The following is a 71,679-nucleotide window of genomic DNA, read 5'->3' on the forward strand; positions in this document are numbered from 1 at the left end:
CATTCCCTAAGGTGGCACAGAAGATGGAGCCCCCATATCCAAAGATAGCTAAGGAGAAAGAAAGACCCGTGTTGGCAGAGCCAGTAGGCAAAGGCAACAGAAAAGGAGACAAAAATCCTAATGGGATGAGATCCTTTCAGATTTAGGCTTATACAAACTCCTGAGAATTGGCAGGTTGACAGCGATAAATGGGGTACCAACATTTCTACTCATTGGGTTACAAGTTCTTCAGCATCCTAAATGATTAACAAAATGACAATTTCTAGGGCTTTTGTGGGAGAGTATGGAAGGTCTTTTTGAACTTTTTAATGCTGTCAACGGAAGAATGATGACATTCATAAATTTGGAAAGGAGACATTTCTTTATTTTTATGTTTTTTTTTTTTGAGATGGAGTTTCACTCTTATTGCCCAGGCTGGAGTGCAATGGTGTGATCTTGGCTCACTGCAACCTCCACCTTCTGGGTTCAAGCGATTCTCCTGCCTCAGCCTCCCAATTAGCTGGGATTACAGATGCCCATCACCAAGCCTGGCTAATTTTTATATTTTTAGTAGAGACAGGGTTTCATCATGTTGGCTAGGCTGGTCTCAAACTCCTGACCTCAGTTGATCCACCCGCCTTGGCCTCCCAAAGTGCTGGGATCACAGGCATGAGCCACCACACCCAGTGAGAGATTTATTCCCTATAAAGGGTTGCAGCCTGCAGGATTGTCCTTCTCACAGACTGGGAAGCATAGCCTCCAGCCAGAAGCCTGAAACAGATGCTTCAAGGGCGATGTAAAGGAAATAGTAATTTATGCTGAGTGGAATTGGCAAATACATATATTTAATAAACTCTAGGAGGAGTCGTGAATATTTATGAGAGGAGAAATGCATGCTTGTGCAATTGAGTTTCTTGTTTCTTCATGGGTCCCATGTACAAAAAATGGCAGTGTTAGCACGATCCCAGGGTAGAGTTTTCAGCCCTCTGACATTAAAAGGTGAAGCAGAGGACATGAAAACTCACTCTGTGCATCCTCTGTACGCAGGCCAGAACCTCTCCGTCATGGGTGGCCTCTTATTAGGCAAGAAAGGAGAGGTTGATATCAGTGGTGGAGCCTTTGAAAGGGCTGGTTTCTGTTTAATCCTTAGGGAAGGAAGCGTCATCATGGTTAGCAAATGAGGGGGTATAACGAGGTGTATCTGACCCACATCATCCCATCCTGGCCAAGCTGAGAACTCAATTTTGAAAGTTACTCTGGGGTTCCCTCAGCCAAGAATTGGTCTGTTCAGTCAGTTGGGAGCTTAGGATTTCATTTTCATTTATCAATGCTAATGGGAAAGAGTACGCTGTCTTCATGGCAGCTGAATTTGCAGGAAACTCCTTGGATGGAGTAAATGGCAGCCGTATTTTTTGTGGGCACTCTGCTTTAATTGGATAAAGTAAGTTCTGGTAAGATTTCTTCCTTTATCTTCAGTATCTCAAATGTTTTCATTTAAATAATCTTTAGGCCGGGCGCGGTGGCTCAAGCCTGTAATCCCAGCACTTTGGGAGGCCGAGACGGGCAGATCACGAGGTCGGGAGATCGAGACCATCCTGGCTAACATGGTGAAACCCCGTCTCTACTAAAAAATACAAAAAAAAAACTAGCCGGGCGAGGTGGCGGGCGCCTGTAGTCCCAGCTACTGGGGAGGCTGAGGCAGGAGAATGGCGTAAACCCGGGAGGCGGAGCTTGCAGTGAGCTGAGATCCGGCCACTGCACTCCAGCCTGGGCGGCAGAGCGAGACTCCGTCTCAAAAAAAAAAAAAAAAAAATCTTTATAAGAACTCTTGATGTCTGAGTGGATTCCCACACAGTCATCTACTATAAGACTTTCTGATTCTTTTTTCCCTTTGGTCATTATGAATAGCGCTTCTGTAAATAATTGCATGGTAGCTTTTATTTAGAAATAACATCAAAGTAGTTGTCAAAATATTTAGGAATGTGATTTTTGGATTGTAGGGTGAGACTTGTTTAGCTTTGGAAAAAACTGCCCAACTTGTAATAGGGGAGGAAAAAGAATTTTCTATGTTTTCGGAATTCTTAGATGGGACCCTCTGTAACAAATGACAGATTAAAATGAGGAAAACAGGAAAGTTTAAAAACATGTATACCTTATGGATACATGGAAGGTACTCAGGGAAAAATGAGTAAATCTCCAACAGGTGGCTTTCGATTCAAGCATAAATACTATCTTCAATGTAAAGAAAGAAGATTTGAGGTGCAGTAGTGGGGAGTTAACCACCAAAAGCATAGTAGACAAGGGTAAGGTTTGTTATACAGACTTAAGTCCATGCATTCTCCATTGATAAGACTCTTTAGTGATTTAGTTATCCTTCTCGTCTTGGTGCTGAGAGAGAGAGAGGTAGTTTTTAAATGGGGATTTCCTTTATAGATGTAAATTTTCCTTACACAAGGGTAACTTCTACTCTGTTTTCAGAACTTCCTTGGTCAGCATTTTTTTTTTTTTCAAAATAATCAGCTTGGAATAATTCTTAAGCCAAAGGGACACATTTTTGGGTGGCATATTCTGGTTTCCTACCATTATATTTTGGAGTGGCATATTTTGGTCTTATACACTGTTCCACCAGCAGTGAAAAGAGTTCTTGTTTTTCCTCCAGCCATTTGTCATTTTTGAAAGAGTTTAGCAGTTCTAACAGATATAGACCAGCTGTGGTATCTCATTGCGGTTTTCAGTTATCTACTATGTTGAGCATGTTTTTGTATGTTTACTTGCCATCTGTAGATCATCTTTGGTGAGGTGTCTGTTCAGATCTGTGTGCATTTTTCATTGGGCTGTTTAACTTATTGTTCAGTTTTAATAATTTTGTATATATTTTGAATACAAATTCTTTCTCAGATCTGTATTTTGCAAATATTTTCTTTCAATATGTGGCTTGTCTTTTTGTTCCCTTCACAAGGTATTTTCCAGAGTATAAACTTTAAACATTAATAAATCCACATTGTCATGTCTTCTGTGTATATCAACCTTTTGTGTCATTTATTGAAATTCATGACCAAACCCAAAGGCACATAGTTTTTCTTCTCTAGTTTCTTCTAGAAATTGTACAGTTTTGCATTTTTAGTGTAAGGATGATTTTGAGTGATTATTTGTGTAAGTTGTAAAGTTTTCATCTACATGCATATCATTTGCTATGATTTCCAATTCATTGTTCCCTCACTATTTTTGGGAAAGACACAGGATAGTGGGCTCTGTTAGAGTAGATAGACAGCTAGACATGAACAGGAGGGGGAGCTCCTGGAAAAGGGAAAGTCTGGGAAGGCTCACCTGGAGGGACCACCAAAAATTCACATATTAGTAGCATCTCTAATGCTGGAGTGGATGGGCACTTATCAATTGTGGGTAGGAGGGAGAAGAGGTACTTACGCAGAAAGAAAGACCCTAGAACTCCTCTTAAGATGCCCCAGTCATCATTCACTCTGCAGTAAAAATGTCACAATATTGCTAGCTACGTGCTGATAAGGACAAAGGGGACATTCTTAAAAGAAACCTGGCACCATAAATACAGATTAGGGCAGAGAAGGACATTCAAAAGAGATAGGTGCAGTAGGTACATATGTGACCGCTGTCAGCCTGCTTGGGATGGCGGGAAGAAGCCCGGTGCCAAACTGGATTCAGATCAATCACCACACATGTGTCTCAACCAACAGTGAGGAGGTCCCATAAGCCTAAGTGGGGACCTAAGGCAGTAGCAGGAAAACCAAAGAAAACAGGGGCAGACCTGAGACAGAGGCAGGACTGTGAAGTCCAAAATAAAATTCCCTGCACAGGACTCTTAGGCTGCTTTCCTGCACAATCAGCCTCCCTATTTTTCGACAATAAGCTCTTCACACTGTATTTTTGTCAATGAAGTTATCTGTCATCTTTGTACTGTCTCTTGGTGAAACTCTTTCTTCCAAGTTAGAAAAGAACTGGGACATCAGCTCTCCCCAGTAATAGCTCCGTTTCAGTTTGAATTTCCAGAACTGATTGCACTTAATAACTGGCGCTTTGACTTGAAGTGGTGCAGGAGGTGGCCAGTAGGGGGCGCCAGCCGTGACACCTGGAGCAAGAGGGCCCTGCATAGCCCCCATCTGCCTGCAGGTGTTGTGCTGCCACGACACCGCCAACAAGAGGGCCCGGCAGTGTCCTCCAGCTGCCAGCAGGGGGCGTACGATGAGTATACTGTGAGCAAGAGGATCCTGTAGTGTCCTTAGCTGCCACCAGGTGGCGCAAGGGCGCCACACCATGAGCAAGAGAAGCCTGCAGCGTCCTGGTTGGCAGCAGGGGGCGTGCTGCCACCACACTGTGAGCAAGAGGATCCCGTAGTGCCCCAGCGGCCAGAAGGGGGCGTGCCCCCACTACAAGGCAAGCAAGAGGGCCCGGCAGTGTCCCCAGCTGCCAGCCGGGGAGCCAGCCGCCACTTCACTTGGAGCAAGAGGGCCGGGCAGTGTCCCCAGCTGCCAGCATCGGGGGTGCTGCTACTACACTGTGACCCAGAGAGCCCTGCAATGTCCCCAACTGCTAGCAGGCAGCGTGCCGTCACTATACTGCAAGAGGGCCCTGCAGTGTCCCGGCGCCAGCAGGGGGCGCTGGCCACCACTGTAAGAAAGAGGGTCCTGCAGTTGCTCTAGTCGCCAGCAGGGGGCGCACTGGCACAGCACGGTGAGCAAGAGGGCCCTGTAGTGCGCGACTGCAAGCAGAGGGCACCCGAGGCTGGCTTTTCAGATTACTGATGTTCCACCGGTCTCTGCGCGGCTCCCCCGGCGCCGAGCGTCTTTGCGTCTGCACCGCGCCCCATCAAGCCCACGCGGCGTGCGTCTCTGCGCCTGCGCCAGGACTCCCCCCCCCCGACCACGCGCGGGCCTGCGACTCTGCGCCTGCGCCCCCCTTGGCCTGCGACTCTGCGCCTTCGCCATCCAGCGACTCTGCGCCTGCGCCGAGCCGGCCTGCGAAACGGTGCCTGCGCCTCCCGGGCCTGTGACTCTGCGCCTGCGCCGGCCTGCGCCGCGCCAGCCTGCGACTGTGCGCCTGCGCCGCTAAGGCCTGCGACTCTGCGCCTGCACCGGCCTGCGCCGCACCGGCCTGCGCCGCCCCGGCGCACGACTCTGCACCGGCGCCGCCCCGGCCTGCGACTCTGCGCCTGCGCCGGCCTGCGCGGCGCCGGCGCGCGACTGTGCGCCTGCGCCCCCCTGGCCTGCAACTCTGCGCCTGCGCCGGCCTGCGCCGCGGCGGCGCGCGAGTCTGGGCCTGCGACTTTGCGCCTGCGCCGCCCTGGCCTGCGACTCTGCGCCTGCGCTGGCCTGCGCCGCCGTGGCCTGCGACTCTGCGCCTGCGCCGCCCTGCGTCCCGCCGGCGCGCCACTCTGCGCCTGCGCCGCGGCAGCCTGCGACTCTGCGCCTGCGCCGCTACGGCCTGCGGCTCTGCGCCTGCGCCGAGCCGGCCTGCGACTGTGCGTTTGCACCGGCCTGCGCTGCCCTGGTCTGCGACTCTGCGCCTGTGCCGCCCTGGCCTGCGACACTGCGCCAGCGCCGGCGCTGTCTCTCTGTGAGGGCGGAGCTGCGTTCTCCTCAGCCCAGAGCCGGAGAGCATCGCAAGGGCGGAGCTGTGTTCTCGTCTGCACAGACCTCGGGGGTACCGTGAGGGCGGAGCAGCGTTCTACTCAGCCCAGACCCAGGCGTAGGGGGCACCGCCAGGGCGGAGTTGCGTTCTGCTTAGCACAGACCCGGGAGACGCCGCCAAGGCGGAGCAGCCTTCTCCTCAGCACGGAGGTTGGCGGCACCGCCTCGCTTTGGGAGAACTCGGGGCCGCATCCACTGTGAATAAAATCTCTTGTTGGTAGCCCTGAATAATGAGGTCAGAGACTAATTAGAATGGTTCAGTGTGGAAAGCGGGAAACCAAAATCACCTCTGAATCCTGCGCACCGAGGTTCTCTCCAACCAAGGGTTAGGGTTTTAGGGTTAGGGTTAGGGTGTTAGGGTTAGGGTCAGCGTAGGGTCAGGGTCAGGGTTAGGATTACGGGTTAGGGTTAGGGGTTAGGGTTTTAGGGTTGGGGGTTTGGTTAGGGGTTAGAGTTAGGGTTTTAGGGTTGGGGTTGGGTTAGGGGTTAGGGTTAGGGGTTAGGGTAGGGTTAGGGTAGGGTTAGGGTTTAGGGTCGGGGTAGGGTTAAGGGTTAGGGTTGGGGTTTAGGGTGGGGGTGGGGGCGGGGGCTAGGGGTAGGGGTAGGGGTGGGGTTAGGGTTAGGGGTTAGGGTTGGGTTAGGGGTTAGGGTTAGGTTTAGGGTTTAGGGTTAGGGTTAAGGGGTAGTGGTAGGGGTAGGGGTAGTGTTAGGGTTAGGGGTTAGAGTTAAGGGTTAGGGTAGGGTTAGGGTCAGGGTCGGGTTAGGGTTACGGGTTAGGGTGAGGGGCGAGGGCGAGGGCGAGGGCTCGGGCTAGGGTTAGGTTAAGGGTAGGGGTAGGGTTAAGGCTAGGGTTAGGGTTGGGTGAGGGTTAGGGCTGGGGCTGGGTTAGGGTTAGGGCTAGGGCTAGGGTTAGGGTTAGGGCTAGGGTTAGGGGTTAGGGTGAGGGCGTGGGCGAGTGCTAGGGCTAGGGTTAGGTTAAGGGTAGGGTTAGGGTTTAGGGTTAGCGCTTGGGCTAGGGCTAGGGTTAGGGTTTAGTGTTAGGGTTAGGGTTTTAGGGTTAGGGTTAGGTTTCGGGTTAGCGTGGGGGTTAGGGTTAGGGTTTAGGGTTAGGGTTAGGGCTAGGGCTAGGGTTTCAGTTAGGGTTAGGGCTAGGGCTAGGGCTAGGGTTAGTGTTTAGGGTTGGGGTTGCGGTTAGGGTTTGGGTTAGGGGTTCAGGTCACTGTCAGGGTTAGGGTAGAGTTAGTGTTAGGGTTGGGTTAGGGTTAGGGTTAGGTTAGGGTTGGGGTTCGGGTTTGGGTTAGGGGTTTAGGATTAGGGTTTTAGGGTTAGAGTTTTAGGGTTAGGGTTTTAGGGTTAGGGTTAGGGGTTAGGGTTAGGGTTTTGTTAGGGTTGGGGTTAGGTTAGGGTTGGGGTTGAGGTTAGGGTTTAGGGTTAGGGTTAATTTTAGGGTTTAGGGTTAGGGTTTAGGGTTAGGGTTAGGATTGTTAGGGTTAGGGTTAGGGTTAGGGTTGGATTAGGGTTAGGGTTAGGGATGGGTTAGGGTAGGGTTAGGGTTAGGGGTTAGGTTTGGGGTTGGGTTTGGGGTTAGGGTTAGGGTTTAGGGTTAGGCTTAGGTTAGGGTTAGGTTTAGGGTTAGGGTTAGGGTTTAGGGTTAGGGTTTACGGTTAGGGTTTTTGGGTTAGGGTTAGGTTAAGGTTAGGGTTAGCGATGTGGTTAGGGTTAGGGTTGGGTTAGGGTTAGTGTTAGGGCTAGGGCTAGGATTAGGGTTAGGGGTTAGGGTTGGGTTAGGGTTAGGGTTTGGTTCTATGTTAGGGTTGAGATTCAAGTTAGGGTTCGTGTTCTGTTTTGGGTTATGTTTAGGGTTCTGATTTGGGTTCGGGTTAGCGTTCGTGTTTGGTTTCAGGTTAGGGTTGCAGCCGTTCTGCTGCCTCAGCCTCCCAAGTAGCTGTCATTATAGGCACACACCGCCATGCGCATCTAATTTTTTTATTTTTAGTATTGACAGTGTTTCACCATGTTTCCCAGGTTTCTCTAGAACTTCTGACATCAAGTAATCCACCTGCCTCTGCCTCCCAATGTCATAGGATTACAGTCGTGAGCCACTGTGCTCAGCCTTCACTTTCTTCTCTGAGTCAGAGATCTCTAGCAAGATACCTTTTCACAACTTTTATTGCAACGGAAGTATTTCAGAACTTTGTCAGGTTAAACTGTTAAGGGTATGTCTGTTTTTCTATGATACACTCAATTTAGGAATGTATGACTCAGTAATGAAAGTTGATCTGGCATCACCCTTGGCATTTGAGTTCCTAGGTGGAGAAGGGTCTGTTTTCAGGCATGATAATGGCTTACAGGAATGCAGCACCCCAAGAGGACCCTAGCAATTGGGAGAATTATGTTTACATGACACTAATCCCCAAATAACCTTAAATTCTAAATAAAAGTTCCAAGGGTAATTTGTATAAGGGTCTTGTTTTTTGTTTTTTGTTTTGAGATGGAGTCTTACTCTGTCACCCAGGCTGAACGGTGGCATGATCTTGGCTCACTGCAACCTCCACCTCCCGAGTTCAAGTGATTCTCCTGCCTTACCCTCCAAAGTAGCTGAAATTACAGGTGCCTGCCACTATGCCAAGCTAATTTTTTGTATTTTTAGTAGAAATGGGGTTTCACCATGTTGGCCAGGCTGGTCTCGAACTCCTGACCTCGTGATTTGCCCGCCCCAGCCTCCCAAAGTGCTGGGATTACGGGCGTGAGCCACCGCACCCAGCCAGGGCCTCGTTTTTAAAGAAAATAAATTATATGACAGATTTGTTTCATATACATATATATATATATAAATATAAACTATACTCATGAACATTTTACTCAACGTTTAAAAATCTTTAAGACCTTTCAGTACATAAAGCTTACATAACAAAATCTAGCAAAAGTGTATAAAATCTAAACACATTTCTAAAAGAAAGGGTGAGGCTTTCAGGGTGGCTATGCTGTGTTGAACGTGGGCAGTGTTCTCTCTCTCGTGGTTTTGCTTATATGGCAGTTCCAGCTCACAAGAGCCCTCGGAGCCTGTCTGTTGGCCTGCATCCTGTGGCATTTGGCAAGTGAGATCTGTTTAATATAAGGTGTCCATAAAGCCAAGGTTATGATATCTAAAAATAATCAACAGTAATTCCCCAGAAATTTTGTCTTTTTTGACCAAGCCACTGGTGCAATGTGGAGTCACTGCATTATATGCAAAAAGAATAATGCCCTCACTCCAGAGTCTGAACCAGAACTGACCCTCAGTGGTGACTCCCCCTTTATTCTAGGAGGTGTTAACATTAGCTGTGGCAATGTAAAAACGGTGTTTCTGGAGGCAGTGGGGGCCGAGAATGGAAAATCCTCTGCAGCCGTCAACATAGAGAGTGAGACAATGCAGGTGTTGACTCACGGAACTGGACAAGAATCTACTACTCCTTCTCCAGTGAGAGTCTCTGTCATTTCATAGAAGGCTTAAACGCAGGGAGGGCGTGGGGATTCCGTGTAAACTTCAGTAAGGTGCATAAACAGAGGCCGTGATGTGTTTTTTCTCCCACCTTTTCCAGGGAGATCTGACCCCAGGGTTGCAGCGTGATGCTCACTAACAGAAGCTGACTCAATTGTGTTATGTCTCTGATCTTTTCCAAGGACATCTGGACCCAGGGTCGCAGTGTGATGCTCACTAACAGAAACTGATTCAATTGTGTTTCCAGGTTTTGGGGAATATCTTTAATTACTGCATGAATGTTTGTAAACTGTTGGGGCTAAATACGAAAGTTGCTCTTCAGGTGCCGTCTCCACCGAGCCACTGTGTACATTTTCTTTCTCTCTCTTGCAGCTCTTGTCTTCCTACAAACTGAACGAAAATGAAAAGGAAGTCATTTCTGCATGTGTCACAGAGGCATCCTTTGGTTCCAAAGGGAGCTGAGTTGGATTCCACAAGCGTATGGTCCTTGTAGCATGTGAATAGGATTCAGTCACGGACGAGAAGAAAGGGTTCGGGGGAGACTGTCATCGCCCTGTCCAGGCTAACACTCCAGCTGCCCAGGTGACAGGCTGGCCTGTGTTTGTGTTGTGTAAGTGTGTACAGCTGCTAATGTAGGGTCCAGAAACATCTTACAGAGTAAGCCTATCGCTACATGTAGTTTTATGTGGGTATAAATGCATTTCAGTTCTTAACATGAACATTTGTACAGTGCTTCCAAGTGAGGGTTTGACTGCCTCACATCTGGAATCCTTCAAGTTTATCCTTCTTGGAGTCAGTGTCGTGAACGTTTTCCCCTAGGTCAAGAGTCTGCTGTCAACATGATGTTCTCTAATTACACGGCTTCATACAACTCCGAGCTTTGTGGACATATATTTTTGTATTTAAGGTGTTCCTTCTTTTACTTCTGTTTATAGTTCATCCTTGACACTGCTCTTTTCCCACTGTCTTTATCTCAGGTCCTTTCCAAGCTTTCATCCTGGCTGACTTCTTTTAAGTAATGGAAGGAGAGGACGTGGGGTCAGTCAGCCTGACTTCCGATCCCTTCTCCACCCACTGTGGGGAAAAGAAAGAGATCAGCCTGTTACTGTGTCTATATAGAAAGAAGTAGACATAAGAGGCTCCATTTTGTTCTGTATTTGAGATGCTGTTAATCTGTGACCCTACCCCCAACCTTGTCCTTGCAAGAGACATGTGCTGTGGTGACTCAAGATTTAATGGATTTTGGGCGTGCAGGATGTGTCTTTGTTAAACAAGCGCCTGAAGGCAGCTTGCTGGTTAAAAGTCATCACCATTCTCTTAATTTCAACTACCCAGGGACACCTACACGGCCAAAGATTGCAGGGACCTCTGCCTAGAAAAGCTAGATATTGTCCAAGGTTTATCCCCATGTGATAGGATGAAACAATGCTGCTAAAAGGTTTATGGAGATGTTTGCATGTGTATCTCAAGGCACAGCATTTTCCTTTAAACTTATTCATGTCACAGAGATCCTTGTTCTTATGTCTTACTGCTGATTTCCTCCCTAAAAACGATCCTATTGTCCTGCCACTCCCTTATCTTTAAGATGGTAAAGATAATTATCTATAAATACTAAGGGAACTCAGAGACCGGTGCCGGCGTGGGTCCTCTGTAAGCTGAGCGCCGGTCCCCTGGGCCCCGCTTTTCTTTCTCTATATTTTGTCTCTGTGTCTTATTTCTTTTCTCAAGTCTCTTGTTCCACCTAACAAGAAACACCCACAGGTGTGGAGGGGCAGGCCACCCCTTCAACCCATTACTTGACAAATTAAAGCTGTGTTTAGGCTTCATTTATGTCATCCTGGATTTCTCAAGAGTTACAATTTTTTGATACATTAATTACAATTATAGGATCGTTTAAAGATCAAACAAGACAATGTATATTGATGTGTTTTGTAATATTTGTTGTTGTTTGTTTGTTTGAAACTGAGTCTCACTCTGTCACCCAGGCTGGGGTTCAGTGGCGTGAGTGAACCTTGGCTCACTGCAACCTCCGCCTCCTGGGTTCAAGCGATTTTCCCGTCTCAACCTCCCGAGTAGCTGGGACTACAGGTGCCTGCCACCACACTTGGCTAATTTTTGTATTTTTAGTAGAGATGGGGTTTCACCATATTGACCAGGCTGGTCTTGAACTCCTGACCTTGTGATTCACCCAACTCGGCCTCCCAAAGTGCTGGAATTATAGATGTGAGCCACCGCGCCTGGACTGTAATCTTTAAAGCTCAATAGAAATGTAAGATCTTGCTATTATTATGCGATGATAAAATCTTTCATTCTTTGCTTTTTCCTTGGTTGCTGGCCTAGAAATTGAATCAATTCTGTTCTCTCTTTTTTTAAAAAAATAATCTTGAACGTGTGAAATTGCTGATATTTTAATATGTTGCTGATGTTTGATCTATTTGAATGGTAGCTTCCTATGGTTTCTTCTAGTAGTTAAAACTATCAGGCCAGGCATGGTGGCTCATGCCTATAGTGCCAGCACTTTGGGAGGCCAAGGTGGGCAGATCACCTGAGGTCAGGAATTTGAGACCAGCCTGACCAACATGGTGAAATCCTGTGTCTACTTAAAATACAAAAATTGGCAGGAGAACCACTTGAACCCGGGAGAGAAAGGTTGCAGTGAGCTGAGATTGCATCACTGTACTCCAGTCTGGGCAACAGAGTGAGACTCTGACAAAAAACGAAAACAAAAACAGAAAGAAAAAACTATATCAAAGTGATATATTTGTATAGTGAAACCTCAGACAGTGCCACTAAGTGAATGATGATATAATACTCTTATTTCTTATTTTGCTATGACGTTAGTTTCTCAACAATCACTCCACCTGCCGGTTTGGTCTTTTTTCCCATTGGGATTGGTTTCCCTTAAATGTCTGGTGATTCTTCATTGTTCACATTTAATAGTGACACAGGAAGAAGAAGAAAGGAGTCTGTTATCATTAGTAAAAGGCTCGTCTAGAGGGTTTTTTTTCCGGGAGTTGATAGGGTTTCCACATGTTAGTAAGTGATGTCTTTGGTCTAGATGGTTTCCTTTCTCTGGAGAAAAACTTCTCCTCTCCTCTCTGGAAGGCAGGTACTTGCTGTTGGTTGTTGGTGTTCTACTCACTGGTTACCTGAGGGGTGGGGTGCAGGCATCGGTGAGGGAGGATAACAAGGGTTGACTGTTAATGTACAGATGTTAATCAACCTTCCTGTTTTCTGACGCCTGCCTCACTTCTCCGCCCCTCACCCCCAGGAAGGTCCACAGATGATGCTCCTTCTCAAGGCTGCGAGGCCATCAAATCACTTTTTTGTCTCTGCTGCTCTCTCTACGTGATGGATAACCATCATGGTTTCTTGGGAGGGCAAGGAAACAACTGGGTCAGTATTTGGTCTACCATCTTTAAGTTGGAAGCTTCTTCTTCCAACTGAAGCTAGAATAACAAAGCTTGAGAAAGCGTTTTTAAAATATCTAGTATCTCAACTTTTGGGGACAATTTGAATATCTTAAGGCACTAAGTAACTGAGTTTTCTGAAAAGGGTGATGGGGGAACCATTAATTAATTAATTAATTAATCTCTGCTTTAAATATATTGCACCAGGTTTGTGTATTATAATTCACACTCAAAAAGTACAGATTTAATTTTGATATATTTTCTTTGAAGAAATAGCTTAACTACTCTTCAGTGCTGCATTTACGATGTGGCCAAATCTTTGAGATAAAATTATTTCTCTCTATGTAAATGAAGATGTTGTACTTTGAAAAATCATTCCTTTCGGCATTTTTAGATCTTTCTCAGTTTTCTTGAACCTTTTGTGCAAGAGCAATGACCTTATATTTCCACAATATTCCTATTAAACACTTAGCTGTGGGCCTGAAAGAAATGTGCAGTTCTGTTAGAAAAAAGGTGGGGAAGGTAGTATCACTATTCCTCTTTCATGGATGGGCAAACAGGTTCAGGAATTTTCCAGAACTGAGGTTTTCTATCTTATAATTGGGTGTTCTTTGTCTCACAACGTGCACTTCGTCCTTCTGTATGGATTTCTTTGCTGAGGCTGACTGTGAATTTTGGCTCTCACATGCTAAGTACACATTAATTTCTTATCCTTTATTCCCACATAGTGTACGAGTGATTTTGAGAGGGTCCTGGATGGCATGGTCCTCAGGTGCTTGGCAAAATGGGTCTGCTCTCTCCTAGGTAAGCCTGGCTCTAGGCCCTTTTCCATTTCCTGGCCTTCCCCAGCAGTCCCTGGTGCCCTCTGCTAACCAAAACTCCACAGTGAAGCACCACCCGAATGGTGACCTGTTAAAGGTTCCCAGTTTGGGACATGTTATTCCTCTTCTGTAAAAACTGCATCACTTTCAGATAGACTCTCAGGCAAAGGCACAGAAAATTATAATTAGATTAATGATCTTTCAGAGGTTTCCTGTCGCTGAGGTCATCTGAGCCAGTAGTTTTCAAAATGAGTTGCGGGCTTCATATCCTCAAATGTTGCATTTAAATTCTAGTTAAAAATAGTTTCACCACTGTATTTTTCCATTCTAAGACAGATTTTTTTCCATGCTTTACTTACTCTGGAGTTAGCCTGCATCTTACAATTGATCCACTGCGTTTCATGTGATGAGATCTCTTCTGTTCTTCTAAAAAATTATCAATAGTTTTGTGATGGATATTGATTTAATAGCATCTCAGAATGTAAAACATCCAGGTTACAATCGTTAACTCTTCTACAATATTTACATGCAAGAAGGCAATATTTCTTTCTTTTTATAAGCCAAATTATATCTAGCAGAAACTCCCATGTGTCGAGATGTGGAAGATTCCAATTCACGGAAGTTTCTCATCATATTCTGTGCCAGACACTGGAGGCTGGGATGGTGGCACTTCATGCTCCTCACCTTCCTGTCTCACTACTTTTCCTGTGACTGCTGACTGCTGGCCCTTTACTCTGAAGGGGGTGAGAGGACCACTGCCCTGGCCCTGGGGAGGGGATGTTCCTCACAGCACAAGAAGTGCTTGGAAGGCAGCCGTCACATGCCGGAACCTTGGCCACACCAACCACATCTGGGGAACTGCACATAACTAGGGCCTAGCCCATTAGGAATGCTACTGTTCTGGGAACATCTCCCCGGCATCCTCATTTTGTTTTCCCATTGGCTAGTCCAGCTTAACTTAACCCTTAGATGATTCTAGATTTCCCTAGAAAATACCTAGGTGAGAGTTATCCAGGCAAATTCTCTTTTCCTCCTTTAAACCCCTAAAGGCTATATTTTGTGTGTGTGTGTGTTTGTGTGTGTGTGTGTGTGTGTGTGTGTATGTGTATGTGTTACAGAAAGACCTAATCTGCAAAAGCACAGCTTGGCCTTCAGAAAATAGATGGGAAAAGGGCTGCTTTATTATTTCCTGGTGCCTCCAAAGCACACACAAAGAGGATATAAGTTAGTACTTTCTCTAATAATTCCATCTGTAACATTGAGCATTTAAATACCTTGCCCATACAAGTGCATCATAAAAGGTAGCATTAATGAAACAATTAAATGTCTCAACCTGTCTTCTTGTAAGCCATGAAATAAATTTCTCCCATTATCTCTATGTATATGTTTACCATTTGTGCAAATATACCACTGAATAGAGATTGTAGACAATTTTTATTTTGATGACAGTCCACTCATGTAAAATTACACACAAAAATAGTACTGTAACCCAGGTGCATTGCCAGATCCAAGTAAATGTGAGCCAAGGCCCATTTGTTCATGCATGTGTTTTTATGATTTTGTCTGTTCCTTTTCTGACTTACATATTTATAATACAGAATGTGAGAAGAGGTAGCTCTTTGTAGTTATTTAGCTTTAAGACATAGAAAACTCTTCTAGAATCTTTAAAAAGTAATTGCAAGAATTTTTTGAAAGCTTCTTGAAATTACAAGTCAAGATTTTTAAAAAATTATTATTCTTTGAAACTACTTTTCTGTATACATCAAGATTTATCAATAGCATATAAAATAAATCAATAGCAACAAAATAAAATGGGAAAGGATGGTAATGGCCATCTCATATTGCTTATTTCTTTTTTTTTTTTTTTTTTTTTTTTTGAGACAGAGCCTCGCTCTGTTGCCCAGGCTGGAGTGCAGTGGCCCCATCTCTGCTCATGGCAAGCTCCACCTCCCGGGTTCACACCATTCTCCTACCTCAGCCTCCCAAGTAGCTGGGACTACAGGCGCCTGCCACCTCGTTCGGCTAGTTTTTTTGTATTTTTTTAGTAGAGACGGGGTTTCACCGTGTTAGCCAGGATGGTCTCGAACTCCTGACCTCATGATCCGCCCGTCTCGGCCTCCCAAAGTGCTGGGATTACAGGCTTGAGCCACCATGCCTGGCCTTGCTTATTTCTTTTATAATAACTAAGTCATATAAATTGAGCTCACAAAAATATTTATATTAATAAAATTATAATTTACCATTGGTAATGTTTGAGTTTTTCTTGTACATTTTTATGTAGCAAGAAAAACAGTTTTTACTGTTAAAAATGGTTTTTAAAAAATCAGAGCAAGCCTAAGCCCCTTCATTTTATAAATACAATAACCTGAGGCTCATCAGTGCTGGTGACTCACACAGGCACACACTCAGCATTGCTGGATGTCAGCTCAGGATCCAGAATGCATTTGAACAATTCGTGCTAAATTAATAAATGTACTTTAAAATAGGCCCATATTAATCCAAAAATAACTAAACCTGTGGAATTTGTAAAATAAGATGTTTATGAATGAGGACATGGCATTTCGCCTTAGTTCTGATTCCCCCCTTTCTGAAAGCAGAATCTACAGTCTATTTTCCCATTGCTAGATTTCAGAGGAGAGCCTGGTGTCACTTACAGCACACATTGCAGATGCCTCAGCATTTCGGATGAAGACGGTAAAGACCTTCTTTGTTTCAAAAAAACCTTTGTTTTCCAGGGGAGAAAACACAGGTTGGATCTAAACTCAATCCTCCTATTGAAATATTTTAATGACACTGAAAGAGGTTGTTGCATTTGGCAGGTGCAGGTGGAGCTGTGCGGTCCTGCACTGAAGCCCTGCAGTCCTGGCTTCTCAGTGGAGCTAGAGGAGAATTATATTAATGTGTTTGCACTACTTGCTCAATTGTAAAGCATAACAAATATATTTAAGGCATGTTTTTTAAATGAGAATAAAATAGTTTAACAATGTTTACATACCTATTTTAGTTATTACATTCTCTAATCTATTTTTATCCTCACACCATGAAAGCGCTCCACCATCTCCATTTCAGAAAGTAGACAGTAACTGAACAACACTATCTTCTTTTAAAAAACATTTATTTCATTATGAAAGTTTATGGTTTATGTAATTAATACCTTTTTGTGGTCTGCATTCAATGGGTGTGGGCATCTGCACACTGTCGTGGGTCCACTATTGTGAAATCGGACACAGTGGTCTCACTGTCCTAAACAACCAAGGCTCTCTGCCCATCCATCCTTTCCTCTCCCCAACCCCTGTCAACCACTGATTATTTTGCTATCTATGTAATCTTCCCTTTTCCAAAATGTCACATAATGCCCACAGCAATGAATGCGAGTTTCTGTTGCTCCATATCCTCACCAGCATTTGGTGTTTTTGGTCTTGTGGATTTTGGCCATTCTAATAGGTATGTAGTGGTATCTTACTGTTGTCTTAATTGGCAATTCCTAATAACACATTATACAGAGCATCTTTTCATATGCTTAATTTCCATCTGCATATCTGTTCAGCTTTTGCCTATTTTTAATTGGGTTGTTTGTTTTCTTATTGAGTTTTAAGAGTTCTTTGCATATTTCAGATATGAATCCTTAGATATATTTTGCAAATATTTTCTCACAGTCTCTGGTTTGTCTTTTTATTCTCTTAACAGTATCTTTCAAAAAACCAACAGTTTTTTTATGTTACAGTTCAACTTCCCAATATTTTTCTTCGTGGATAATGCTTTTCGTATTGTATCTAAAAGAATCACCAAATCCGAGGTTATCTAGAGTTTTTCCTTATGTTGTCTTCTAGGAGTTTGAAAATTTTGCATTTCATATATTGATCTGATATCTACTTTGCATTAACTTTTGTAAAAGGTGTAAGGTCTGTTTATAAATTCATTTTTTTTTTTTTTTTGCACATGGATATCCATTTGTTCCAGCACCATTTGTTAAAAAGACTCTCCTCTCTCCATTGAATTGCCTTTGCTCCTTTGTCAGAGATCAGCTGGCTGTATTTCAGTCTGTTTCTGGGCTCTCTGTTTTGTTTCACCGATATATGCGTATATGTCTTCTGTTTTGCCTTTAGTTTAAAAAAATGTAATTGCTACCTCAATTTGCTTATGAATTCTCATTTGTAAACAGAAAAGCATAAATTAATGCCTGAGTATATTTTAGGGTAGATGTTGCCTTGAATACAGTGAGCAGAATGAGTTATAATTTTAAAGTGAATATAAAAATTTGACCATAGTGGTAACAGATTTGCGAACTAGTGATATCAATGACAGAGTCCATTGCAATATTGCTTCATCCTTTCGCTCAGCTCTGCTTCACACCAGGTAACTACCAATTCCTTTTGTGATTCGTTCAAGGATTTCTGTGGGGTGGAAAGTAGAAATATGATATCAGTGGAGGGAGAGAAGGCAGTTTCCCAGACTGGGAGCAGTCAGATCTCCAGTGGGTCCCAACACTGCTCTGTGGCAATATCTAGAGGGTGATGGAAACAGAGACAGGGTGCAAATGAGGTGGGTGCTGGCCCTAGGGTTCCCAGTGTTTCCTGGTTCCCATGGTCTATAAGACGTCTGAAATGAGACCTTCCGGGCTTTGGGGGGCCCCTGTGGAATTGGAAAATGAGGAAGTGAGCAGTGACAATCTAGACTGATTATTAGAGGTACGTCTCTCATTTTTCAGCAACCAAGGAGCCTTTGATTAGTAGTGACATTGTGGCACCCCAACAATGGTGGAGTGGAATGTCCTGCCACTCTGGAGGGGTGATGGCTCAGGGTCAAGACTGAACTAACTAGAAAAAAAAATGCACTCCAGGAATATCAAGTCCAAAACGAAGCTCTTCAAACCATCTGGGAAGAGAAAACAGCATGACAAGGAAAGGTATATTTGTCAGACCCCAGAAATCAATATAAACATCCATGATAACCCCACCTATTTTTTAAATATATGATTTGGATGAAAGAAGAGAAAGAGACTGTTGCTGAGTCCCTGCTGCAGTCCCAACACAGCTGGAGATGCCCTGTTCCCCTGCTCCCCTGCTCCCCCGCTCTCCTGCTCTCCTGCTCTCCTGCTCTCCTGCTCTCCTGCTCTCCTGCTCTCCTGCCCTCTTGCTCTTCCGCTCTCCTGCTCTCCTGCTCTCTTTATTTTGTTGATGCTCATGAGGACCCTGATGTCTGAGGAAGAAGGTTCCCGTCCAGCTCTGCCCCTGGTGTGTCACGTACCGGCCTTGTCAACGCACACGAGAACCTGACAGGGTGAGTGTTATAACCCCAATCATAGAAAAGGAAACGTCTCTAAAGTCTTTAGCATCTTGCCCGAATTCGGACACCTAGCAGAGGCCTGAGTTTAGATGCAGCCCCGTCTTGCTCTTTGACAGCCTCAGCACCACATGCTCTGGGTGACCCACGCAGTGAGTCACTGACAACCCTCGTGGTTGGCTCATGGCACAGCGTGGAACGAAATGGCCCACTGACCTTTCCAGACACTTGGACAATTCGTGATATAGTTTATGCGGTCACTCCCAGTGAGTTCTATTGTTCAGTTTAATAGAATACCTAATTCTGTGTTTATTATGAATAAAGGGAGATTTCTTGTGTTTTTTAAGAATATGAAGCATATCTATTTTGTATACAAGTTGGAAGTTCCAGTACTATAGGAAGCATAAGTGCAGGTTATAATGATGGGTCTTTTATAAGACTGAATTCACATCAAACTGAATCAGTAACTCCGGCTGTATGAACAGGGTGAGACACTAAACATTTAATGAAAAGAATTCCTTTCTTAGGTCACAGCAAGGACTAAATATGTCTAATTATCATGCCCGCTAAGAAGATGTATTGTAATATTTGCAGTTAATCACTCATTCAGTTCCAAGAGTATTTATTAATTGTCTGCTCTGGGCATAACAACAATTGGAAGCAGTATGTTCACATGAAAAAAAACTTACCTGAGGCTCTAAGTCACAACTTTCCATGACCAGCACACATTTCTGATTTGAAATACATATCTAAAGCTTCAAATGCATAAATAGATATCCCAATCTAGAACTAATAGTTGCTTAGAATTAATTGTTTAAATTATCCTGGGAATCAGAAAGATATGTCTACATGAAACAATAAAGGTTATATTAGAATTAATAAACTTTAGAAGACCATTTTAATCTTAATATATAAGCATACTACCTAGGCACACTGTTTAAATACATCTGCAACCTACTATTTTTAGATTTAGGTAAATCATTAATCCTTAAATTTGGAAGATTCCAGTGTTAGAGCTCTAGACTATGAAACTTGGATGTTTTTCTAAAATTTTTGAGTCTTTATCCAGAAATACATATTTTCCTGGCACTGAGAACTGCAAGAAATTTCACTTGGAGTCTCCAAATAGTCAGCCATGTGTGATGTCAACATCGGTGTAATAAATACTATCACAAACATCCTGTGACTTTTATTTTTTTTTTATACTTTAAGTTCTGTGATACATGAGCAGAACGTGCAGGTTTGTTACACAGGTATACACGTGCCATGGTGGTTTACTGCACCTGTCAACCCGTCATCTATGTTAGGTATTTCTCCAAATGCCGTCCTTCTCCTGGGCCCCGACCCTGCAACAGGCCCCTGTGTTTGATGTTCCCCTCCCTGTGTCCATGTGTTCTCATTGTTCAACTCCCACTTATGAGTGAGAACATGCGATGTTTGCTTTTCTGTTCCTGTGTTAGTTTGCCAAGAATGATGGTTTCCAGCTTCATCATGTCCCTGCAAAGGACATGAACTCATCCTTTTTTATGACTGCGTAGTATTCCATGATGTATATGTGCCGCATTTTCTTTATTCAGTCTATCATTGATGGGCATTTGGGTTGGTTCCCAGTCTTTGCTATTGTGAATAGTGCTGCAGTAAACATACGTGTGCATGTGTCTTTATAGTAGAATGATTTATAATCCTTTGGGTGTATACCCAGTAATGAGATTGCTGGATCAAATGGTATTTCTGGTTCTAGATCCTTGAGGAATTGCCACACTGTCTTCCACAATGGTTGAACTAATTTACACTCTCACCGACAGTATAAAAGCGTTCCTATTTCTCCACATCCTCTCCAGCATCTGTTGTTTCCTGACTTTTTAATGATCGCCATTCTAACTAGCATGAGTTGGTATCTCATTGTGGTTTTGATTTGCATTTCTCTAATGACCAGTAATGATGAGCTTTTGTTCATATGTTTGTTGGCCACATAAATGTCTTCTTTTGAGAAGTGTCTGTTCATATCCTTCATCCACTTCTTGATGGTTTTTTCTTCTCCTTGTAAATTTGTTTAAGTTCCTTGTAGATTCTGGATATTAGCCCTTTGTCCGATGGATAGATTGCAAACATTTTCTCCCATTCTGTAGGTTGCCTGTTCACTCTGATGAGAGTTTCTTTTGCTGTGCAGAAGCTCTTTAGTTTAACTAGATCCCATTTGTAAATTCTGGCTTTTGTTGTCGTTGCTTTTGGCATTTTTGTCATGAAATCTTTGCCCATGCCTATGTCCTGAATGATATTGCCTAGATTTTCTTCTAGGGTTTTTATGGTTTTACGTCTTATGTTTAAGTCTTTAATCCATCTTGAGTTAATTTTTGTATAAGGTGTAAGGAAGGGGTCTAGTTTCAGTTTTCTGCATATGGCTAGCCAGTTTTCCCAACACCATTTATTAAATAGGAAATCCTTTCCCCATTGCTTGTTTTTGTCTGGGTAGTCAGACATCCTAAACTTTTAAATTTAAGAATTTACATTTTTTTAAAGTAACTGACAACTGACAATGATTTAAAAATCCATAACTTAAAAAAATAATAATTCCTCCTAAGTTTTCAACCAAGAGAAGTGAAAATCTGTTGATACAAAGGCCTGAATATAAGTATTCATAACAACTTTCTTCTTAATAGCCAAATATTTTTAAAATAGCCTATCACTGAAGAATAGATAAGCAGTAATATATCCCTACAATGGTTACTGCCCAACATAAGAATGACATACACACTGGAAACCACATGGACATATCTCAAAGGCATTAGAACACATGAAAGAAACTAGGTATAAGAGAATATTCTATATGATTCCATTTATATCAAATACTTCTTTTTTGAGATAACATCTCACTCTATCACCAAGGCTGGAGTGCAGTGATGTGATCACAGATCACCGCAGCCTTGACCTCCCAGGCTCAGGTGATTCTTCAGCCTCCTGAGCATCTGGGACCAAAGGGGTTGGGACCAAAGGGGTGTGCCACCACACCTGGCTAATTTGTGTGTGTGTGTATTTTTTTTTTTTTTAGAGATGGGATTTTGCCATGTTGCCTAGGCTGGTCTCAAGTTCCTGGGCTCAAGTGATCCCCACTTCTCAATCTAGTGCTAGGATTACAGACTTGAGTCATTGCACGTGGCCTGTATCATATTCTAAGACAGACAAAACTAGAGTGAAAGAAAGCAACTGCCGGGAGCTGTGGGTGTGGGGCAGGGGTCCCTGACTACAGCAGCATGCAAGGGAATTTTAGGGGTAATGAAATGTATTTTAATGGTAGTGTTGTGTACATGACAATATGTATATTTGTCAAAATGCATTGATTTGTACACTTAAGATTACTAAATTTTATTATATGTAAATTAAACTCAATTAGATAATAAAAAATAAACTTTTGATCCTGAAAAAATACCTACATACATACAAACTACCTCTGAAACAAACTCCTTTTTCAGAATTTCTAATTTAAATATTCAGAAATATGAATGATGATGATGAATTTTAACAAAGCTTACATAATTCAATTCTGTTTTGGATCATGTCTGAGAGGCATATTAGCTGCTGGACTTATTTGGACTTCCTTACCTCCTTTGCATATGAAAAAATAAGAGGTTGAGACAGAAACAAGATATGTAATTTATGTACAATGAAACTTTCTACTGCCCAGGAAATGAGGCTTTCTATTGTCCAATGAATTGTGCCTGGCAGCACAATTCACTGCTTCACAATTGATCGTTCTTTTTACCCTCAGAGCATCCTTGAAATGATTGACTCAACCATGAAAGAAACACTGTAAATATTCTCAGATGCAAACTCACAGTACCAGCGTCACAGAACACCTGCAGGTGCAAGTAACTAAAAATCCAGCTCAATTTGACTTTAAATACAAGGGAATTTATTGACTCAGGTGCATAGTTCAGAAGCAGGCCAGGCTTCAGGGTGAATCTGAGTACAGAAGCTCATGGATGCTACCAGGACTCAGTCTCTTCCCAATTTTGTGCTCTGCCTTCAGTGAAGCCAGAATAATTCTGCGTGAGGCAAAATCTCCAGGAACAATTTCTGAGGCTGCATTCTTCACCAAAGAGGGAGCATGAACAAGCAAACGCTTGTTCCTAACAACCTACCACAACTTGTATTTGACTCTAATTGGAAAAACTCAGACCCTTGCCCATCCCCAAGTCCATTAGGGGGACCAAGGGAGTGCTGTGTGGCACCTGGCATGAGCCTCAGTTATGCACCCACTTTGGAACCAATAACTGTGACACAGGGTGAGACAGTGCTGGTTAAGTCAACCAGGACCCACCCCATGTTTCAAACCACGTGACTGAATAATTCAGGGCTCTGTTAGGAAGGAGAAAGGGGGATGCTTCTTAAATAGCACCCAACACTCAACTACAATTTAATTTGACAGGAACCCGGAGGCCCTGCCATAGAAATCTCTCACAGTTGCTTGGAATGAGAGCACTCAATACAAAAATCTTATGGCAGCAACCCTATGGCCTCAAGGGCGCCACGCATTTGGTGTGGAGGGTGGGGCAAGGAGGGTGGCGAAGGGCTCAGGGTCTTCTGAAGATGAAGCCAAAGAACAGATGGCACTGACTTAGCAGAGTGGAAAATGTTTAACCCCAAGAGATGCCTACAGAGGCAGCTAAGCCACACCACAGACTCCTAGAAGGGCTTGTGTTAGGGTTCCCAAGTATCTAGGTAAGCTGAGGAGATGGTGAGGCAGACACAGAGGGTCGGTTCAAAGCACATTGGGAAGACTGTGATCCCAAGACCCCTCAGTCCACACTGGCAGTCAAATGCTCCTCCCTGACATCGGGAAAAGAAACAATTTATTTTCTTCAGATATTGCAACAGAACTTTTCTAAGCTCCAGGATACTGGATAATGCTGCTTATGCAAAACAGTATTTAGTGAAAGCCAATTTACTGAGCAGGGAGATCTGCAGACTCTTTCTCCCTCTTGGCTCCCAGAATGCTGGGGTCAGCTTGCAGTCTTAGGAGATTGGCGACCTCTTTTTGGAGAGGATCTGCAGATACCAACATTTTCAGGGTTTCCTCAGGTCCAGGAGTGCCAGGCTCCTGTGGACTCTTCCTTTGGGGAAGCAAAAGAAGACTCCATCTGTACACACAGAATGCGTTAATTATATTTTCTTGTTTTCTGTTTTCTTGACGCTCTAGCATCTGGTGTTTACTGGGAAAAGATTGCCTTTCCCAGGGCCAGCCAATTAAACTACCAATTCAGAACCCATACTCCTAACCACCTACTTTATCTGGCTCTGATACTGTAGGAGACAATACCGCCCTTCCTTCATCACCACAGGGTGAGGTACTAGACAACTAGAAATGGCCCCTATGCCCCAGAGCCTGCTGAAGCTATTAACGCTGGACAGCCTAAGCCTGCCTGCCCTGCCTGCCCTTGCTGTCCCACAGAGACCACAGCAGAGGATCCTGCCCATGCCTTTCCCTCTCCTGCCTCTGCCTGGGGCGTCCCTGTGCCTCCTATTTCTAGGGATCTGTGAGTATGAATGGGACAGTCACTTCCATGTCTGCAGGTCTTAACATCCCTGATTAAAACAAATTCTGAGTACATTTGAAAACATAAGGCTTCCAACGGAATTTTTAAAACCCTTATATGGAGAATTTTAAACATATATGTAAATAAACATGAATATAACAAACCCCTGTATATCAATAACCCTTCAGAGCAACAAGAAATACATGGGCAATTCTGTTCTGTCTATATTCCCAAATAAAATTCATACATTGTGATTAGTTGATGTGTTTTTAAGTCTATATAATTTATACATTTCCCTTGTATCTCCTGTATATCATTTTCTTGTAATTTGTTGAAGAAGCTGCATTGATTTTCCTGATTCATCTTCAGAGTTTAAAATAGAATTTCACAAAAAGAAAAAAATAAAAGCAGACGGAAAGAATAAAAATGTCAGAAAAGAAATCAATGGGATTTAAATGGTACAGCTGCTTTGGAAAACAATCTGGCAGTTCCTCAAAAAGTAAGACATAGAATTACTCTTTGATCCATCAATTCTATTCAAATCTTCATACTGAAGAGAATTAAAAACATATGTCCACACAAAAACTTGTAGAGCAGCATTATCCATAATAGCCAAAAAGTAGAAACAACCCAAACATCCACCAACTGATGAGCGAATAAATAACATGAAGTATTTCCACAAAATGGAATATTACTCAGCCTCAAAAAGGAATGATTGCCAGAGGTTGGAGGAGGAAAAAATGGAAAATGCAGTTTCTTTCTTGGGTGCTGAAAATATGTTAGAATTAAATAGTGGTGAAGTCTGTGCTACTTCCAGAAAGTGCTAAATTGAACACTTTACATGAGTAAAATGTAGTATGTGAATTATATCTCAACTTAAAAATCAAGAACATTTTCCAGAAATAAAGTTTATGATTTTCAGATTTAAAAGATCTATTGAGGTCCCCTCGAAATGAATTTCAAAGTTCTTCTACACTAAACACATTATTGTGAAATTTGATAACGTCAGCGATAAAGATCTGAAAAGCTTCCAGAGAGGTGAAAGAAAAAGATCACCTGCAAAGAATCAAGAACGAAAATAGCACTGAAGTGTTTCACTGAAATTCTAGATATAATAAGAAAATGAATTTTGTCCTTCACATTCTGAGAGAAATATATATATTTTAAACCCAACTGAACCGTCAACCCAGTGTGAGAATAGTGCACAGGCATTTTGGGACATGCACAGCATCAAAGTTTTACCTTAGGTCAGGAAGCTACAGTAAAGTGGCAACCTAAGAAATGGGAGAAAGGAATTCCAGGAACAGGTGATCCATGCAGGAGAGAGGAGCAGCATTGCCGAGAGCCAGGGGTGAAGCAATTCAAGCTGGAGACACTGAGACAAACAGGAGCGCCTGGCATTCTCTGAGAGGCAGTGCAGTGGTTCTGCACTGTGTGCAGAACTAAATGTGGCATTTACCTCTTATTGGGTACAATGTGCCTTCCCAGGCCTGCCAGCAGAGATTCTAAATCCTAATGCAAATGATATGGCAACACTTGTGATTATAGACATGAGTGTTTGAATTACAGATCCAGGTCCAAACCCAAATCCTCTCAGCAATTAACTGTATGCTGTCATTTAATTACTTAATCTCTCCAGCATGCCACTTCCTCAGACCAATTCGTATGGGAATATAAATTCATAGGAGTGTTATAAAGGGTAGTTTGTACAATGAGCTCGTGACTATGAAATGCTTAGCTTGGCATCCAAAAAGTCCTCAATAAGTGGTGCAACAATACCTTTTTATTACAGGAAACACACCCAATTTAGAAAACAGCGTTCATGGGGGATTAAGAGAAGTAACTACAGTCGGGTGAGCAGAGGGAGCCAGCGTGGGGAGGGCCTTTCGTAGGTGAGGCATCCACCACATTTGAAAGTGGGATACAGGGCCAGAGCTGAACATCAACCGGACGGGCAGGAATGAAGTAAACAGCTCATACCTATTCCTTCATGGGTCAGTTCCTTTCATTTTCACTTTTGACTCTGATGCAAAATTAAAACTCTTCTCTGCTTAAATGTCACTATTCTTAATAAAGTAAATAAGTAGGATCCAAAAGCTTCAATTGCGTAAAATACATGCTCTTGTTATTGCAAGGCAAATGGGAAATATTTTGCAGTTGGTCATCGCCATCACAATAACAGGAATTCTAAAACTTACACTGTTTACAACTGAACCACACCCTCAAATAATAAAAAAATGGTCCCTCCCTAACCTCTCTCCCCAGCAAGAGAAGGTCTTTGGCCGCCCCAACCTGAGCAGGAGAGCAGGAGGAGAGTGGGAGCCCACAGTTGCAGTGGCAAGAAGCCTGAGGGCTGATGGCTTTGACCAAATAATAGGGAATTGGGTTGACTTGTTTGAATCATTTTCCAAAAACTGATTTATAAAACAGATCAGACTCATTGAAGGAGCTGGGGAATGGTAGCCCACCCCTCAGTCTCCAGCCTCCCCAAACTGTGTGTTTCTCCAGAGTAACCTTGAGTCTCTCCCAGCATGGATTAAAACCCTTGGCTCTTCCAGATCTAAAATCTGAGGCTCTACAATTTAAGTCATAGTTAGGCACTTCCATACCTGTGATGGTAACATGCTTACATACTCAGTCTATCATTGTTTAATATTGAATGAAAGACACACATTTTGTTTACTTCTTATGCAGCAGGTTGGCTGTGTTCACCTGTGTTGTCTCAGGGTGAGCTCTTTTTTTTTTTTTTTTTTTTTTTTGAGATGGAGTCTCGCCTGTGGCCCAGGCTGGAGTGCAGTGGCACAATCTCCGCTCACTGCAAGCTCCACCTCCCGGGTTCATACCATTCTCCCACCTCAGCCTCCCGAGTAGCTGGGACTACAGGCGTCCGCCACCACGTCTGGCTAATTTTTTGTATTTTTAGTAGAGACGGGGTTTCACCGTTCACAGGATGGTCTCAATCTCCTGACCTCGTCATCCGCCCGCCTGGGCCTCCCAAAGTGCTGGGATTACAGGCATGAGCCACCATGACTGGCCGGGTCAGCTCTTTATTTCCAAGAATCCTGTCCCATTTCCTGGAGCCTATTGACTGGGGAAAAGATGTGTCAAAAGTTAAAAATATGTTGGGCAAAGCCTTAGAAACACAGCTTTTCTGACAAAAACAAGCAATGGGGATAAGACTCCCTATTCAATTAATGGTCCTGGGATAACGGGCTAGCCATGTGCTGAAGATTGAGGCTGGACCCCTTTCTTACACCATACACAAAAATTAACTCAGGATGGATTGAAGACTTAAGTGTAAAACCCAAAAATATAAAAACCCTGGAAGACAACCTAGGCAATACCATCCTGGACATAAGAACAGGCAAAGATTTCGTTACAAAGACACCAAAAGCAATCGCAAGGAAAGCAAAAATTGACAAGTGGGATCTAATTAAACTAAAGAGCTTCTGTACAGCAAAAGAAACTACCAACAAAGTAAACAGGCAACTTACAGAATAGGAGAAAATATTTACAAACTATGCATCTGACAAAGGTCCAATACAGCATGTATAAGGAACTTAAATTTATAAGAGAAAAACTACCCCATTAAAAAGTGGGCCAAGGACATGAAGAGGAATTTCTCAAAAGAAGACAAAAATGTGGGCCAGGCGTGGTGGATCAAGAGGCTGGGCCCCCACCAGCTCTAAGGTACACAATCTCAAAGTAATCCCAGCACTTTGGGAGGCCAAGGTGGGAGGATCAAGAGGACAGGAGATCGAGACCATCCTGGCTAACACGGTGAAACCCCGTCTCTACTAAAAATATCAAAAATTAGCTGGGTGTGGTGGCAGGCACCTGTAGTCCCAGGTACTTGGGAGGCTGAGGCAGGAGAATGGCATGAACCTGGGAGATAGAGCTTGTAGGGAGGCAACATCCTGCCTCAGCTTTCCAAGTAACTGGGACTACAGGTGTCCGCCACCACGCCAGGCTAATTTTTTATATTTTTAGTAGAAACAGGGTTTCACCATGTTAGCCAGGATGGTCTCGATCTCCTGACCTCATGATCCGCCCACCTCGGCCTCCCAAAGTGCTGGGATTCCAGGCCTGAGCCACCGCGCCCAGATGGAAAATCTTTTCTTCTAAGGTGAGATGCAACCCCCACTGGAGAGGAAAACACCAGAGAGTTTTAAAAAGGAAAAACCAAGGTAAACTGAGGAACTTCTTCACAGGAGACACAGCAGAGTCCACCCAGCTGGGGTGAATCTCTGCAGTTCCCCAACAGGACAGTGAGCAGGACCCCCAAGTCACTGGTCCCTGCAGCGTGGGAGCAGCATGAGCCGTCTGTGGTCACATTGTCTCCTCTGGCAGCAGCCTCCAACCAGAAATCCATCTCGGGGTCTGTCCTCACAGGAACCTGATGCCAGAGCTGTGCGCTGAAAGGATTTGGACACAGGTATTTTGTGGAACTGGGCATTTTCCAGGTCTTGCTGGAGGTCATTCTGTGTGAACTTGATGGAGCTCTTTCTCATGGGCTTTTTTTCTAAGTGTGGGAGAGCATGGCCTGCATGACTGCTGGCTTCCAGCACGTAGTGTGCAAACCCAAGCCAGGGTGTGTAATTCACTGTAGCCCTTGACAAAATAGCAGGAGATAAAAGTCATTTCTTAATCTTCTGTTTATTACTCTCAGCCAATTAACTTCTATCTATAGTAGAAGATATTTTACCATTATTTTTCAAAATGGAGAAACACCATGCTCTTTAAAAAGTCTTTTACAGGCACAGACTTCTCAATTTCATTACTTTAAAATCACTAAAAGATAGAAAAAAGTGAAATTTACGTATCAAAGACATTTTCTTTTGGCAAAATATTCTATTTTGTGTTTTTGTGTTTGTGAACTTTCTGTTCATGTGTCCAGATGCATAAGGAGTTTATTCATTCAATTAAGTTAAAACATTAGATAACATGGTACATTCAAAAAGTAGTGAGGACACATTTTGTTTCTGTCTCTTTAACTGAGAAAACTGGCTGATGCCTCCTGTGTGAGAGCACTGTGTAGCTGATGCAGATATGGAAACCGAGATTTTCTTACTTCCTGCCGCTGGCCTGGGCACTGGAAGTTGACTCCAGGAGGGCAGGGTGTCTGTTTTTATTACCACTCAGCAGTGTCACACAAATACACACAGGTGTGTCTGTCCTATAGTGGATGCTGGCAGGCACTGTTCTTATTACCACTCAGCAAGTGCCACACAAATACACACGGGTGTGTCTGCCCTCTAGTGGGTGCTGGCAGGCGCTGTTATTACCACTCAGCAAGTGTCACACAAATACACCCTGGTGTGTCTGCCCTCTAGTGGATCCTGGCCGGCACTGTTATTACCACTCAGCATGTGCCGCACAAATACACAGGGGTGTGTCTGCCCTCTAGTGGGTGCTGGCAGGCGCTGTTATTACCACTCAGCATGTGCCGCACAAATACACAGGGGTGTGTCTGCCCTCTAGTGGGTGCTGGCAGGCACTGTTATTACCACTCAGCAAGTGCCACACAAGTACACCCGGGTGTGTCTGCCCTCTAGTGGATCCTGGAAGGCACTGTTCTTATTACTACTCAGCAAGCGTCACATAAATACACCCGGGTGTCGGGAGGCGGAGATTGCAGTGAGCTGAGATCCGGCCATTGCACTCCAGCCTGGGCCGCAGAGCGAGACTCCGTCTCAAAAAAAAAAAAAAAAAAAAAAAAAAAAAAAAAAAAAAAAACACCCGCGTGTGTCTGCCCTCTAGTGGATCCTGGCAGGAACTGGGAGCAAATGTGACCATAAAACAATGAACGATTTAAAAAACACCCATTATTTCCAGAGGGGATTTAATTCTAACAAGAGGCTTTTTTTTTTCTTTTTTCAAATGGACTGATGGGTAAAAATAATAAATTCATGAACCAAAAACAAAGTAATATACTTTAGAAAGGAAGCAGGCTAGAAAACCCACAGTTGCAAAGCGAAAAAAATTTCCAATTGCCTCTTTGAGTCTCTTCCTGGAAGTAGTCACAGCCGACTTCCTCCTCTGTTTTTTGTTTGTTTGTTGTTTGCTTTTTTGTGGGGTTTTTGTTGTTGTTGTTTGCTTTTTTTTTTTTAAAAAAATCCCTTTCTCTGCTTTTTTGTCACAGAAGCCTTTGTCACTTGAAACACTGCAAGTGTTCTTTTAAAAAAATTATCTCAACCTTTCAATTAAAATGCAACATGTCTGCAACCTGGTATCTAGAGAGGTGAGATGGACAAAGGAGCCCTTGTTACTGCACGTTTTCTTGCCCCAGCCTTCACCTTGCACACAGCAACAGACAATGCACAAAGCCACTTCCTTATGGACTGAAATTCTGATCCTTTTATGACCGGCCTTTCCATCTTTCACCTTCTCCTCTCCCATGCTGTGAATGATTGTATTGGACATTTTTGTTTTAATCTCAGTGACAGGGGAACACAGGTAGCTCTAATATAACTGTGACCCAGATGCTTCTGTTTCTAGCATGTATTTATTTTGTAGTAAACATTTACATGCATCATTTTTCACTGTCTTTTGAAAATAATTAGGCAATATCTCATCTGAGGTAGAATGTTTCTAGTGGTTGTGTTCTGAGGGAAAAAAACTAATCTGTTCTCTTTCCACTGTATTCCAGGAACAGTAAGAGGACCTTTTGCTTGAATAATTTTTATCCACACTACAGAGTGGGTAATGAGCAGATTATCTAAAAACAATTCAGCTTCACTTCAGTAACAGCCTCCTCAACTCATTTTTTCTCAACAAACTTATTTTTCCTGCAGAAGAATCCCAGGCTTCTTAGAGAACCCAGTGACTTTTTGCACCTTCAATCGGTGAAATCATCATGTTTTCTTCTGCCGTATCCACAGTTCAAACAAAGATGAGGCAAAGCTAGACTCATTCCTGAAGGAACCCAAGAAATTCCTCCTTTCTCTCTCTGGAATGAAATGAATTCTCTAGACCATCAGTTCTAACCTTCAAAAACAAAACCTGTTTGTGAGATCTCCTTCAAATACTACTGTAGACCCCAGTGTTTATTCATCAAATTTTTGAATATTTGTGTTATTTGGAATCAATTTATTTGTAAGTTTAGTATTTGTATTAATATAAGGGAGAAATGTTTAAATCTGTCTATGCCATATGTGCCTCAGGCTTATTGCCCAATTAATTGTAGCCTCAGGCTAAACTTTGGTTTCTGTCTTTAATTTTTGTCAGAACAAATATAAGTGATCTCAAAACATCTGCTTTTATTGTAGGGACTCATGCTGCCATCTCCATTCCTCTTTCTTTTCTTGTAATCTGGGTGGAAATTCTTTAATATGAACATTTCAACCACCTTCACTCTCCCATGTCCGCTATCAGCATAGTCAAACTTATCCAGCCAAGGCTGTCATCTTAGGCCAGGGATTTTTTTAGGAATCTATTTTGCTGTGATATGGCTGGCAACCCTTTGACTCACTTTATCACCTCAGGCTTCTTTTCATTTTAGGAGCCCAAGAGGGCAGAAAAAGAAGTAGGCGAGCAATTAAACCCTCTGAGTCAGCAGCGTCTCCCCTTGTGTTAAGCAGCGTTGTAGAATATCGTATTTAGTAAGCTCCTAGCAGATGAGCCACGTGACTGCTGAGCACACATGCCTGCTTGCTGCTGTGAGCTCAGACACCATCATCATTAGTCTTTTCCAGCTCTGGAGGGAATGATAAGGGCCACTTAATAACCTGTAAATCATAGAGAGTTAAAGGTGTTTCCCCAAAATGCTGATGACAGAATGAAAGGTGAGGAGTGTTAGCCACAGGTCAAAAGTGCAGGAAAGTCTCTCCATGTGGGTTGTTGAAGAAATGTAGATCTTTTTTCTTTTGGAAGTCTCACTAGAATGGGGTCAAGGACTCTGCCCATTCTAGGATGAAAAATTGGGATATTAGACACCCTCAGATATTTATCCCAAGTCTTCATTTAGGGCTTTTAATTAGTTTGTTCAACCATCACAATCTCAAATGCTAAGCAGGGCATTTGAATCTCTCCACAGTCCAAATCAGCACCGTCTTTTAAAGTTGAGTTTCTCATTATTCTGACCTGATATACCTTATTTATCCTACACCCACCCAATAACATATCATGCTGTTATCTTTGAGACAACACTTGAATTTTATTCAACCTGGAGTGCTCTTCACATGTCTTGTCCAGGTCCAGTTTGGACTCATTCTTCAGCCTTGCATCAGTCAATGGGAGCTAGGTTAAACTGTGGTGACAGACAACCTTCAAATTACAGTGGCTCAAAAATCTTCTTCCTCATTTATATACATCTCATCATGGGTCAGGTGAGAGGTAGCTCTGTGCTGTATCATCCTAACACAGGAATCCAGACGGAAGGAGGGACCATCAATAAGATCCCCATTGCTATAGAAAAGAGAAAAAAGCATGCGGAATAGAACTCTGTTTCTTGGAAATTTCTCCTGAAAAAGTCACATGTTATTTTCTTCTCACCTACATTGGCAAAGAAAAAAAAAACAGTCATGTGGCCATGTGAAAATTTAAGTAGGTGGGATGGAACACTCAGAATACATTCATAAAAAGTGAACTGAAAATATTTGGAGAACAACACCAATGACTATCATGAATGCCAACATGCATCCCAAACAACCCAGTGCTGTCACTCTCCAAACTTTTTATGTCTTGCAAAGTATTAGAAATTATCTGAAGCCATACCACTCAGAGGGACTGCAAAATACGTAATGACATCTCCTTTAGGATGTCCTTAGAGAATTCAAGGAAAAGAAGTTAAATAATTTAAAAGTGCGTTTGGGTACAGATATTTACCACTAGAGGGTAAGACTAGAGATAGATCGTAAATATAATAACAGGGATTATGCTCAGAGTCAGGGCCAAAAGCATAGTTTGAGGTGGGGTCATGGTCAGGGTCAAGATCGATGTCAGGGTCAGAGTAAGGATCAGAATTAGGGACCAGGGTAGAGATCAGGGTTTAGGTTCAGGGTCATAGTCTTGGGAGAGGGTTAGGGTTAGGACTAGAACCAGAACTTTGCTCTCTTCGGGACCCACCTGAGAGTGGGTCACCATGGCTTTGGAGCACCAAGTAGCGTGTCCACCTTGAAGACCAGAGTTTCGTTGTCCTTAAGACTGACCTGGGGAGATGTGGCTGCAGGCCATTGAGGAAGGTGAGGCAAAAGCTTCCTGTCTGCTCCCCGCCTGCTGAGGAGGGAGCTCTGCTATGGGCTTTATTTTCACATGTTACATTCTACAAGTCTTGTTTTACAAAAGCCTCCCTGCCTTGAGGCTTTGGCTGCTGCTGTTCATCATCAGAGTGTGCCATAACATATGGTAAGATTTGGGCTTGTTTCTGGGGAGAAGTCTTGGTACAGAGAAAGGAGCAATGCTTAGAGCCACCATCAGGACAGTTGGGATGAAAGCTGGGGATGGGCAGAGGCTGGAGGAAACATGTGCACCCCGCTGTAAACACTTTTATTCATGTTTTAATTACTAAGTTTTCTTACAGTGTTAAGGTAGTAAAAAATAGTATTGAAAAATTGAAAAGTATCCATATTAAAACTTGCAACATTATTTAAGTTTAAATATATTATTTGTACCTCATCAACATTTTTTATTTTGTTGAGAAAGTCCAAGGTTAATTGGCAGCATATTTTTAATAGTAGATAGAATAATGTCTGTTTTATAAACACTGACATCCTACATTACATGTGTGAACCTTGAAAATCTGAGACAGCTCTCAGATTTTTAGAAAGTGTATTTTGCCAAGCTTGAGGATGTATGCCTGTGATGCATCCTCAGGAGGTCCTGACAACACGGGCCCAAGGTCGCAGGGGCTCAGCTTGGTTGTATACATTTTAGGGAGACGAGAGACATCAATCAATATGTGTAAGATGTACATTGGTTCAATCCAGAAAATTGAGAAGGCCCAGACGGGGGCTTCCAGGTCATAGGTAAGTAAGAGAGAAATGGTTTCATCCTTTTGCGTTGCTGATTAGTCTCCTCAAATGAGGCAATCAGATATGCATTTCTCTCAGTGAGCAGATGGGTGAGTTTGCATAGAATGGGAGGCAGATTTGCCCTCAGCAGTTCCCAGCTTGACTTCTCCCTTTAGTTTAGTGATTTTGGGTCCCCAAGATTGATTTTCCTTTCACAAGGTCTAACATGTTTTCCTATGAGCATTAATTATTCATTGCGTATTTTATTACACAAATAAGGCACAGATTTTAAAAAAATCATCAACTTTGTGGTTAGCTATATAGACATAATTACACAGAAGCTCAACTAAATTTGCAAACATTCCAGAGTCTGGGTTTCCAATAATTCTTTGTGATTCTTTAAAAGGTAAAAGTATTTTTTTCCCGTAAAACATAGCAACATCTAAAATCACCTGTAGAATGTCCTGCCATTTTTTTTCCCTTAGTTTCCTCATTTTCTGCAAAGCCTCACTGAGGAAATTGACTTTGAATATCCTTTTACACTCTTCTGTTTTAGAAAGCATTGTGGTAAAACATTGAATCATCAATGTCATAAGTTCTCTCCACATTCTTTCTTTCTTTGAATATTTTTTCCCAGTGCCTAATATTTGATTCTGTTGTATTATGACTAAAAGGTAGGCATGGGCACAAAATAAAGACAAGAAGTCTTTGCAATAAGTGATCCCATCATAATGAATCAATTTTCCATTGGAACATATTTTTACAAAGTCACTCTTTTGAAAATATTTAGCCATGAATTGAAACAGAGCCTATAAGGTTATTTTTTTTTCCTGGTCTAAGGCGAACAGCATTTTAGAGAATGAACCTGGGACACAACCACAACACAAGAAAAAAATATGATAATTAAGTTTACTCGTATGTGTGACTACTCTAACGGAAAGCATGTAAAGAGCATTTGTTTTTATTTATATATCAATCTGCTCTGTTTAATTTTTTGTGTCATAAATGCTCTTATTTTAAAAAAACAGGACTAGTTAACAGTGTCAATTACTAGTAATTCATGGTATAAATAATTAAACAAGGAAGTGTTAAAAAATATAACTGTTTTAAATAAAGTTTTATTTTACATCTTTTTTTACTTACTCAGAAATTGCCCCCCCCCAAAATGCAGAGATTTCCCATGTAGCTGCAACCTAGTTTCATCTCTTATTAACATCTTCAATCAGTGTATCTCACATGGCTTATTATATCTTACATAATTTGTCATAGTTTATGAACCAATACTGATAGACTATTATTAACTAAAGTTCATATTTCATTTGGATGCCCTTGGTTCTGTCTTACTCTGACCCAGGATCCCATCCAAGATCCCGCATGACATGTAGTCATCACGTCCCTGTGGGCTTTTCCTGGCTGTGACAATGTGTCAGGCTTTCCGTGTCATGATGACCTTGACATTACTGAGGAGGATTGGTCAGGAATTTTGTAGAATGTCCCCCATTGTCACTGCATGTTCTCAAGGTGAACTGTCACCTTTGATGTTCACTTGGATCATTTGGAAGAGCTACTGTTTGTCAGGTTTCTCCACTGTGAAGTTATTTTTCCTCCTTGCCCATACTGCATGTGTTTTGGTTCTTTTGGAGCACGACACTGTGCGGAGCCCACACTTACGGAGTGAGGTGTTGGCTCCACATTCTTGATGGCTGAGTGTCTACATCAATTATTTGGAATTCTTTTGCAAAGGAGATTTCTATGCAACTCCATTTGCTTATTCACCTGTGTATACAAATACAGACAGCTAGATAATTACTTTCAGCTTTAGTTATTATTCAACACTACAGTTCATTCCTGTGTTGGCCATCAGTAGCTGTTTTTATTGGCTATTATTTTTCTTTGATATATTTTAATTTTTTTTAGTACTTACTTACTTTCTGATACTTCAAGATTATCCTGACTCCTATATTTACTGTCCCAGTTCTAGTATCAGACATTTCTTCAAAGAGCATGATTCCTTTCAGAATGGTAGGAAAACTTACATCTGGCTGCCGAATGAGCACATTGTTGAATAGCACTTGTTCTTCATTAGCAATGCTAGGAAGTATATGTGTGTGTCTAACCTACCTATACACACCTAATCATAAAGTTTTCTAGGTAGAACTGTGTGTATCTATATTAAACTAAACATAAGTTTACGTTCATGTCTCCACCTCTGATCTACTATCACATGAATCATTCCAGCCTTCTCCCCTTGCTAATTTGTAACCTCCCACTTCAACAGTGAGAAACTTGGTTCCTACCATCTGTGACTTGTGTAAGTCATTGCTTTATTCCAGATACAGATACTGTGGTTTTACAATTGTTCACAATTGCTTCTGTTGGAAAGAACTTTATAAAATGGAATCCAGTGATGAAGTATAGTTCATTTGCCTTCACCATACGGATTCTATTCATTTTCAAAGTGACTTAGGTCAACACCATTTTCCCTACACCTTCAGTGAGTTTTTTCATACATTTATGTCTTAGTCTGTTTTGTGCTTCTGTAACAGAATACCTGAGGCTGGGTAATTTATAAGTAAAAAAGGTCCTTTTGGCTCACAATATTGGTGGCTGGAATGTCTGAGATTGAGCAGTTGCAACTGGTGGAGTCTCAGTCTTTTTCACCTCATGGTGGAAAGTGGAAGGGCTAGTGCCTCCCAATCCATAGGTATTCAGCGTCTGTTATAAGCCACACATTGTAACAAGGAATGAACATAAGGGGAATTAGGCCCATATTGTCCAATTGCTTGCTTTAAGTCTTTTAATATTTTAAAAGGAAATGGCTCCCAGCATGCTTGAGTAAGTTCTCTGGCCTCCTCAGCTGGTGAAATAATTACCAGAAACTGCCAAGCATTCAAATCCCCCATTTCTTGTGCCTGGCGAATGGATGACTGGATTGTCCCTGTGCCATATTTGTATTTGGACCCGCTCGCAGCAGTCCTCTACCATAACTAACAGGTGGGCAAGCCTGGATCATTCCCTCATCCTAATTGGCTGTTGGACAAGCCTGAAGCTTCCCTTCGCCATAGTTACTGACGGGGCCTGCAACGATGGGAGCGGCAAGGCGCGGGTCTCAGGCTCCCCTTCCAAATATTCAGGAGGCTGGCCTGGGGGTGGCCATTCCAGACCTTCCCCGAAAGGCGCAGTAGGTGGCACAGTTTCTTTTATAAGTCTCTGGAGATTAGCATACATACCTTCCCGTTTCTCGCCCTTTTTTAAACGAGACTGTCATGGTTCACTTAGCTGATAATTAGACTCCTGATTACTCAACTTTCCTATGTCATCCTGAAAATCCTCCTTCTCCTCCTCAGTGTGGAAGGGCTCCAGGGCTGTTTTAATTGCAGACCACACAGACCAAGCAGAGACGGGAATATCGCGGCCCTCTTCTTGTGCTCATTTTAAGTCTGATCCGACCTTGTTCCAATCTTCTACATTCATGATTCCATATTCCGGGAACCAAGGAGAATACTTGTCTACCAGACGGAACAAAGATGTGAGATTTTGGGTGCTAACAATTACCCCTCCGCGGCGCAGTAACTGCTGCACAAGGCTTAAGTAATTAGCGAACTTACTGTCAGCTCGACCCACATTTTCCCGAGGTTTCCCTGGAATTCCCCGAGCGCCCTCCTTGCCCTAGAGCTTGAAGTGAAAACCTACTCGGGAGTCCTTTGTCGGTCGTCCTCAGCTTTCCGCGCTCTGGTGTTCCTTCACTGGATTATTTGTAGAGATTACGGGGAGCCCTGCGTTGGGCACCAGAGACAGCCTTGGCAACCGAGGGAGACCCCCGTTTCTACCAAAAAAAAAAAAAAAAAAAAAAAACTTAGCTAGGTGTGGTGTCGCTCGCCTGTAATCTCAGCTACTCCATGAGAAGTCAGACAAAACCAGCCACCAGAGACTGATTTTCTTCTAAAATGCTTTCTCCAAAATATTTTTAAAACAAAAGGGGGAAATTGGAAAGGAAAATATTTTGGGCCCCGCAAATCACTAAGATAAAGGGAAAAATCAATCTGGGAACTGCTTAGGGCAAACCTGCCTCCCATTCTATTCAAAGTCATCCGCTGCTCGCTGAGAAGAATGCATATCTTATTGCCTCCTTTGGAAAGGCTCATCAGAAACTCAGAAGAATGCAACCGTTCCTCTCTCACCTACCTGTGACCTGGAAGCCCCCTCCTGGCTTCGAGTTGACCCACTTTTGCTTCAGATTGTACCAGATCAAACCAGTGTTCATCTTACATATGTTGATTGATGTCTCCTGTCTCCCTAAAATGTGTAAAACTTTCAGATACGGTCAGTTTCTCTTCCAAGGTTTGGCATGTTAACGTTCTTGTGTTTTGTTCTCGAACTCAACTTTCTTGTTCTCCATGCCTCCTTGCCCTTAGTTACTGTAAACAACCTTCCCCTCAGTTCTAATCAATAGCTCACATCTGTTCCCTTGGTTACCTGCTCTGCACCCATTTCTCCCTTCGAAACCACACGTCCCACCATTGTAACTCACATCCCCCTTCCCCCTCCCTTATTTGGGAAAATATTCACAAATAGCCAACGGGGTCAGTGTAGATCTTGAGGTCTGGCCCTAGCCCATGCCAGAGGTAGGGATTGCATTAGGAATAAAAACCCCTGCTTTCCTTTATTCCGTGTGCTCTTGCGATTGTGATTGATGAGAGCAGCACGCTTCCGCAGAGGTAAACTGCGTTGCTGAGAAAACTTTTGCTTAAGTTCTGGTTTTACTTTGCGTCACCGAGCATTTATCTCCAACAAAACCAAGCTGTGCTCTGACCACCTTGGGCAACTGTCATCAGGACATCCTGAGGCTGTGTCATGCACAAGCATCCCCAACCTTGGCAAAATAAACTTTCTAAATACTCTTATCCCCAAATGCTCAGGGAGACTGATTTGAATAATCATAAAACTCCGAGGCTGCACTCCAGCCTGGGCGACAGAGCAAGACTCTGTTTCAGAAATAACAAAATAAAATAAAATAAAATAAAATAAAATAAAATAAAATAAAATAAAAATCAAATCTCCGGTCTCCCGCACAGCCGACTCTGCGTGAGTTACTCCTTCTCTATTGCTATTCCCCCGGTCTTGAGAAATCGGCTCTGTCTAGGTAGCGGGCAAGGTGAACCCACTGGGCAGTTACAGAATTGCCATTATATTGCGTGCAATTTTATATCTTATTACGCAAAATAGCTATAATCTTGTATACAAGGTTAAATGCGAATGTGCTCCTTGCGTTGTCAGATCCTAGCGCAGGAAGGACGCACCCCCTACAAACCGCTAGGCCAAAACGGTCATTCTGGCCTCATCCAGCCTCACGTGAGATCGCAATCTCCTGTCACTCAGGGCCTGAGGGGGCGGGGCCTGAAGCCCCAGACAATCAGGGGCGCTGGGGGTGGGGACCTGTCAATCAGGCGCACCGCCGGAAAGGAGAGGGCGGCTTCCGGGATCTGGCTGGCGGGCGCTTTGTCTGGCCTTCGTCACGGTAGGCTCTTCCTGTGAGTCTCCGCTGCTACTTCCTGGCTCTGGGAGGCCCGGTGGCTCTGCAGCAGCCTCTGCCACCCTGTGACCTGCGGGTATTGGGACATCCCTAGCTGACGCTGGGACACCCGGGAAGCCGAGGAACGGTGAGTGGACTGCGCCTGGCTTCCCGAGGTGGGGAAGAGGGCTGAACCAGCCATCGGCTGCGGAACCTGCGGACCGAGTCTCCGCGGCACAGCCGGGCCTCAGTCCCCTTCTGTGCAGGGCCGGGCGGTGCGGGCAGCGGGACCCCTGCGTCCTGTCTGTACCTGCGGGCGCCACTTCCGCCGGCCGGAGCCCTCTCCGGAACCCCGCGCCTCCCCCACCCAGGTAGTCCGGTGACCACGGGAGGGTGATCCGGGAGAGCCCCGACTCGGTGAGCGGGGTTCCAGCGTGGGAGAAGCTGTGGTTCATGGAGTTTCCAGTCCCACCTTTCTCCCCCTAAAATTAACCTGAGGCTTTGTTAAAACGTTAAACGGCGCGTTTGAGCAAACGCGATTCATAAACGGGTACCGCAGTCATGGTTTGTGGTTTGGGGTCCAGGGGAGGGGCGTAAATGAGAGGCTTTGATAAGGTGAATGAGGAAGCAAACCATACATATATATACACACACTTATATATACATATATATACATATATATGTATATATGTATATATATATATTTTTTCTTTTTTTTTGAGACGGAGTCTCACCCTGTCGCCAGGCTGGAGTGCAATGATGCAGTCTCAGCTCACTGCAACCTCTGACTCCCGGGTTCAAGCGATTCTCCTGCCTCAGTCTCCCAAGTAGCTGGGCTTATAGGCGCCACCACCACGTCCAGCTAATTTTTGTATGTTGAGACAGGGTTTTGCCATGTTAGCTAGGTTGGTTTCGAACTTCTGACCTTAATTGATCACCCTCCTCGGCCTCCTAAAGCACCGGGATTACAGGCGTGAGGCACCTTGGCCAAAATATTTTTCTGTTTCCAAACATTTTACATGAGAGGAAAGCGGAGAATAAATCATCTGACACTCTACTGTAAAAAAAATCTTTGTGCCTCTCTTCTTTTCATCTTTCCTAAGTGTACATATTACCAAAATGTCTTTAGGTTGAGGTCCCCCCGGGAAAACTTGACAGGGTGTTGTGTCCTCAGCCACTCTCCTGTCTTTTCCTAGTCCTGGCATTTTAGAACTGTCTGGGGATGACCCAGGATACCCACAGTGGCCATGTCTATTGGCGGGTCTAGTGAGTATCAGCCCCGGGTCATCTCATCCCCAAGGACAGCCTGAGGTAGGGGGTAGAGTCTCTCAGGTTAGCAGCTGGATGCTCTTGGCCTTAGAGGAATCTCCTGGTATAGTTTCATCTAAAATGGTGACCCCTTAGGGTCATTAAAATTTTAGGACATTAAAATTAATGGACAATACAATGTAATGTCATGAAAGTTAGGTCATTAAAATTACTCCTCCAGCCCGAGTTATTATTCCTCGAAGACACATTGATGGTTTACCAATTGGATGCTGATATTGAGAGGAAAAGGCAGAAATGATTTCTGCTCTCTAGCTTGTCTCAGACTTGTGAAGAGAGAAAAACCGTCCCAAAGGACAAGGAAAACCCACCCCAGAGAGGATGCGCAAGAATCTGAGTATTAAAATGCACTTAAGGCACACAGGAGGACAAAGAGCAGTGCCGGTGCCTCCTAGGTGGTCATTGAGTACTTTACTGAACAGGATGGGTGTCCTAAGGGATAGAACGGCCTGCCGTGACACTTAGAAAGGTCTGCGTTGGAGGCAGCACTGCCTCTCACTGAGTTTGTTACCTTGAAAAGGCTTGTCCGCTTATTTGAGTTTCAGGTTTTCACTGACTGTAAGATACATTTTGTCAGTACAGCTTGAAAGATAAAAATACTATTTCCGAAGAGGCAAGGTAAAATGATGTATTTCATTTGCTAAAAATTCGTGTTTATTTCTTCCCCAGAGTGAATGTAGTAAGTTTTAAAGTTCTGTTCTTTTTAAGGGTAATTTCAAATGGAATTGTAGGACTTAGCTTTGTAAATGCTATTGGTGAAATAAAAGTGTGATAGATAAATTGATGATTTATAAAGATTCACCAAAATGTCAGTTCCCCTCTTGTAGCTTTGTGAAGAATTTATGACAGTGGACACATGTGTATCCTCTTATCTGGGTGTCTGGGTGTTGTTTTTTGTTTTTTGGAGATGCTGTCTTGCTCTGTAGCCCGGCTGGAGTGCAGTGGCGCCATCTCTGCTTACTGCAACCTCCGCCTCCCGAGTTCGTGATTCTCCTGTGTCAGCCTCCTGAGTAACTGGGATTATAGGCACCCACCACCACACCCAGCTAATATTCATATTTTTAGTAAACACAGGGTTTTAGGCCTGGCACGGTGGCTTATGCCTGTAATCCCAGCCCTTTGGGAGGCCAAGGTGGTCGGATCATGAGGTCAGGAGTTCCAGAGCAGCCTGGCCAACATGGTGAAACCCTGTCTCTACTAAAAATACAAAAAAATTAGCTGAACGTGGTGGCAGGCACCTGTAATCCCAGCTACTCGGGAGGCTGAGGCAAGAGAATTGCTTGAACCCGGGAGGTGGAGGTTGCAGTGAGCCAAGATCTTGCCACTGCACCCCAGCCCAAGGGACAATGCGAGACTCCGTCTCAAAAACAAATAAACAAACAAACAAACAACAAAAAGACGGGATTTTTGCCATGTTGGCCAGGCTTGTCTCAACCTTCTGACCTCAGGTGATCCCCTACCTCAGCCTCCCAAGATGCTGGGATTATAGGCGTGAGCTACGACGCCTGGCCCACTCCATTTTCTTTTTATTCCCTAAATTTTAATATGTTTGAGTTTGTCTGTTCCTTTATCACTTTTTTCTTACATAAAAAAAATTCTGCCTAATCCTTAGTTAAAAAAAAATCTTCCTGTGACTTCTGAAAGTATTCTGGTTTTATCTTTTGTATTTGAATATATAATAAGATGATTATTGTTCATGGAATAGAGAAGAATGCAATACATTTTCCCAAGTAGATGCCAGCCTGGTTTGCCTCATATTTTAAAGTGCATGTAATTTCTTTTTCTATTCTATAGTGCCTACTCTATCATTCCTCAACTTTCCATATAGATGCTGGGTCATTAAGACTTTTTTTTTCCTTTGGTCTGCTTGCTCATCTCTCTGCTAACACTGTGCTGTCCTGAATATTTTTGTTTGAAAATCTTAGAAGTATGTTAGACAAGCCATCACTCTTTTTTTAGATGACTAAAAATGATTAGACATTGGTCATTTTTACTACATATGAAAGAGTAGCTTTTCTTGCCTAAAACCACCTGATCTGGGAATTTATGTGGTTTCATAGGAATAGCATCTGGAAGTGGTGACATTAATGTCATTTTAAAAAGCATGTGTCCTATTTCCTCTTATTCCTTTCTGCCTTGATATTGTGCAATAGAAATTTGAAAAATTGTTGTATTAGTATTGTTAAATATCAATTATTGGTTTTATTTACTACTCAATTAAATTTAATAAGCCTATTCTCTCTTGGTGTAATCACGTGGAATGGGTTCACTTCCACAGTTAACAAGTGACAGCACATGTAAAATATTGTCTACCAGGGAAATTCATTGAACACTTAGTGTTCAGACTGTGTTTTTGTGTCTGGTTCCCTAAGCACCACTGCAGTGACACAAAATAATAGACTTTCAGCAGAAGAAGTTTTGGAAAATATACTGCATAAGCCATTTAGATGCAATGAGTCATTCTTATTACTTGGGTTGGTGGAATCCCTTTCAAAATGTAAGTTCCTAATACAAACAAAGATTGAATTTTGCGAGCAGGTATTTTTAAGAATAAGTAGTCTCAGGACTGATAATATTAACTCACTTATGCACATCAGGTAGGATTTTAGTATGACAGATACTAGAAATGTACAAAGTGAAGTTAAAAGGTAACTCCTAGCAGCATATCGTAATCTCACTCCCTGGATTCTCTCATGAGATGGGTGTTTCTACTTTGCTGTTGCCTTTTTTAATAGTTCAATTCTAGCATTAGTACTGCTGTGTGGGAGGGAGTATGCATGAGCAGAGTAAGAGTTGTGACAATCAAGTCATAAAATAAATGCTTGGAAATTTTAGAATCATGTAAACAGCTTATGAATTGAGTATACATTCCCAGTGCTCTCAGTCTCACTCATCCTTCTATCCACATGTGTGGAATGTTTTAGGACTCCGTGGCTTTTGAGGATGTGGCTGTGAACTTTACCCAGCAGGAATGGGCTTTGCTAGATTCTTCTCAGAAGAATCTCTCCAGAGAAGTGATGCAGGAAACCTGCAGGAACCTGGCTTCTGTAGGTAAGAATGACAACACATTTCACTTAATTACAGAAGTATTTCCCTATCATCAGTGCTATTTGTGATTTGGAATGGGGCAAGGGAATGATTTGGTGAATAAATCAGGCATGGGCACTGTGTACAATGAACATGAAATCTAGTAATGTTTCTATAGTTTGAAATAATTCATGATAATTTTGTGCATCTGCATTTTAGGAAAAAACAGAAAGACCAGAATATTGAAGATCACTTCAAAAAACTTGGGAAAGATACAAGATAATTTGCACCGAGAAGAGGAAATAAAGTCCTCTGAAGGAATCTTAGCATGTCATGAATTTAAAAACAAGCAATCAAAGCAAATAAGAGTCACTTGAAATTCATTTCCTTTTAGAGAAATTTCAACCAAAATGTAACGTACATCAGTGTAGCAGTCAGTGTTTGGAAAACAGTTTACTTGAAAATAGTACTACAAAATTGTGTATATGAATGTTACTATTTTGGTCATAGCCATGCAGGTGGTAGCTGTGTTTTCAGTAGTAGCCCATTTACTTTCAAATAATTCAGTCATGGCACAAAAACAAAAACAAAACAAAACAAAAATGCATTTTCCCTAGTATTGGTAGCAGTGTAAGTCGAAGACCTATGAATGAGTAGAAAGTTATTAAACCAACCAATAATAATGTGCTTGTCATTTTTTTTACAGAAATCATATGGTACAGAGACTGCGTGAAAGCAAAGAAGGTAGTCAGTATGGACAAGTTGTCAGCCACATTCCAAATCTTGATCTGAATGAGAACATTTCTACTGGATTAAAACAATGTGAATGCAGTATTTGTGGAAAAGTCTTTGTACATCATTCCCTCCTTAATAGGCACATCCTAGCCCACTCAGGATACAAACCATATGGAGAGCAGCAATATAAATGTGAACAGTGTGGGAAATGCTTCGTTTCTGTTCCAGGTGTTAGAAGACACAGGATAATGCACAGTGGAAATCCAGCTTATAAGTGTACGATATGTGGGAAAGCTTTTCATTTTCTCAATTCAGTTGAAAGACATCAGAGAACTCACACAGGAGAAAAACCCTATAAATGTAAACAATGTGGTAAAGCGTTCACTGTTTCCGGTTCTTGTCTAATACATGGACGAACTCACACTGGAGAGAAACCCTACGAATGTAAGGAATGTGGGAAAACACTCAGATTTTCTTGTTCTTTTAAGATGCATGAAAGAACTCACACTGGAGAGAGATGTACCAAATGTGATAAAGCCTTCAGCTGTTCCACTTCCCTTCATGACCATGGAAGCATTTATACTGGAGAGAGACCCTATGAATGTAAACAATGTGGCAAAGCCTTTAGTCGTTTGAGTTCCCTTTGTAACCATAGAAGTACTCATACTGGAGAGAAACCCTATGAATGTAAACAATGTGACCAAGCCTTCAGTCGCCTCAGTTCCCTTCACCTCCACGAAAGAATTCATACTGGAGAAAAACCCTATGAATGTAAGAGATGCGGTAAAGCCTACACTCGTTCCAGTTACCTTATGCGCCACTAAAGAAGTCATGATGTAGAGGTTGGGTGTAGTGACTCAGCCTATAATCCCAGCACTTTGGGAGGCCAAGGTGTGTGTATTGCTTGAGCCCAGGAGTTTATAACCAGCCTGGATTAAAACAATGTGAAACAACCTGGGCATCGTGGTGAAACCCTGTCTCTACAAAAAATAAAATAATGCCGGGCCCGGTGGCTCACGCCAGCTACTCGGGAGGCTGAGGCAGGAGAATGGCGTGAACCCGGGAGGCGGAGCTTGCAGTGAGCCGAGATCGCACCACTGCGCTCCAGCTTGGGCGACAGAGGCAGACTCTGTCTCAAAACAAAAACAAAATAATTAGCTGGGCATGGCGGCACATTTCAGTTGTCTTAGTTCTTTTTCAAGGACATAAAAGGCTACGGGGGGTTGGGGGGAAGCCCTGTGCATGTGGATCACGAGGTCAGGAGATCGAGACCATCCTGGCCAACATGGTGAAACCTCGTCTCTACTAAAAATACAAAAATAGCTGGGTGTGGTAGCATATGCTTGTAATTCCAGCTACTCAGGAGGCTGAGGCAGGAGAATCACTTGAACCCAGGAGGCAGAGGTTGCAGGGAGCCGAGATTGTGCCACTGCACTCCAGCCTGGCGACAGAGTGAGACTCCATCTCAAAAATAAATAAATAAATAAAGCCCCTTGAATGTAAGAAATGTGGTAAAACATTTACTCTTTCCCATTCCCTCATAAACATGAAAGAGCTCACACTGCAGAGAAACCTTAAGAATGTAGGAAATGTGGTCAAGCCTTCAGATTTTCCTGAAGATTTGGGAGGGCTCAGAGTGGAGAAAAGGCTTTTGAATTTAAATTTATGGTAAGGCCTTCGGTTGTATTAGTTCCATTTGGAGACATCAGCTCATTCCTGAGAAAAACCCTATGAATGTCCAGAATGTTTGAGTGTTTCATTTCTCTCATATCCACTCAAGGACATATGAAAATGCACGCTGTAGCTGGCTGGACCTTGTAAATAAAAGAACGTACACAGGATTAAAACTCTAACAGTTTAGAAACTGCAAGAATATTTTCAGTTTTAACATTTACTTGAAAAGCCGTGTGAAAACTCCCACTGGAAAGAAGTTCTATAAGTGAAGCTTTTCTAATTTGGAAAGCCTGATGCAAATTAATTATCGCGCAGTGCTTGAAAAAAATCTATGAAATGTTACACAAGTTACAAGTATATTGTTTTTATCAGTGGCCCATTCTTAAAGAGTCTTGAGTATGCATTTCACCTTGTTTTGCAGGGAAACCTTGAGGTGAGAGTTCTGTAAATGTTCTTTAAGCAGTAGTACCTGAATTTCATAGATAATGATATTTTCTTAAGTCTGTTGGTAGAATTTTTGTCTATTCATTTGATAATGTGCTGGATTCATGGTTGAATTTGGATGTTTTTCTAATACGTAGGTAAGTTTAATTTTTTTATTCTATTATTATTTCTTTTTGAGATGGAGTCTCACTCTGTTGCCCAGGCTAGAGTGCAGTGGTCCGATCTCGGCTCACTGCAACCTCCGCCCCCTGGGTTTAAGCGATTCTCTTGCCTCAGCCTTCCGAGTAGCTGGGACTACAGGTGAACGCCACTACATCCAGCTAATTCTTTGTATTTTTAGTAGAGACAGGGTTTCACCATGTTGGCTAGGCTGGTCTTGAACTCCAGACCTCATGATTTGCCCGCCTCGGCCTCCCAAAGTGCTGGGATTACAGGCATGAGCCACTGCGCCCGGTCAGGTAAGTTTCATTTGTATGTATTGTCCTGTGATTAATGGACCAGTGAATAATGATTGTGAATTCTTGGGATTGTCTTACTAGCCTCATTTGGCAAATTTTGATTATCCCTTGTCCATTATACACATCCCACCTATTTTTATTAAATGAAAAACTACTTTTGATGTAAAGACATTTATTTTTTGCTAATAGTGAGTTGGTATTAATTCCTAAGTACATACAGTTTACCCGGGAGATGGAGCTTGCAGTGTGCTGAGATCACACCACTGCACTCTAGCAAGGGTGACAGAGTGAGATTCTGTGTCAAAAAAAAAAAAAAAAAAAAAAAAAAGGAATATCCTCACTTTTTTAATGTTATACCACTCTCTGCGCTCAAGTTAATCCCTGTTTGGGCCTGTGGGAGCTTACACCATCCTCCTGTATGTAATTAGTAACTGAGGTCTGGCTTATCTGTTTAGTAATAGATGTTATGTGTTTAACGGTGCCAGTAAACATAGGGTACTAATTCCTTCCTCACCAGTGGGGTGCATGAGACGCTATTGAAACAATTAGCAACACGAATGGAATGGATCAGTCCTCAATGCAGGACACCAGCTCAACTTGACCTACCTGCTATGGGCTGACTGTTCCGTAACACATCAGCAGTCACCTGGGTCAGAACCGTGAGCTGATGATGGGCGTTCCCTTTGGTTTGCACAGTGTTTTGTGGTCTTCAGGTGTTGTTATCTTCTTCCACACTAAAATGCTCTCATCTCCTAGACATCAAAGTTTAACTGCACCCCAGCATGACCTTTGGCCTGAGCTTAGCAGGCAGTTTTGAGGCCCTGGCTTATGAATGCACAAAAGCACAGCACATAAGCCAACACTTAAGTCCTAATTAGCAAGAATCAGGCTGTATCTCTGCAGTCCCTGCATCTGCTCTGGTCACCATCTCTGTGTGCTTAGGGCAGCCATGTGAACATTATTAATTATTTTACACTCCAAGACAATAGTTATTATGTAAGCAGAAGTAGTGGCCTTGTTTGTTTCTTGTGCTGCTGCTCCCCTTGCTGCTGTACCATACACCCTCCTGATGAGGTGTACATCTATGGTGCCTCATGGTTCAGGCACTGCTGAGTAAAGAAAATGGGAAGAAATAGTTTGATATTAGCCCCTACTGAAGCATATGAAGAAGCATCTCAGCTGCTTTTATTGAAAAATTCCTGACCAGTGTGTGGGCTTTTCTTATCACTGCTGCTTATCAGCATGTCAAAAGTCTCATCTTCGGACTGCAAGTCTTGACGGCCTTAGTTATAGTGGCCTTACTGCATGTGGAGCTAACCCCAGGAAGATGGAGTGGCACTCTTTGGAGGATTAGGTGGTCTCCTCCAATGTGGGTTGATGGGCTTCTGAACTCTTTCCTTTAACCATGCAGAGAGTCTACACTGCCAGTGATCATGTGCCACAACTCTATAGATGTAGAAATTCAAAATATTCTGAAATAGTTTCCATTGAAAGGAAATAGAAAAGCGGTCTGGTGCCACGCTCCGGTTAAGAGAACTAGTAGATGGCTCACAAGAACACTCTGTCGCTACTGTCTGTGCCTCTGTCACAGCAAATATCCTGATCCTTCAGTTTTAAGGGTGCAGGGCCATTTTCCTCCCTTTCTTACTGGTAGTTCTCAAGATAACTGTACGATATGCTGGGAAGGCAATATTCTGATAATCAAGTGACATTGGTCAGAACAGCCCAGGCTCTGTTATAGTCCCTGCTCGAAACAGAATGGCCTTTAACGCTTGTGTCCAGCAAACCACATCCTGGGAGAAAACTCAATGTGGGCTGCTTTCTGGGGTCCCTCAGTTGTAGTGCAAGTGAAGCATTTATAGTCAAAACTCCATCCATCTGCTCTGGGTAGCCTTCCTGATCTTGTGGTAATGGTTCATATTGAATCCTAGAATTCTGTTGTCTTTTGTTTGCTATTTGTAAGTAATAAATTCACTTCATGGAATTTATCTATGAATGTATTTGGCCTCATTGTACTCAGAAAAGTTGGTAGCCATTGCACAGTGAACCCGCTTCATAATTGGTGAAAACACCTATGGCCCCCTTGTGCACAGCAAGGAGGTTCATTCAGCCAAACATAGACTTCATGTTTATAAAACCCTGTAGCACAATTATTACCATGTGGGAGGCCTTTAACAATGGTGATGCTGATTTGAAAAACTCTGAAGGAAGAAATTTACCCAAATGGGTTGGGTACATGGGAGTTCCTCCTAATTCCAAGAAACCCTTACTCCCCTCCACCTAAAAAGAGTGAAGAGGCTGGGTGCGGTGGCTCAGGCCTGTAATCCAAGCACTTTGGGAGGCCTAGGTGGGCAGATCACAAGGTCAGGGGTTCAAGACCAGCCTGACTAACATGGGGAAGCCCCATCTCTACTAAAAATACAAAAATTAGCTGGGCGTGATGGCAGGCACCTGTAATCCCAGCTATTCGGGAGGCTGAGGCAGGAGAATCGCTTGAACCTGGGAGGTGGAGGTTACAGTGAGTCAAGACAATGCCACTGCACTCCAGCCTAGGTGACAAGGCAAGACTCCATCTCAGGGGAAAAAAAAAAAGAGTGGATAAGAACTGAAACAGGTTTAAAATTTCAACTAATTGGAAATGCAAGTTTATAAAAATAATATTTAAAATAAAAGGTTAAATGAGTGCTCATTGAATTTTATGCCTCCACAAAATAGGTTGTGAGTTAACTTCCACATTTATTGAAAGCCACCAAAGTTGGGAAGCCTCCGTGTCTGAAATTCACAGGTGGCTCAAATAAGAATTACACCTGGGGATACCCCAAAGTTTAAATATGGTATCCCCTATGATATTATGAGGAATTACTGTATATAAATCAGGTTGTCTTCCTTTAACTCTGAATATCATATTATCTTGCCTAAATTCTCCATAACGCATCGCTCCGCAGTATCCTATAGTGGACATGGCTTTTCTGACAAATGAGCACTAAAATTAAGTGTTTGAGACCCACCTATGTTCTTATCAAAATGGAAATCCCTGAATCCCACCAGTTAGAATAACATGACAGAATGTCAGATTTATGGAATATATAAGTTTTCTGTAAGGTTATTAGGTATTGATTCTATTTTATTAATAGATATCAATATATATAGATTACCTATTTCTCCTGTGTTTTAGTATTAATAGATTGTGTCTTTTAATTCATGCAGTTGGTCTAAGTTACCAAGTTTGTGGGTTATGGAGATTGTAATATTCTTTATGATTTTATCATCCATGGGCTCTCTAATATAAAGGCTTCTTTTAATTCTTAAAGTATTAGGTTAGTGCAAAAGTAATTGTGGTTTTGGACCATGAATTTTAAATTTGTATAACTAGGCTGCAACACATCTTTATTAATCAAAATAGAACCCATTACAATGGGCTGGGCACAGTGGCTCACGCCTGTAATCCCAGCACTTTGGGAGGCTGAGGCAGGCGGATCAGGAGGTCAGGAGTTTGAGACCAGCCTGACCAACATGGTGAAATCCCGTCTCTACTAAAAAGATAAAAAGTAGCCGGGAGTGGTGGCATGTGCCTGTAATCCCAGCTACTCAAGAGGCTGAGGCAGGAGAATCTCTTGAACCCGGGAGGCAGAGGTTGCGGTGAGCCCAGATTGCACCTTTGCACTCTGGCCTGGGTGACAGAGTGAGACTCTGTCAAAAAAAAAAAAAAAAAAAAAAAAAAAAAAAAAAAGAAAAAGAAAGAAAAAGAAAAGAAACCATTACAACGAATACATTTTTGCCAATGAGAAATAAACTTGTTTATTCTGTGCTTTCAGGGTTGGATGAACTCTTGAAAAGCATTTTCTGCATCCTGCTGGTTGTGTACTTGTTTTCCCTGCAAAAAGTTGTCAAGATGCTTAAAGAAGTGGTAGTTGGTTGGCGGTAGTGGGAGTAGTATCATCATCTCTTCCTTTAGATGACAGGAACAATATCACAGGGTGGGTGTACACCCTGTGTGTTTTTGGAAGCAATGTCATTCTCTCTTCTTTTAGGTTTTAGGATTCATATCACAGGCGAGGTGTACACCCCTTGTTATATTGGATTGAATCTCATTTTCTTTCAACCTGTATCTTTAGAACAATATCCCATGGGGGCTGTCCATCCCTTCAATATTGGTACTAACACCATCTTCTCCTTTCCTGGATATAAGAAACAGTATCACAGGAGGGGTGTACACCCCTTGCAATACTGGTAGTAATATCACCTCTCCCCTGTGGTTATTAAGGACAAAATCCCAAGGTGGCTGTATGGTTCCTACTTTATTGGGAGTAGTATCATCCACTCACCCCCTGAATAAGAGGAACCATATCATTGAAGAAGTGTCCACCCACTTCGATCTTGTCAGCCATGTCATCTTCTTCCCGCCTGGATATTAGGAACGATATCCTAGGGTTGGGGGCTGTGTACACCCACTGCAATATCGAAAGTAAAATCAGCCTCTTTCCCGCTGGATATTAGGAACTCTATCACAGGTGTGTGTGCACCTTCTCGTATATTGGGAGTACTATGAGCCTCCACCCCTGTGCATATTAGGAACAATATACAGGGGGCAGGGTGGTTACAGCCCCTGTGATATTGAGAGCAATAGTCTTCTCTTTCCCCTGTACATTAGGGTCTACATCACAGGGGTCTGTACACCTTCTGTGATATTAGGATTAATGTTGTCCTCTCCCCTACTGAATGTCAAAAACAGTATCACAGAAGGGTGTACACCCCCTGCGATATGGCCAGTAATATCATCGTCTCTACCTTTGGATACTAGGAACAACATCACAAAGGGTGTGTACACTCCCCTGTGATATAGGGCATAATGTTATCCTCTCTTCCCCTGGATATTAGGACCGATATCCCTGGTGGTGGGAGGGGGAGTACATTAAGAACAATATCACTGGGTGGGTGTACACCCCCTGTGATATTGGGTGTAGTATCATCCTCGCTTCCCTAGGATATTAAGAACAATATCACAGGAGGGGTGTACCGCCACAGCCCCTGCGTTATTGGGAGCAATAGCATCTTCTCCCCCTCTCAATATAAGGAACAATATCCCAGGGTGGGCGTTCATCCCCTGTGATATTGAGCATAATGTCTTCGTCTTCCAATGTGGATATTGGGTGTAGTGTCACAGGGGGGGTGTACGCCTTCTTTGATATTGGGAGCAATATAACCCTCTCCCCTCAGGATTGTAGGCAAAATATCAAAGGAGTTTTACAACACATGCGATATGAGCAGTAATATCATCCTCTCCCCACCTAGATGTTAGGAACTGTATCACAGGCTACTGTACACTTCTTGCGATATTGGGAGTCATATCATCCTCTCCCATCATGGATATTAAGAACAATATTACAAAGGAAGTGTACACCCCCTGCCATATTGAGAGAAATATGTTGCTCTCCCTTTCGGGATATTAGGAACAATATCGCAGGAGGTGTGTATAACCACTGCGATATTGGGAGTAATATCATCCTCTCTCCCTGAATATAAGAAACAATATCGGCCGGGCGCTGTGGCTCAAGCCTGTAATCCCTGCACTTTGGGAGGCCGAGACGGGCGGATCACGAGGTCAGGAGATCGAGACCATCCTGGCTAACACAGTGAAACCCCGTCTCTACTAAAAAATACAAAAAACTAGCCGGGCGAGGTGGCGGGCGCCTGTAGTCCCAGCTACTCGGGAAGGCTGAGGCAGGAGAATGGCGTGAACCCGGGAGACAGAGCTTGCAGTGAGCCGAGATCCGGCCACTGCACTCCAGCCTGGGCGACAGAGCGAGACTCCGTCTCCAGAAAAAAAAAAAAAAAAAAAAAAACAATATCACAGGAGGATGTACACACCCTGTGATATTGGGAGTCACATCATTTTCTCTCCCTCTGGATATTCGGAACAATATCACAGTGGATATGTACACCCCCTGCGATATTGCCACGAGTATCATCGTCTCCCTTCCAGGATATAGGGAACAATATCACAAGGGGGTGTACATCCCCTGCAATACTGGGAGTAATATCTTCCTCTCCCCCACTGGCTATTAGGAGCAATGTCACAGAAAGGGTGTACACTCCCTGCTCTATTGGGAGTGATATCTTCCTCTACTTCCCTGGATATTAGGAACAATGTCACTAGGGAGTGTACACCTCCTGCAATATTGAGACTAATATCATCGTCTCGCCCCCTGGATGTTAGGAACCAGGGGTGGTGTACATCCCCTGCGAAATCGGAAGAAATATCCTCTCCACCTTTGGAACACTTTTTAACATAGCTTCGTATGTGGGGAGGACTCGAGTGATTAATCGAATGTTTCATCAGGTGCGGTTCTTCTATTTCCCAGTTTTGACGCAACATTTGGTGAAATTTCCAGGGACTCCTGTGGTCAGCTTCACGGTTTCACTCTGTCACTTTCTAATGCAGTATTCTTTGGGAGTCTTTCAAATTAAGCGCCATCATTTAAAAATAAGTTTTATAATATGCAGTTTCAGGTGAATTCTTTACCTTCGTGTCTCAGGCAGTAGCTACCTACCTGTGAGTTGTCAGAAAGGTTCACACTGTTTTCCAGGGCGACCTTTGCATTTACTGGAACTATTAAGAGCTCGTTCCTGCTTCGGCCGTGATTGACACGCAGTGCGCGTGAGGCCGTGCGTGGCTTAGCGTCTTCTGCAGGCTTAGAGGTCACTTTCTGTTCTTCCCCAAGCCTGCTCTGCTGTGCCGAGTGTTCACTGCGGGCGACGGTCACACTGTCTGGCACAGGCCACCGAGGCCACAGGGCAGACTCCACGTATCGGAGCCTGCAGAATGGCAGAGCCTGGCCTCCTCGTCACCCTTCAGGGGGAGCAAAAAGCGCAAGCCTGTTATCAGAGCTGTGCTAGCCCAGAAAGCCTCCGAACAGGTTTAATTTAGGAATCAGCTCCTACCAACTGCCCATGTTTAGGATGTGTTTGAGTTTTTGTGATTTTTCCTGCACCGAAGCTACTGGGCTGGCTCTGAGTCACTGTCATGGGACTTCAGGTTGCCCCGATGGCAAGCGGAGGGGGAGGAGGGCCGCACAGAGGCTTGCGGCCGTAATAATGAAGGGCTTGTTGCCTCTTGGGACAGCGAGTTCAAACTCTTTGTAATTGTCAGCGTAAATAGCGACCCGCTGAGGACATGGCTGTAATTCAGGGTGGCATGGTTGATTGTCATCGTTGATATCAGGTACCTGCCTCTAAAATGACGGTACCCGTAGTGCGGCTCCAGGAGGGCAGCTCCTGCCAAACACACGTGCTCCTGGGCCCGCGCCTGAAGCCACGGTCGTGCTGCCAGCCAGGCCTGCAGCTGTGGGTGCAGCGGGGTCTTCATGGCACTGAGCGCCTCCCTCGTTTGCTTGTGGGGCCCAGCCCTCCATCCCTCCTGGTCCCCAGTGCGGCTTCTCCCAGGAATCTCCCAGCCCCGTGCACACCTCTGTCTTCACAGCTTCCGTAGTTTTCTCGTGGGCGGCCCAGGTGGGCTCCTGGGCAGGGATCGTGTGTTAGTCGAGTTCTCTCCAGCCTTCCCTGGCTAGTGGCTCAACAGGTCCCTTCAGATGAGTCAGCCAGCTGTGTGCCTGCATGTTCAGGATACTTGTCAGGATCCTTCCTCAGAGCAAGACGGACACTCACTTCCTCCATAGGACTTTGGAGCCCGCCCTGGAGAGATGCCAGCCACATCCAGAGGGGCCGCCCAGGTCCCCGTGGGCTGGTGGGAGTGACTTCTGAGCCACTCGAGGCCCCATTTTGTGTTCCTACACCCCACAAAGTCACTTAAAGTGCCATGTTCTGGTGCCTTGTGCCTCTCGAGTGTGGCACACAAGCCTGGATGGGGATCTGAGCGGGCGCTGCCTTCCTCAGGCTGCGCTTGTGTTTTAGGGCCCCTGGAACACTCGTGGCTGTGATTCTAGCCACTGTCTCGGCTTCCCTAGACGGTTTCACCCGCAGCCTGAGGGCCACATCGGCAGCCACCGAGGAGCCAGCAGACGTTGGTCTCACTCAGTCCTTCTCGACTTTGGTGACAGAGGAGACAGCAAAACTTCAGCTGGGAGCCCCAGGCCTTCTCTGCTTGGGGCCCTGGGACTGAGATAGCACAGATCCTGCCATCCACGTGCTGGGGGCCCCGCTGTGCGGCTCCCTCCTCTGGTCAGGGGCCACTCCCTTGGGCTGGGCAGCTCCGGGTCCTCCCACTCACGGGCTCAGGGCGGGTCCTGGATGCAGAGAGAAGGAGAAGGGTGGCGGTTTGAGCCCAACTGTGTTGGCTTCATCTTCTGCTTCTTGTCGCTAAATACATTTGCAAAGTTTTCCAGATGAAAACTCAGAAGGGATTTTTAATGACTGGAATCTGTGAATTCCATGGAAGCCAAGTCTGTCCACCTCTTTCACCCACCTCATTTTTCCCCGTTGGGGCTGATTTTGGCAGCATTCATAGGGGCAGGGACGCAAGGGGTGGTGGCCAGCCCTTGGCCCTGTGTCCCTCCTCTCCTCCCCTCAGCGCCACAGCATTTCGGTGTCATCCCCTTCCCTGCATGTGTCCTCTTGAAAACCAAGTGCGGCTGGAGGGAGATGCCTGTGCCCGCTCCCGTGACCTTCCCGGCCAGCCCGGCTGCAGCGGCCCCTCGGCAGGCATCTTTGTGGTGCTGCCTCCGTGCCCCTCCCATCACCTGATGCTCGTGCTCCTGAATCTTCACGCGTGTGCTCCGTGCAGCCACCTCACGGGCTTCCTGGGAATGGAGACAGTGTCTCACGCCAGTCAGAATGCTCTTCTCTGTCCACTGAATAGGCCAACACAGAATTATTGCTCTGTGATTATTTATGCTTTGTTATGTAGAACTGGAATAAAGAGAAAGCGAATTTAGACATTACAGCCATCAGGTTGAAGCTAGGTAATTGCATTAGGGAATTAAATGAGAGCATTTGAGCTTCTCGAGTTCTAATTCCACATCTTCGTATCCCCATCACCCCATACCCAGTGTCTAACACAGCTCTTGGTCTAGGAGTTTCTTGATAAATGCTTACTGAATTGAACTGTACTGAGCTTAACATTTCTACCCAGAGTTAGAAGCCAGTCCCTGAGCAAATTGCATTTAGAACGTGAGTTTGACGTTACTATGGTAAGGGGTATCCTACACGTCATAATTCCTAGTCAATATCAGCTATTTAGTCAAATAGAGTCAAGTATAGAGAGGCATTGGCCCATCTGGGGAAAGGGCAAGGCACGATGCTTTAGGTGCAGGTCCCCAATATCAACTATGAAAATTAAATGTTGTCATCTCCAATTGCAGCCCTGTCCTCAGCTGGTCACTGCTTATGCTAACAATTATAAACAGCTTGAACTTGCTGTCCTGAGAGACAACACACCCTCCATTCTCTCTGCAGTGCAGCTGCCTTGGTGGATGGAACATGCCCCTCCTCCCTCCCTCCCCCCTCCCTCCCCCCTCCCCCCCTCCCCTTTCCCTCCCTCCCCCCTCCCCTTTCCCTCCCTCCCCCTCCCCTCTCCCTCCTTCTCCCCTCCTCTCTACCCCCCTCCCCTCTCCTTCTTCCTGTCTTCTCTCACATTTCTCCCCTCACCTTCTCTCCTGGGTGAGGGGCAGAAGAGAAGAGACCTCCGGAATCTTCTGCTTCATCCAAGCAGCTTGGGGGCAGCATTAACTGCTGCAATTTGGCTGCCCCAGCAGGAGCCTCAGGGCAGCCTTTCTAATGGGAATCCTGGAATCATGTCTTTCCTTAATGTGTCCTAAAGGCTGGAGGACATGAAGTGAAACAATGCTCCATGCTCAGTCCTGTGATTTTGTGTATTTATTGGACTTACTTTGAAATTAAACTAAATGATACCCAAGGTAGACCATGAAAAAAAAAACAGGCTATGGTGTTTGAAAAACAAACAAAACCGTTTGGCTTGTTGGTTTGTTCTTAGACCTTCACAGGCTCCTAGGTCACACGTTTCAGTTTCTCAGCGAGTGACATTCTCTGCGGAAGCTGTGTCAGTCTCTTGTTTGATGATGTCAGCCACAGCAGAAAGAAGCACTCCGTAGGCCCCGTGCTCAGCACCTTGGCATGAGCTCCTGCCATCTTCTGTTCATGCTCATCACAGCTCTGTGCAGTGGGCATCCTCCTGATCCCTGTGGGAGGATGGAGGATGGAGGCGGAAGGGTGAGTGACGGCAGGATCACATGAGGGGTCTCTCCCGAAGTAGGGAGGGGAACCTTCCCAGGACCTCAGTGCCCATCACGACCTTCCTCCTCCTCCTCTGCCTCTCTGTGACTGTTTGACTCAGGCTGCAGGGACAGACGTGAGTATGTGCAGAGCGTGTGTGCACCCCTGAGGGTGTGTGCTCATATTGGCAGGGAGGGATGTGCACGTGTACAGAGCGTGTGTGCACACCTTGGATATATGTGCTGGCATTGGCAGGGACAGATGTGAGTGCGTACAGAATGTGTGCTGGCATTGGCAGGGACAGATGTGTACAGAGCGTGTGTGCACACCTGGGAGGGTTGCTTATGTTGTTTTGTAAGCGGCAAATACGTGGCCTGTTGCATTGGCGGCCCTGCGCCGGTGCTGAGTCCGTCAGTGTCCCTCGGGTTGGGGTCTCCATCTCCCCAGACAGCACTCGAGTGTCTTGAGGTTTCAGATTCTTCCTCTACGGGTACTTGGGCCTCCTCAGGACCAAACATCAGAACCAGCCCCAACTGCAAACTGCAAGAACATTCAAATGCATCTTCAGTAGAGAAAACAAAAGCAATTGGAATAATTTTCCACCATGACCCCGTGGTTAAGCCGTTAGATACTCCAGCCAACAGATTGAGTCACTTTAAAATTCACACCAATTAAAATGGTTGTGAGAGTTGCAGAGCTTTACCGCTAAACCTTGAAATAATTGAAGCGTTCTGCTCCACTTGCTTACAAACTAGGGTTGGGGATAACTTTCAGTCCAAAGTAGTAACCTTGTAAATCCAGCTTACATGCGAGGCTCCCACTGACACAGGAAGAGACAGTGGCCCTTGATTATTCTCCTGTGTTCAGATACTTTGTCATTTTTTTTTGTATCCTGATCATCACTTCTGCTTTTCCAATTCAAACTAAAGGGAGTTTAGTTCTGTTTTGGAGAAGCTGTGGATAGTGGTTTCTTTTCATGGTTTGCTTAATCTCTTATGTCTGGCGCTTACATTTACCCAAATAGATTTTTCTTTAGTACGGCAGTGGCATAGCCCAGGGCTTCTCCCTCCATATCTGCTCCCCAGGAGGCCCCCTAGGAATGGGCGCTGGAGATCCAGCCCCTCTCCATGTGCCGTTTTCTTTGAGTCCAAGGTAGGTTTGGCTCAGAGAAGAAAACAGGCCTCCGAGTTAGGTGCCTCTGACTGCTTGCTTGTGAAATGTTTAATGATAAGGTGCCTTCCAAACTAATTTTACACATTGATAGTTGTAGCCTGAAGTATCACTGCAGTCATAAGAACAAGAAACACTCCCATCAAGTAGATGAGCAGAAGAAAGCCATAAAAGTTTAATAAAGCGCAAATAAAATGGTGTTGTAAGAATGTACAGTGGGAAATGCTCTCAGTCCAGCCAGATCGGCTGTGGCGTCCTCCTGTAAATACATTTAGCCACGTGTGGCCCTGATCGCAATCACTACTGTGAATTGCGATCCACAATGTTCTTGGGGGTCGATGCCTGGACTGTGCCAGCAGATGAGTCTGATTTGAGGTCACGGTGGTGATGTGCTTAACACGGCCAGCTGAACTGAGGGGTGGCCACCCATGCACTCACCACGTGCAGCCGTTATTCTTGTGATGGAGTTGCACGGGGCGCAGCTTGTCCACCTGGGCTACTTAAAGTACCGGGAACCCAACCACGGGTGGGTGCCTCCCGACATGGGAGCTGTCTTTTTTATCCAGGGCCCTCTGGCGCTGCAGACTCTGAGTCCACATGGGAGGCACCGGAGTGCTCTGCTGGGCCATGGAGGTCCCCGAGCAGGTGGTCACTCATTGCTTGTGGAGTGGTCCATGGCCTGTGAGTTTATTCCCCGGTCTGTGTGGGTGAGATTAACCAGTTCACAGCTGGGCACTTACCCCTTACACAGGTGACACTAGTTAAAGTGGAATCTATATTAACTCGCACGGGAGTGTGTGAGGAACCGGCAGGGTGGGGAGGTTTGGCCCTAGCACTAGAGCCCGGGCTCCTGACATTCTGCGTCTTCTTGTTGGGGGGGCCGTCAGAGCCGCTGTGGGTCCTGAAGACAGTGGGTGCCATATGGACCAGGGGATGCGGAAGCCTCTAGAGGCTGCGGGAGGCAAGGAGAGGGTCGCTTCCCCAGAGCCAGCCCTGCCGCCACTTCGACGTTAGATGGTGGGACCTGTTTTGGACTCCAGCTTCCAGAAATGTGAGAAAATAAGTCAGTGTTTAGGGCGCTAAATTTGGGGTGATTTAGTGGAGAAATAGAAAACTAGCCCACAAAGGTGCACGCATTGAAATGTGCTCTGTTCAGGTGTTCACAGTGGTGTGAGGGGGATGGCATCAGGGTTCTGGGAACTGTGCAGTTTTACTGAAGGAAGGGGGCTCGCCACGCCTTTCCTCATGTAACTGAAGGCATGTGTACCTGCCACACCGCCCAGGAGACAGGGACTGGAATTCTGACTTTATTTCTTATGGGAACCAAGCCACAGTCAGAACACAGTGAGGGCTGAAATGAGCTTCCTACAGCCTGAACTGGGAAGAGGAATTGCAAGTAGCTTGTTTTTTTCTACACAGACCTGTCCTTTCAGGTTTTGTTAAGTTCTGGAAAAAGGGAGAAGCCAGGCACACCTCGGTGAGGGACAGTGTTTCTGGAGGTGGTGCGGCTTCAGCCTTAATGTGGCCGTGTGGTTGGGAGGCTCAGAAACTGCCCTCCAAGGGCACTCATCTATTCCTTATTGCAGTAATACCTCGTTTACAGAAATCCACAGAAATCACAGTGCGGGAGGCCTCTGGTCTGGATGGGTTTGTGTGGACCGAGGTCACGGGGTGTTGTCCCAAGTGCTTATCCTGATCTGGCAGAGGCTCTGTTCCCAAATAATTATTCCACAGTTTCAGAGCCTATATCTGAGTGATAGTCTTTTAACTTTGTTGCATAAAAGTAAACAAAGTATGTCTTGAGGGTCTAAAAATCTATTTAGTAGTCATGGCTGTAAACTCATACCTGGGGCTTTGGGATGGAGTGAAAACCACCGTCACCTGGCGTGGACGCTGCGTGGTATTTTTAGCGTGGTGGCCTGCTCGTGCCTTGAGCTCCATCTGCAGTGTGAGCAACAGCTGTGCATTTGAGAAATGTGGACAGGTCAGCTTGCTCCTCCAGGGGCCTGCGGGCATCCGGATGAGGGGCCTGGGATGAGGCCACATCAGTGGGAAGGAGCTTGATTGTGTCAGCAGATATGTCTGTCTCTACAGGCCCGCAAGCCAGCCAGAACCCAGTTTTCCTTTGGTCATCTAATGCCAGAAAAAAACCTGTTTCTTGGAGATTCTCGTAATTTATATTAATGAACCATTTGACCATAAATAAAATGTTATAAATGCATGAGGCTTTACAATTTGGCAGATGTGTAACTCACATGTCATTATATCAAACTGTTGAAGATATTTGTTGCACTTGAAGGTTTTTAGCATTTTATGCGTAAACCAAATGCCAGTAGCATTTTGAAGGAGTATTTTGGAATTTTAAACACAGTGGGATAGTGCTGGGTCTCTGGGATGCTGGTGAGGTGGACGTGACCTCAAGCTCTTGGAGCTTGCAAGCAGGATTCCTAAATTGTCACACCTGCAGTGCTGGAAGTCAAAGTGGATTTCTGTAAATGAGGTATTAGTGCAATAAGGAACAGATGAATGCCCTTGGAGGGCAGTTTCTGAACCTCCCAGACACCCCAGGAGGAAGCGGGGTGGGAGGCAGTTACCCACCAGAACCTGGACGGTGGAGCCGGGTTTGCTGGTGGCCCTGCTTGGCAGGACATTACGTGCAATAAGAAACAGGTGAGTGCCCTTGAGACAGGTTTCTCGGCCCCCTTCAGAACCGCAAGTGGAAGACGCTCCAAGGTGGGGGGTGGGGGTTCGGTTATCCACAGGAGCCTGGATGGTGGAGCTGGGTTTGCTGGTGGTCTTGCGTGGCGGGTCATTACATGCACTAAGGAACAGGTGACTGCCCTTGAGGGCGGTTTCTTGGCCTGCTTCGGAACTGCAAGTGGAAGATGCCCCAAAGTGAGGGGGGGGGGGATGGTGGTCCATTATCCAGTGGGGCCGGATTTGCTGTTGGCCGCTGCGTGGCAGGTCACTGCGTGAAGCGATGGGAGGTGAGTGGAGTGGGAATAGAGGATGCACCCTCCACAGCTGCTGCTGGGAGTTGGCTGTGGTAGCCAAGGGGGCATAGAGGGATTCCCATCAGGGGCAACACGACTGGGATCCCACGTGTGCTGGACGCCGAGGTGTGGCTATATGTAATCTGTCTGCAGAGCCGTCCTGGTGAGTGGGTTCAGTTACCTTCCCATCTCACATTTGAGAAATCTCGGGGGCTCACATCACAGCTAGGTGGGTTGGAACTAATGTCTCGGGCAGGACGTTGGCCCCAGGGTCCAGATCTTACCCCCCCTCTTTTGAGTCCACCAAGCTTGTAGACGGGGTGTGTGTTGGTGGGTGGCGACTGAGAAACCAACACAGTAGAAGGGGGGGAGGAAATAAACCAGGCAGGAGACACAGGCAGTGCTTGGGAGGTCTGCACGGGGTCTGGGTGTGGGGGGCACCTCTGGGCCTGTGAACCCCGTTCTGTGCTCCTGGCTTGCCCAACCTTGGCCCTCAGCCACATGCTGCGTGCTTTAGGTGAAATCTCAGTCCCTCATGTGGTGCGGGCATCTTTTCTCCCTGGCTTTGTCACTCCGTAAATCACGGAGTCTCAGTGGGGATGGCGGGGTGGTTGGTGGTCCGTGGAATTTGCCCTCAACCTCCCCATCCTTGTCCTGTCCTGTCTGGCGTGTTACCTGAATCTGTGTCTCTTCAGAGCCTGCAAGTGAGTGGAGGCCACGGCAGCCTCTTGCTGACCGACCTCTCAAACCTTTTTATTCAGAATCGTGTTAAATGTTGATTCCTAGGCACCCCCATTAGACTCTACGCCTGCCTGGCATGGGTACTTTGGGGAAGGTACAGAGGATTGCTGGGCTGTTCCAGGGGGGAATTTGCATTGTTGAATGTCTATTGTGTTCCTTCCAGCACTCTACTTTCCACGCACACATGGCATTAAACCTGGAAGACCTCTGGGTGCTGTGCTGGTGAGGAAGCCCCGGCTGGACGAGGGGCTGCTGGGGCTCGGACTTGATTCCCGGGCTGGGGGCTGGGGGCTGCGGGCTTATTCTCTTCAGTGGGCCTGCTGATGGGATGCCCTGAGAAGTCCTGCTGTGCACTCAGGGGAAGGTGCAGAGACAGGCTCAGAAAAGACAGACCATGGATTTAAAAATTCCTACTGGAAAATCTTTTATGAGCAAAGTAATTTGCATGTAACTGAAGACAATCATTGCTTGAATAATTGGTTTGTTTACAAAGTTGGTCCTATGAACAGATTAAAGTTTTCATTCATGCCTTATCTATAATGTAAATAGGAGCTATTACTGCAACCTAAATTAGCTTTAAATTTCGTATTAGATTGCAGTCCAGATTACAAACGGCTGCTTGATAATCTAATTGATAAAACGGAGGAATTTAGTGCTTGCAACCCAGAGTGAAGGGAAGAAAACTGCTTTGGCTTCTCAAAAGTGTGTGACTGAGGGGTGACCTGGGGTGAAGAGAAGTGGCTGGAGTCATTACACTCGAGGAGATGATCTGCCCCCGCCTTTCTCAGCTGTCTTCTGGACAAAAGGGTGATAAATGGAAAAATTCAACACTGAGTTCGTCTATGCCCTGAGCTTCTCATACGGTCATTAATGGGCTGTATCTGTGAAGCCTCCATACAGGCACAAAGGAATTAGGCTAGAGTAAGGTGGTCGGCGACCTCTGGCGTCTGGACCGCGTGTCATTTCCTAAAGCCCTTTTGGGTGAAATGACAGTGGCAATGTCGTTGTTCGGAGGAATGTAATCTCACGTATGAGATGCAGATTTTAAATGATGCAGATTTTAAACACCAAAGCCAGGAAGCTTGGTGGGAGTGGCTGTCTTCCAAGTGGTTTTCTGTGCTGCCATGGATGAGGCGTGGATGTGTCATCTGTAGGTGAGATCCACTGGTGAAGGGGATAAGCAAACCATGGAGGTGGGGGGGTGTGAAGCTGCATCTCTTCTGGCATCCCAAGGAAATACATTTTGTAAAACTTGTGAATTTGACCCTGACCCTAACCCTGAGTGTTGAAGTCTGGTGCAGTGTCTTGAGCCCTCTTCTGCATTGAGGGTGAGTGACTGTAAATGACCGATTCCTCAGTGGTGAAAGTTCAAATTTAGCTTCCCTGAGGAAACCAGACCTCAGTCACCCGTGTCTCCATTAATACTGCCGCCCCTACGCTGGTGGCTGCAAGTTTCCAAGCCTTCCTTGGAGAAGCAGCCGTGAGGTGCTTGATGATTTGACAACATCAGCCACCTTCTGTCTTCTGTCTAATCACGGTACAAATGATTCTCCTACAAGGAAATGGATCTGGTTTCTTCCCGATCGTTGGAAGAAGCAGCCCGCTTAGGGACTGCACCGTCCTCTGCACTGTCGCAGGGAAGCCTGTGTCTGTCTCCAAGGAGTGTCACGTGTGTCGTGGGAATTGCCTCCTTAATTTTTCCTGCTTTTGAGGGCTCGGTAGCTCTGCCTGTTTCAGCCGGGATGAGCAGCGGGTGGTCTCTGGCTGCTGTGGGACTAGGGCTTGGGGGTGCATCATCACATCCGGTGGCCTGTCCAGGTGGGCATCATTGTCTTTTGCCTGTTGCCTGAGGCAGCTGTGATGCCATGGGGGTCATTCTTGTCAGGGCCAACCCAGTTCTTCCCGTGTACACCTCTCCTGCTGGAGTGCCTTTCCTTATGATGACTTGTTGAATTAACGTGGAGAATGCAGAGGCTCTGGGCCTCTCTCTCCCATTCTTACTCCCTGGAGCTGTGATGCCCGACAAGGGAGCCCATAGCCAGAGGCTCCTTTAAATTCAATTAGAATAAAGATTTGATTACATAGCTAAACACATTTGAAAAGAACTTCACAGATTAAATTCCAGATTCAACCCTTCAGGCCCAGTGGCCACGTTTCGGGGCTCAGCAGCTGTAGGTGGCTGTTATCTTTCTGTGTTGGCTGAGCAGATTGGGGCGTTTCCAGTTCAGCAGGCAACTCTCTTGCATGGCTCTGCCTGTGGTGAGGGCACCTAGGCTGGAGAGCCTCGTGGGGATTCCTTAGGCCTCTGGCTGCAGCCAGGCTGCATGGTTCCTATGCCTCGGGTCCTCTGCAGGCCCAGATGGATCCCACCACAGAGCCAGCACTGCCAGATTTGGGTACTGTGTGCAGACAGCAGAGGGTCACGTCCGGGCCTTGCAGGGGATGGGGTGACTGGCCTCCTTGGCCAGGCTCCTGTCTCCGAGTCTTCAGGGGAAATGCATCCACCATCCACCATCCACACCGTGCACCAGAGGAAAACTGCAGGCTTCTCTATGGATGGTGAATTGAGATCATGCAGAGTGACTACGTTTGGGCTCCTGACCAGCGTGGAACCTGATACCTTTAGGTGGAACCTGACATGCCTCCGTGTGTACATGGCAAAGAGAATGCAGCATTGTCAGCTTGAATCCAGATGTGCTCCCGTTTTGAGGTGGAAGGTTCTGGGAGTATTGGCCATTGGTGATTGTGCTGCCGTGGAGGACTTTGAATGCAGGCACTGGTTTGGGATAACCCTGGTTTCCTGGTCCTGTATGTGGGCATCCCTGAATATCCCGGACTGGAGGAAGGCAGGGCAGATGGGAGGGTGACAAGAGGTGTCAGGTGTTTCCAGCTTTGGGGACTGATGCCATCAGATGGCCGAGATCAGGATGGTGGTGGCCAGGGACCAAAGCAGGGGTGTGTGGAAATGCCATGTTTCCTGGAGCAAGTGGAGGACCTCTTGAACTCTATTCCTGGGCAACAGTTCTTCCATTCTCAGGAATCTGTGCCATTGTAATTGAGTAGTAAATTCTGTAATTGCTCTAATTACTTACTGTTAAGTCCCCATCCCAATTACCATAAATTAGCAACAGTGATAACAGTTTACCTGGTCAAACCTTACCAAGAAAAACCAGTGGACCTAGTTTTAGTTGCCTCCAGTTCCCTCCAAATCAGATTCCTTAGCGGCTTGTGTCCCCACACTTGCTGCAGTTCCTCCTGGGCCTGGCAGGCACATTCCAGACATTCACATCTCAGCTCAGATGCAGGCGTGCACATTATTTATAGAAAATCGCACTGCGCTGTGATCGGCTTGAGCTGACGTTCTCTAGGTGGGAGGTGGAGGTTCAAAAGTTCTAATGGGATGAAATTAGAAATATGAATTTTAAAAATTCACGTGTTATGAACTCTGTTCAGTGATTTTCTCTGAAATGAGAGACTATTTGCAGATGAGGCAGTCAGCCTGCAGCTCTCCTTAAATCTGTCCTAGACCTCGATGCCGTCCTTTGGCCTCTTCCTGGGTGTGGGGTGCTCTGCTTGAAGCAAAACCAAAGGAAAGAACGTGGTCTGCATCACTACTGCAGCCAGCTCAACGCGCACACCCACTGGGAGGGGGGTTTGATCACTTAACATTTTAAATGCATTTAACATTCAACCAGCGAGTCAGCCAGTGCTTTCTGTAAGCAAGCTGCCTGGCTCATGGGAACCTGACACTTGACTTTTTGGAAGAGAGTACTTTCTTCTGTGGAGTCTCAATATTTGTCTCATTTCTTGAGACTCTGCTCAAAGTGATGAACGTGAGTAAATTAGGACCCTTTTTTTTGTAAATTGGGCCACAGAGCTCCCTAGGCACAGTCAGGGGAGTAAACGGCTATGAAAGATGCCGCCTGATGTGAGCCATGGCCAGGCACTTTGGAACCTGGGATCCCATCTTCAGCCTTTCAAAAGACACAGAGGTAATATAAAATGCAGATGGGAGAGTTCATATTTTGGGCATCTCTGTTCTTTTGAAATCAAAGTGCAAAGAAAAAGTTTTGCCTTGAGATCTTAACCCATACTTGTTTTTCTCCTGAGGTTTTAAGATTTTCTTAACTGCTTTTTTCTCCCCCGATCCTTGGGGAACTTCTATCTTCATATCTTCTTAAAAGATATGGTTAAATTCAACACTGAAATTTAAAAACATGCTTTCATATTTTTCTTTAAACTGATGTATCTGACATTGGTGAAGAACTAACTGGGAGTATTGGTTTATTTTTAATTTTTTGAGACAGTCTTGCTGTGTTACCCAGGCTGGAATGCAGTGGCATGATCTTGGCTCACTGTAGCCTCACCTCTTGGTTCACGCCATTCTCCTGCCTCAGCCTCCTGAGTAGCTGGGATTATAAGTGCCTGCCACCATGGCTGGTTCATTTTTGTATTAGTAGAGTTGGGGTTTCAACATGTTGGCCAGGCTGTTCTTGAACTCCTGACCTCAGGTGATTTGCTCACCTTGGCCTCCCAAAGTGCTGGGATTACAGGCAAGAGCCACCACACTCGCCTGGGATATTCTTGATTATAACTGTAACATATCCCTTTAATAAAAACAGAACAGCAACAACAACAAAACAGCTGTCTGAAAAGTCTCGAAATTAAAGAGCTCACTTGGACAGGGATTTGGACACCAGTTGAATGGCCCAGCACACCATAGTTACATGGGCCACTCGGCCTGTTAGATCCTTAGGGTATTTAAAGTCATGTGGATATTTGCATTTCTGCCTCTGGATATCGTGTTAGTATTCGGCTAGTGTTTGAGGGCCAGGCTCAGATCCGGGAAAACAAGAGCCCCTGCCCTCACGGCACTTCTCTTCCACGTGTGTGTGTTAGGAAAATAGAAAGCATAAGATATTTTTTTCAATGAGCTGGGAAGATGGAAAAACAAGCTTAAGGTGTTTACTTGTTCAGAAGAAGGGAAGTGCAAGGAACACTCAGCTTTGCTGCTGCTGAAGGAGGCCCCTGGTGGAGGCTGTTTCAGAGGTGGAGTTTCTCTGAGAAAGGTGGTAAGAGGCAAATAGGATGCCCCATCTGGTTTGCCAGAGATGGGGAAAGTTACTATCCCCAAAACAGCCTCAGCATTCTGGCAAAGGCTTTGGAAAACCAGCTAGGGTGTGGGACCTTGTTGGCCGCTGGGTAGAAGGAAAACATTGCTGGTCCTGAGGACTGGACTGTTGTTCCACTGCTATAAAGAACTATCTGAGGCTGGGTAATAAGGAAAAAAAGGTTTAAGCGGCATACAGTTCTGTGGGTTGTACAGGCTTCTACATCTGGGGAAACTTACAATCAGAGTGGAAGGTGAAGGGGAGGCCGGCATATCTTCACATGGCTAGAAGGGGACAGAGAGTGAAGGGGAAGGTGCCATGCACCTCCAAACAACCAGATCTCAGGAGAACTATCATGAGGACAGCACTTGGGGGATTGTGCTAAACCATTAGAAACCACCCCCATGAGTCAATCACCTCCCACCAGGGCCCACCTCCAACATAGGGTTAGAGTTCAGCATGAGATTTGGGTGGGGACACACAGCCACACCATGTCAGGCTTCCCATTCTTCTCCTGCAAGTGCTTCGCAAATGGTTCTGTCATTGGTTTTTGTTTTTGTTGATACATAATATATGTACATATTTTCAGAGTGCATGTGATACCTTGATTCACCGCTATATTGATGAAATCTGTGTACTTGGGATGTCTTTCACTTTAAATAGTATCTTTTCCTTGTGCTGGTTATGTTAAGTTATTCTCTCCTAGCTGTTTTGAAATACACAGTAGATGACCCACTGCCATCCCCCTGCTGATTTATCAATAGTAGGTCTCGTGTTCCCATTAGGCTGTGTGTTTGTGCCCGTTACCAGCCTCTGCCCATCCTGCTTATGAGTGGGCTCTGCTGGGCCCTGTTGACCACCTACTCTTGGCCTCCATGAGATCTGCTCTCAGCTCCTGCTTATGAGTGAGAACATGCGCCGTTTCCTTGCTTGACTCGTTTGCTTAACGTAATGTCCTCCAACTCCATCCATGCTGCCGCGGATGACAGGGCTCTCCGCTGTGTGGTGGAGTATTGCTCCTGTGTGTGTTCGGGCCACGTTCCCTTCATCCCCTGTTGACGGGCACTCAGGTGATTCCAGACTGTGGCTACTGTGGATGGAAGCTGAGAGCAGTCACTGGCTTTATACTCGGGGGACGTGAGCCACTTTGATGTTCTCAAGCAGCCTATCCCCAAAGCCCTCCGTAGAATGCCGCATTCGTTTGTACCCACGGCTTCTTCCACTAGGATGAACAGCTGGGAAGGGGCTTTGAGTGAATGCTTGGGTTTCTGTCTTTAATTGGTACCTAGCTACACTGGCCAAGCAGGGGTCCCAGTGACCCTGGACACTACCTCACATAAGGTCCAAAGATGCAGTTAGGTTCTTTAACTTAAAAAAAAAAATGCTTTTGACCTGGTTAAGCTATAGCATTATCAGTTAGAGTTTTTCATATTGGAAAGGTGTATATTTTATTTTCTAAGAAGGAAAGAAATCCTGTTAAATACTCTAACCACAGATTAAATCATGTGAAGGAAAGAGGTACTATTTTTGGGGAAAATTACCCCTTCATGTTAAAGATCAAGGAGATGACTTACATTGTTTAATTGAGTTAATTATGAAATCTTAAGTGGTTTTAAGAAGATGAGTTGTGGATGCTGCAAGACATGAGACTGATACTGATTTAATGTTAGTCAGCCCTGACAGAATGTGGCTAATATTTAAAGCTTGCTCCAGTATTGCTTGATAGATTGTAAGTTAATGTAAAGATCTGTTTGATGCTTTTATTTTACAAAATATTATTGAGAAAAAGTTTGACAGCCAAGGAACCACCTTCAACCAATTTCTTCCTAATTTCTATCACCAGAAAAATTTGTCCTGTTAATTCCAGAATTTGCTTTTGAAAAGTTCCCGTAAGGAGAGCAGAGGTATTGGTGGTTGAATGGTGACTTGAATTTAGATGAAGATCATTAAATATTTCATAGTCATGTTTGTTTTGGTGGTTTTAGCAATTTTATATTAAATTTAGAACTGTGAGTCAAACCAAATGTGTTCTTTTGCTTTTGTGGTACTCCTTTGTATGACTATACTGGTAAAGAATGATAAAATGTGTATAGGGTATTTTTTCTGTGTAGATATTAGGATTTTTAGGGGAACAAATTAATCATTCTTCTAATATACACTGTGTTGTGTGTTGAGTCCTTTGTATATTAGTTGAATCACTATAATGAGGACCACTTGAAAGTCTGTTTCTATACAAGATGTTTTATATGTTGACTTGTGTTATACAAAATCCTTCATCCTCTAAGAAGACTGAGCAATGGGTTGGAGGAGAGGTTTAATCACCCATTAGGTCTATTCCGAATGCCCAGAATTGAATGCGAGTACTAATTATGTTTTCGAAGTGGTGTGTGTGTGTATGGGTGTGTGTGGTGGACTCCTTTTTAGGTCATGGGAGGGAGGTAAAGCGAAGATGAGATTTGCTGATGAACATTTGTGCATATGCTAGTGGAGAAGTCATATGACTTGACTGCACCTGCGTACTCTGATTTTGGTTTCGTTAGTGTCCATAGCCACAAGCCTCAACCGCCTCTGGGACCCACCCTGAGGGGCTGTGGTGAAGGTTATTACAGAGTTGTGTGTCTTAGCGAATGACCCAAACTGTCTTGTGGTCCTACTTTGGCTTTGTTTGAACCTCTAGATTGTTAAACTAAGTTTAACATTTTGAGGATTATAAATTGTGGTTCTTGTCTAAGAAGAGGTTTCTGTTGTCTCTGAAGACAGGAGGCACAATAAAGATGGTCCCTGGCTCCCAATGGTTACATTTGTGATTTTTTTTTTTTTTCAACCTTGTGATGGTGTGAACTAGTCACACTCAGTGCATTGTTCGGCCCGAGATGGGCTGCCTGTGGATGAACCCGTTGTAAGTTGAAACTATTATGTCAAATGTACTTTCTATTTAGGATATTTTCAGCTTACGCTGGGTTTATTGGAACAGTTTCATCCCATGGTAAGTCAGGGAGCATATGTGCTCATAAAAGTAGAGACGATCTCATAGATACCGTGAGATATAATGTCTCCGATGTTGTAGAGATACGATGAAAACAATCAAGTGGGACTTGGAAGCCTTGGAGGGACTCACATGGGCGGCTCCTGGAATGCAATCCTGAGCGCCACTGGCTTCTGCATGTGACATCTGTGCCTTCTGCTTAGCCCAGTGGGTTATTGGCTGCTCCCGAGGGCAGAGAGGTCCAGCGTTCCTGTGTTTAGGTGTTTGAGCTGCCTTAAGAGGCTAGGTCAATTCTCACTGGTGTCTTCAGGGCTTTAGGTCCTCTGAACAAGCAGGAGGAAGGGCGACTTTGTAGAGCTTTGGAAATCTCAACGGACTTCAGGGCCATCCCCCTTGGTAGGAGAGAACCCCACTGGCAGCATTTCTGCCAGGTACATGAGTGCGGGGACTTGGGTTTTGGGGTGTGCGTCCTGGTTGCCTAGTTGCTTGGAAGACCCCTATTCAGACCCCAGCCTGAGTCACCGTGACAGGCCTCCCGCTTCACATGCCACACGGAAGCCGTGGCATCGGTCACTGACGCCCACCAGCTGTCAGATGTGCGTGTGTATCTTCCCTGGTCTCGTGATGGGTCTTGTTTTGAGGTTATAGTAAACGTTCTTTAAGAGGGGTTTTGGATTTTTTATGTTGTTTGCAAGGAGGCAGCAGGGAGTGCTTGAGCAGTGAGATCCCCTTCCCAACCAATGCAATTTCAGATCACAGCAGGTAATTAGGGCAGCGGAACTGTGGGATCACCTTTCCAACCAATGAGAATTCGGATCACAGCAGGTAATTACGGCAGAGGGGCGGGTGGCAGAACCCTGAACTGTGGCTGTTTCTGGTGTCTTGCCCCGCGGACAGAGCGTGCTGGGGCCTCCGTGGTCCTCTGTGGGGTGGGTGGAGCACATGAGCTGGGTGCTGCCGGGCTGTGGCTGGCTCCCCAGCCCGGGGTTTATGCAGGACTGGTTCTTAAGACAACTTGGAACCCAGAAAGCAGCACGAGGAGAACGGATTTGTGCGTTTCGGGATCCTTGGTGCTTCCCAGTCTCAGATGATGTGCAGGCTCTGAGGGGTCTCGCCAGGAAGGCTTGCACAGTCGGCCCCCAGGGTGGAGTGGGGCTGCAGCAGGTCTTGCAGGAGCTGGAAGTGGGGGTGAGTGT

General features: G+C 44.7%; 1 protein-coding gene, 1 long non-coding RNA gene and 1 pseudogene across 2 annotated transcripts; all 3 read left to right on the top strand.

Annotated features, from left to right (window-relative positions):
* Positions 1 to 5,467: 5,467 nt before the first annotated feature.
* Positions 5,468 to 28,034, top strand: LOC139359167 (uncharacterized). Its single transcript, XR_011615011.1, has 3 exons — positions 5,468 to 5,874; positions 9,493 to 18,631; positions 22,401 to 28,034. It is a non-coding gene; the product is annotated as an uncharacterized lncRNA (long non-coding RNA).
* An 11,608-nt stretch (positions 28,035 to 39,642) lies between these two features.
* On the top strand, positions 39,643 to 53,140 carry LOC139359164 (zinc finger protein 669-like). Its single transcript, XM_071081588.1, has 3 exons — positions 39,643 to 39,778; positions 43,881 to 44,007; positions 44,690 to 53,140. The coding sequence occupies exons 2-3, from the start codon at positions 43,928 to 43,930 to the stop codon at positions 45,540 to 45,542; spliced, it is 933 nt and encodes a 310-aa protein (XP_070937689.1). The 5' UTR covers positions 39,643 to 39,778; positions 43,881 to 43,927; the 3' UTR covers positions 45,543 to 53,140.
* Positions 53,141 to 53,289: 149 nt separating this feature from the next.
* On the top strand, positions 53,290 to 56,746 carry LOC139359165 (uncharacterized; annotated as a pseudogene).
* Positions 56,747 to 71,679: the final 14,933 nt, after the last annotated feature.

The sequence above is a fragment of the Macaca nemestrina genome, chromosome 16, assembly GCF_043159975.1.
Source record: "Macaca nemestrina isolate mMacNem1 chromosome 16, mMacNem.hap1, whole genome shotgun sequence".
Taxonomy (NCBI): Eukaryota; Metazoa; Chordata; class Mammalia; order Primates; family Cercopithecidae; genus Macaca; species Macaca nemestrina.

Excerpts from the sequence above, each read along its gene's own strand:
- LOC139359164 (XM_071081588.1), top strand. The coding sequence starts at position 43,928 with ATGGGCTTTGCTAGATTCTTCTCAGAAGAATCTCTCCAGAGAAGTGAT. Across the intron at positions 44,008-44,689 it reads CAGGAACCTGGCTTCTGTAG|AAATCATATGGTACAGAGAC; the intron begins GTAAGAATGACA and ends TTTTTTTTACAG.